This window comes from Coenobita brevimanus, chromosome 107 (assembly GCF_032717465.1).
Source record: "Coenobita brevimanus isolate Jiangsu-jjx chromosome 107, ASM3271746v2, whole genome shotgun sequence".
Taxonomy (NCBI): Eukaryota; Metazoa; Arthropoda; class Malacostraca; order Decapoda; family Coenobitidae; genus Coenobita; species Coenobita brevimanus.
This window is the reverse complement of record NC_137060.1, coordinates 1,746,055-1,818,143: the sequence shown is the minus strand read 5'-3', so window position 1 is coordinate 1,818,143 and position 72,089 is coordinate 1,746,055. Positions and strand designations below refer to the sequence as shown.

Sequence of the window (72,089 nt, the reverse complement as noted above, 5' to 3'; positions counted from 1 at the left end):
CTACTCTTTATGCTAAAAACATTTCTTCCCCTCCCCCTACGACCTTCACATCAACATACCACACATCACTACTTCACCTTTTCCCAAACCTATCCTTGTTATACCTATCGCATACCACATACCTACCACACCATCACCTCTACCTTATATAGCATCCTCAATACCACAACCTTACACTACCGCATCATATCCTCACGAAATTCCCAATCACATTTACCTCCCTCTTCCGCAATAAAGCCCTTACTACCATATCCTCACACCTACCATACCCTCACACTACCATACCCACATCCTCACATCTACCATACCCTCACACTACCATACCCACATCCTCACACCTACCATACCCTCACACTACCATACCCACATCCTCACACCTACCATACCCTCACACTACCATACCCACATCCTCACATCTACCATACCCTCACACTACCATACCCACATCCTCACACCTACCATACCCACATCCTCACACCTACCATACCCTCACACTACCATACCCACATCCTCACACCTACCATACCCTCACACTACCATACCCACATCCTCACACCTACCATACCCTCACACTACCATACCCACATCCTCACATCTACCATACCCTCACACTACCATACCCACATCCTCACACCTACCATACCCTCACACTACCATACCCACATCCTCACACCCACCATACCCTCACACTACCATACCCACATCCTCACACCTACCATACCCTCACACTACCATACCCACATCCTCACACCTACCATACCCTCACACTACCATACCCACATCCTCACATCTACCATACCCTCACACTACCATACCCACATCCTCACACCTACCATACCCTCACACTACCATACCCACATCCTCACATCTACCATACCTTCACACTACCATACCCTCACACTACCATACCCACATCCTCACACCTACCATACCCTCACACTACCATATCCACATCCTCACACCTACCATACCCTCACACTACCATACCCACATCCTCACATCTACCATACCCTCACACTACCATACCCACATCCTCACATCTACCATACCCTCACACTACCATACCCACATCCTCACATCTACCATACCCTCACACTACCATACCCACATCCTCACATCTACCATACCCTCACACTACCATACCCACATCCTCACATCTACCATACCCTCACACTACCATACCCACATCCTCACATCTACCATACCCTCACACTACCATACCCACATCCTCACATCTACCATACCCTCACACTACCATACCCACATCCTCACATCTACCATACCCTCACACTACCATACCCACATCCTCACATCTACCATACCCTCACACTACCATACCCACATCCTCACACCTACCATACCCTCACACTACCATACCCACATCCTCACACCTACCATACCCTCACACTACCATACCCACATCCTCACACCTACCATACCCTCACACTACCATACCCACATCCTCACACCTACCATACCCTCACAATGGTTCACTTTCCTGTCTCACGGTTTCACACACTCCTGGAATACAAACAGGTTAATATTTGCCAGCCGTGTATCAACGTAAATATAACTTCTTTCATCACAGGAGACACATCTTCCATCACTCTTGCCTCACACATCCTCCATTGTATCACATTGCCTAAAACACACACACACACACTACAACCTCCACCTTATATCAACCTCCCCTGCTACTCTCCGCCTCACCTTTACCTCACACTAGCTCCCTTGCCTCACCCCTACCTCACAAGACCTCACCTGCTCCCCTCTATTTGATCCCTATCTGACACCACTTCCTCTGCCTTATCTCTACCTTACACCACATACTTACTCCCCTTGTCTCTCCTTGCCTCATCCCTGCCTCACACCATCTCCCCTGCCCCCTCTGCCTTTCCCTGCCTCACCCCTCCCTCACACCATCTCATATGCCCCCGTCTGCCTCTCCCTGCCCCACACACACCCTGACTCATACCACCTCCCCTGTCTCCCCCTGCCTCAACTCTGCCTCCGCCTTTCCTTTTGCAATCACTGGACAACAATAGGGATGCATTTTTTTGGCAATGTTGCAAGTGTGGCCTTAGTACATGTCAAGTGAGGTTGCAGCAGGGAAGGTCAAGTGAATTGTGTGTGTGTGTGTGTGTGTGTGTGTGTGTGTGTGTGTGTGTGTGTGTGTGTGTGTGTGTGTGTGTGTGTGTGTGTGTGTGTGTGTGAAGCGAGATGAGTGAGTGACTGACGAAGAGAGAGAGAGAGAGAGAGAGAGAGAGAGGGATTGATTAAGGAAGGGAGAGGAGGTGAGTAAGGAAGGGGGAGGAAGTGAATGAGATGTGAAAGGGCTAAAGAAGGTGGGTGAGAGATGAGGGAAGTGAATGAGCGTCGAGGAAAAAGGGAGGGAAGTCGGTGAGAGGTGAGAGAGATGAGTGACGAGAGAAATGAGTGAGTGAAGGGTGTGGAAAGTGAGGACAAGATGAGAGAGGGGAGTAAGGAGAGTGAGAGAGGGAGGAAGAGGGGAAGGAAATGAAAGAAGTGGGTGAAAGATGAGGAAGAGGTGAGAAAGAGGTGAGTACAATGAGTAAATGGGATGAGAAGAAAGGGAGAGGAGGTTGAGGCGAGGAAGAGGGTAAGGAAGCGAAATAAAGAGGAGAGAAGTGAGTGAGAGATTAAGGAGATGAGTAAGAGGCTGGAGAGGTGAGTGAATGGGAAGTGAATAAAAAAAAAAGGTAAAAAGAAAATGAGAAGTTACGGAGATGAAAAATATAATGAAAAATGAATAAACAACGTCTAGTGAGCATGACGAAATGAATGGTCAGAGAGGCGAAGGTCGTGCGAAATGCGAGATATATGATGGGTCAGTGATGAATAAGCCAAAGTGAGTCAGGGAGGGTGGGTGAGAGAGAGGTGGGTGATGGGTGAGTGAGGGATGCGTGGGTGAGAGGGACGTGACTGGTTGTGTGTGTGAGTGGGTGTGAGATGAGAGATAGGTGAGTGGGTGAGTGATGGGTGAGGAAGAGATGAGCGAGTGAGTGACTGAAAAGTAAGGGAGAAGTGAGTGACTGAGTAAGTGAGAGATGAGTGAGTGATTGAATGAATGAGTGAATGAGTGTGAGAGATGAGTGAGGAGTGAGTGAGTGAATGAGTGAGTGTGAGAGATGAGTGAAGAGTGAGTGACTGAGAGATGAGTGAGGAGTGAGTGAGTGTGAGAGATGAGTGAGGAGTGAGTGAGTGAATGAGTGTGAGAGATGAGTGAAGAGTGAGTGACTGAGAGATGAGTGAGGAGCGAGTGAGTGTGAGAGATGAGTGAGGAGTGAGTGAGTGTGAGAGATGAGTGAGGAGTGAGTGAGTGTGAGAGATGAGTGAGGAGTAAGTGAGTGTGAGAGATGAGTGAGGAGTGAGTGAGTGTGAGAGATGAGTGAGGAGTGAGTGAGTGTGAGAGATGAGTGAGGAGTGAGTGAGTGTGAGAGATGAGTGAGGAGTAAGTGAGTGTGAGAGATGAGTGAGGAGTGAGTGAGTGTGAGAGATGAGTGAGGAGTGAGTGAGTGTGAGAGACGAGTGAGGAGTGAGTGAGTGACTATATGAATGAATGGGTGAGTGGTGAGGGAGAAGAGTGAGTGAGTGAGTGGGTGAATTAGTGAGTGAGAGGTTAGTGAGTGAGGTGATGTGAGTAGCAGGTGCGTATGGGGAACGAAAATGAAAGGTGAGTGAGGATAGATTAGTGCGTGAAGTGAGGAGAGGTGAATAAGTGAGACGTAAGAAGTGAGTGAATGAGTGAGATATGAAGAATGGTGAATAACGAGTGAATGCGGTGAAGAATGATGAGTCAAAGGTAAGGGAAGGTGAGTGACGGGTGAGTGAGTGACAAGAGGAGAGGTGAGTAACATGAATGAGTGAGAGATGAGGAAAGATGATCGACTGAATGCATGACAGACTGTATGATCGAGTGAGTGAGTAAGCAAGAAATAAAGAGGAAGTGAGTGAAAGGGTTAGCATTGATGAATATGAGCAGCGAGAGAGAGAGAGAGAGAGAGAGAGAGAGAGAGAGAGAGAGAGAGAATTTTCATCCACTCTCCCCTTTTCCCAGTTCCCCCTCCGCTTTTTTACCTCTTCCCACCTTTCACCCCCATTTCCTTTAATCCTCTCCTCCTCTCCCCATCTTTCTTCCCCCTTCCCCCTCCCCGCCACTGACCTGTGTCCCTTCTGAGCCTTCTTCAGGTCACGGCCACACTGCCCCCCACCCCCTATCCCCCACCCCTTTCCTCTCCCTTCCCCCTCTACCCCCTCCATCGTCCCCCCACTCCCCTCGCCACTGCCCTTCACTGCATCACTCTTACTTGTCCGTACCCCCCCCACCACCACTACCTTTGCTTTTCACCCCTCACCTCTCTCTCTCTCTCTCTCTCTCTCTCTCTCTCAAATGAAAATACATAAAAAAATGGAAGACAAAAACGTTCTCAGGGTGAAAAATATATATATATATATATATATATATATATATATATATATATATATATATATATATATATATATATATATATATATGACTACCTGCAAATTAACCCTATCACCGCCATGACTGTATTTAGCTTAATGTCTTGCTACCGACAGACGATTTTATTCAGCTTGGGAAGAACCTTTTTAAGTCACAAGGGCATGCGAAACACTACGAGCTGGATAACTTTCTTGTGGGCATTGAAATCTCTACGTTCTCTATCCACTCACTACTAAGACAGTCCAGGTAAAGGAGTTAGGAAAGTAAAAAAAAAGATGTTAAAATGGAGTTAAAGGAAGCTGAAAAGGAGACAGAGGTAACAGAAATTAAACAGAAAATAAAGAGAGCTAAAAAGGACTTTAAACACACTGACAAAAAGTTAAAGTGAAAGAAAAAGCTAAAAATGTTAAAAGTAAGCAAGCTAAAATTGGCTAAAAAACTAAAATTAGATAAAAGATGCTAAAATGGAGGTAAAGACGACCATTTATAAGGCTCTTAAAATGAGATAAAAGGCTATAATAGGTGTAGGTGTTTATAAGCAAGTAAAAGGCGTTAAACGGGTGTTTGGAAAGGAGTTAATGTACGAGTTTGAAATGAAGCAAATAGGAATTTGATGTGGAGTTTGAAAAGGAGTCAAAAAGGTGTTCACGAGTCAAAAGATAGGCTAAATGATGCTATAACGGATCTTTCAAAGGAGTTGAAAGGCAGTTAAAAAGAGATCGAAAGGGAATCAGAAGAATTAAAAGGGAGTTAGAAAGGAGTTGAAAGGGAGTTCGAATGGAGTTGAAAGGAGCTGAAAGGGAGTTGAAAGGAGGTTAGAAAGGAGCTGAGGGGGAGGGTGATGAGTCACAAGTGTGAAGGAGGGATGGGGAAGGCTGAGACATGACAATCTATTCTGTGTTCATCGATCAATGTCTAATCAATCTTTCTATCGATCTATTCGTTTGTCTATCTGTCCATATCTCTACGTCTATTTTTATCTATCCTTTATCCCTCCATCTTTCAATCAATCTGTCTGCCTGTCTGCATACGGCATCTATATGCCTATTTATTTATCTAACGTATGTACACACAACAAAAAAACTATCGTTACACCTTCTGCGCGATATAAAATGACACACGAATGAAGGTTTTTGATAACAGCCTCCTCCATTGGTATCCCTGCGTGTGTTTGTTGCATATTTATTATAAGCTATATCCATTGCTTCTCCCATGCATATTTCTACCTCGTCCTATTTGGCAACTCACCCACTGTCAGGCTCTAGGTCAAGATCAGGCTTACCAACCCTAGCGAGACAGCCAGGTTGTTCAGTATGAAACACATTGGACCCCCCTGTAACGATAGTTTTCTTGCTGTGTGTACCTACATACCCATGTATCTGTTTATCTATCTGTCTACTGTATCTATCTATCTATCTATCGGCACAGTCGAACAAGACAACTGAGACAGGCTTGAAAAAATGTGCAATAAGAGGAAATTAGTAATAAGTGATCAAACTCGCTTTTACATTTAATTCTTGCTATGTGCTTAGCTAAAGTGAAGCACCCACCCTGAAAAGTTTCAGGGAGTGACTGACTGACCTGACTGCTCCTGAAGGTGCTCGCGTATCTTTGGTAACAACAACAACAATAATAATAATAATAATAATAATGTAGTAGTAACAGTACTGTAGCAGTAGTATTAGTAGTAGTAGCGGTGGTAGTAATAACTAAACATCGTAAAACTGTCCAAGGACAATTATGGTACTTTCCACGGCCGTTGGCTACTATAAAAACCGAGCAATAAAGTGACAGTGAGGTCAAGGTCACTGATCTTGTGAATGTCACCTAAAGTCATCACAGCCTGTAAGTCCATCAAGTTTGATGGCGCTAGCTTTCATCCTTCATGAAAAATTTGGTGACATCCGGAATATCTGAAAATGTCTCAGTTACTATCCCACGCGATCTGAGAATAACCATCCGACTGGAACCATATTCTTTTCCGCACTGCGTCCGCCTTAAGGCTATATTGTAGTAAAATTTCAGCATACCAATTTAATGATTTCTTGAGATACCGTGGCTGACATTTTTCTGTGTTCCGGATAATATCCGAAGATCCGGTTGGCTCACTGCCGCTATATTTGGCCAAAAGATGAGGAAAACTGTACGACTAAGGCGACCACGTTTTAAGGCTCTAGACTAAATAGCCTTAGAAATATCGCAATATAATAATAATAATAATAATAATAATAATAATAAGAAGAAGAAGAAGAAGATGAAGAAGAATGATGGCAATAAAACATGCCACAGGGATGTGGAAAGTTTAAGAACAGAATCATCATCATAATCATCATCCAATCTTACGTTACCCCATGAGGAGTGTAGGAGTCCGGGGCTAGGCAAGTTGGTCTTGACATTTGAGATGAGTGACCAGCCTCACTCATCCCTGAGTGGCATTACGTGAGCAATAAACCCCAACCACCCCTTGGATATAAACCTTCACCGGCTCAATCCGATTGGAGCTCTGTACTTACCCACTAAACCACCATGCGCCAAAATTTCGTTATATGGTTACCACCCAGCTTAGTAAATGGTTTCCTGGTGTACAGGAAACCATTTGGCTTGTCACTCAGTGCGGAGTCACCCACAGGCAGAAGGAAGAGGAAAGAATGAAGGAAAGAAAGACGGAAGAGGGAGTGTACAGTCACCCGAATGCAGAAGGACGAGGAAAGAATGAACGAGACAGAAGAGGATGGAAGGAAAGGATGGAGGAAAGGAAAGGGCAGTCAACCGAGAGCTTTTCGTCTCATTAACTATCCTCCTCTTACTGACTCCCTTCAACCTCTGTCTCTTCGCCGCACTGTTGTATCTTTATCTCTTTTCTATCGCTACTTTAATGGTCACTGCTCCTCTGAACTGTCTGCTTGCATTCCTCCACCTCTACGACGGGCGCGTAGCACCCGTCTGGCAGCAAACTCTCATCCCTTTTCTGTCCAACTCTCTAATGCAAGAGTTAACCGTTACTCCCAGTCTTTCATTTATGCAACAGGTCAGCTCTGGAACTGTCTCTGTCTGTATTTCCTCCTGCCTATGATCTCCAGTCTTTCAAACGTAGTGTGTCCAGGCATCTCAAAATGATCGGATCTTGAATTTGGCTCTCTATTGTATTTTGTTTTTCTCTTGGAGGGAACTGTTACTGCGGGCTCTTGACCTTTGGTTCCTTCTTCCTCGCATTAAAAAAAAAAAAAAAAGCACTACATCGAGTGAGCGGATGGTGAGCGCCCCCACCTACCACAACAGAATAAAAATAATCATTTTAACATATTATTATTATTATTATTATTTCTAAGCTAAAACACGAGGGACGGATGGAAAACAAACTGGCAGGGATTTCCTCTCCCTATGCAGACGTCTTATTTAGCCTATCCTTGCTGCTTCCTGACGATTTATTCAGCTTAACAGAGCCCACAGTCAAGAGTCATTACAAGGAACAGACTACCGTATATAATCTATACCCAACGAAATAGACTGATAGGTAGATTGTGTATGTAGATCAATACATATAGGTTGATTATGTGTAGATATATACACAAGTACATTGCGTACAGACAGCCTGCAGACGAGCCGATTGGGGATTGTGTCCATTAAGATTGGTAGAGAATGAGATTGTATATGGTTACATTAAATATATAGAGAGATTTAAAAGATTAAATTAACTAACATGGACTGTGTGTGTGTGTGTGTGTGTGTGTGTGTGTGTGTGTGTGTGTGTGTGCAACCTCAGTATCTCTTTATTAGAAATAAACTACACAGATATAAAAACATTAACAACACAAGAGAGAAAGGTAAGATGAAATAAACAGAACAAATCGCTGACGAAGAGGAGCAACGAAGCCTCCAATACCACCCACACTATGACCCTTACCCAGTCTTAAGGTGCTTCAAATGCCCAGAGTTGAAGGGGTGAGAAAAACTTGTACCGATATTAAACCATCAGTAACACTTAACTCTGTATCCTCTGCAGATATTCACATATAACTATACTCACTTCCTGATGCCCAAGGGGAAATTTAGAAGGTGAAAAATGGAAGAAATTCAGGACAAAACACACCACATACATGAGGGCATTAACACTTGCAGTCCCGCCGAGTGTGTGTATTCCTCCGCGACTTAAAGTAGTACCTCATCCTTAGCAACTTGTTTTGCATAATTTTTTTTTTTTTTTTTCCCCTCACGCATGTTATTTACATATTTTCCCAAGTGGCACTGATTTCATAAGTAATATATAAGGAAATATGAAACTGCCATTAAAATATACAAATGGGCAAGAGAAGGATTCTACACTCTCCTAAGAAGGACTGAGTAGAAACGAAATTTAAATGGCAAGAGTTACAGAGCTGAGAAATATACATACCGTAGCCTAGTCAAATCATTAGTAATACATATCTCAGCCCATTCTACACATAACCACAAACATCCTTACTTACTCTCTGACATCCGTTAAATATTCTGAAGGTGAAGAATCGGCGATTTAAGTAGAAAAAATATAACAAACACAAGACATGGATACTAAAGGGCACGGTAGGAGTCACCGAAGCGGCTGCTAGTGTCTTACTTGTGTGTTCCTCCGCGACCCAAGAAGCATTCAACTGCAATTCCTTTTTCCCATTTTTTCCCCCTCAGTAAAACGTCACTAGTAGCGTCTGACATTTCTGCAGTTAACTGTCGATACTAATAAGACACATAATATAACAAAGAAATATAAGGCGTAGCATTCATAGTAAATCGTTTTGGAAAGGAGGTTATAGTTTAACTTTGTCCAGATTTTCGTCCTTTTCATTTTTTTTTTTTCCCCCCACACAGCTTAATGGTAGTAAGATAATCCTTTCCACAGCACCTCTTTGTGACTGGCACCATTTATTTATTGCTATAACTCGATATTCAAGATGGAGACATGGCATTTTAGGCCAACTTAAAGTAAAATGAATATTTCAAGAAAACCTGTGTTGCTCCGCGAAAGAAAGTAGTGCGTGATGAGGCGGGTCAGTGAGATCCTGGCTGGAAGCATGTGGCCGACAAGAGGAAACGAAGTCAATCATACTCTGCTTCGACTCTAAATCTTGGACGGAAGCCTGTCCCTTGTTTCTTCCTGACAGATCACATTCTCCGTCTACTTGAACCTGTGTAAACATAGGCTATGCAACACACACACCACAAAGCCAGTCAGGAGACAGGACGTGTGTGCTGGGCATTCCCCAGGTCCTGTTCTCCCCACTTACTCTTTTTTAATCAGCCCATACACCACTGACCGGGCTAATGTATGGCCCGGCCTGCACTATATGTGCAGGGAATCTTTCAACGAACGAAACAACGGCTATGCAACTGTCACGACTGCTTAGTTTATTACGGTCACGTCTTTTATATTTTCCGTTTTTTTTTTTTTTTTTTTTTTTTTTTTTTTTTGTTATTCCAGCTAACGCCAAGCGATTTTATGTAAGGTAATGAGTCCTAACGCCCATATTAAAAATAGTTCTGACATGGCCGTTCCCTAAGGCCCAGCAGTCCTACGTACCAAACATCTCCCTATGTAGACACTTCGGCGCCAACACCCACCGTTCATGTTCATATATGCTTGGGCTGTCACATACAAGGTTGGTGTATTGGTACAAGCGAAGGTGTATTTACGTGTCACCAATTGGGCACTAACACCCACCGTCCATACTGAATACATGATAGGGCTGTCTGAAAAGACTGTTGTACTGGTATTAGCGGGGGTGTTTTTACGATATAACCAAGGAGATTCATTCCTATCAGTTTCGGTAATCCCTTTATGCTTAGTTTATGGCCAAGTATACTCAGACTGATGGATAAATCTAATAACCAAGGAGATTCATTCCTACCACAAACTTGCTTTGCTTCCTTCTGACAACTGGGCCACTCTCACAACTTGAATACAAAGTCGTGGGTGCATTAAATTCTTAGTTTTGAAGCAGTCATGAGTCTCCTTGGTTACTATAACGCATTTACTCTCTCAAGCTCCCTGTTCTTTTTATTCATATCCCGGTAGTTGATGGCCAAGGGTACCGGTAGCTCATTTTGGAGGGTTGATTTGACTAGTAACCAAGGAGACTCATTCCTACCAAATAACTGAGGGTCACCGAATTTTACGCCAAGACGATCTATTCTTGAAGTTGTGGCAGTGATTCAGTTCCGTCATGTGAAAACAAACCCAATGTATTACCACCACCAAACGCACAAAACCCTACCGCATCAGTAACCAAGGAGGCTCACTCCTACATCATAAGTAAGGCTAATTGTATTTCAGGCGACCACTATTTAGTATTCAAGTTGTGGCAGTGGCCCAGTTCCGCCATATAAAGGCAAACGCACTACACCACCACAGCACAGCACAAAACCCCGCCATTAAGACAGGAAAACAACTCATCCTTACCTCGTATACGCCACACTGCACATGACGCCACCGCTCTCACATCTCAGTCCGTTCCTCCAGGTTATTGCCATCGCACACGCACACGAACTCACGCAAATATCACACGCAGTAACGGAAATAACCCAATTTTATCCCGCAGCAACAACGCGTCGCACGAAAACATGGCAGCCTACGCGCGCTTACGGCCCGTCTTGGATGAAGGACGGTGATCTTACTTTGTTAAATTCTATTCCAAATTAACTTTTCTTTGTATAGTTAGACTAATATTTGTTTATATTGTATGAATAATGGAATATTGATATATAAACAAACTTTAAAGGGCAAGAGAATTGTTTTAAGTTGTGTGAGATGGTTAGTCTGTGTTGACGTGAATCCACGCAGTTGATGCCACCACGAGACCACCCTTGTTACAACACTATATCTATCTGTCTTTCTACACATTATGGACTAGGGATACCTAGACAGAGATAAAGAGGGAAGAAAATATATCTAAATTGTGTGTGACAGCTAGTCGTGTTGCTGTGTCCCCATGGGGCTGGAACCACCACGAGACCGGTTTTTACATTTTTATCTGCCCATCTATCATTCTATCTTCACATTATGAATTAAGGACGCGTAGAGATTTTAAGAGGCGAGAGAGTAATTTTAAAATGTGTGAGATGGTTAGCCGGAATCAATCAATTACACTATACGATTGTTACCTTGGTCTGGCCCAGATTTTCATTCCTCGGCAGTAAATTTCATATAGCTGAGTGGCAGAAATGACAATGCAACGGCCATATCTTATTCCCATATCGGCTCATCGAGACCAGCATCATAATCTTGTGTTAATCTATTGATACAACACAGCAGGGTTGGGTCCAAGTACAGTACTTGTACTTGGTACTTGGACGTAAATCCCCGCTGGGGTAGGGAACAGTTTAAGGATTTGAATTCCATGTACAGCAGACTTTACCGATCTACCAGAAGACCCGCCGACATGTCGTAAAAATACCCCCGCTAATACCAATACACCAGTCCTGTATGAGACAGCCCTAGCATGTATTTACTATGGACGGTGGGTGTTAGCGCCGAAGTGGTGACATAAGGAGGTGTATGTTATGTAGGAGGACTACAGGGACTTGGGAGCAGGCTGTGAAGCCTATGCCCAGAGCCGGCCGCATTAAAAAAAAAATAATAAATAAATAAAATAAAACGTACTTGGAGTTCAAAATTTTGGTTCTACTTGTACTTGTACTTAGACCCTAAGCATAATACCAAGTACTTTCAAGTACAATCAAGTACATTATATTTAAAAATTCATATATTCTATTGGACTTTATAAAGGTATTATTGACTTAATATTCTGTCATAGAAGAAATGGTCTGATTAATAAAGTATACTTATATTCTAATACGCTACTTTCTACCTTAATAACTTAACCTTTAGAATGTGACGATCATTTAATTTCCTTCTTCGAAACAGGAGCACTTTAGTATGGTATAAAGTACTTGTACTTAAGTATAATGATATGTACTTGGACTTGGACTTAAGTAAATTGGAAAAAGGCTGTACTTGTACTTGAAAACTTTCCGGGTACTTGGACTTAAGTACAGTAGCCTGTACTTGGATCCAACCCTGCAACACAGCATTCAAGATGGAGAGGACAGTTTGGGGCGATTAAAATAAGTGTAGTTCATTTGTTTTCACACAACGGAACTGGATCTCATAACTTAAATATTTTGTGGACGCATAAAATTGACCTTTAATTATAAGGTAGGAATGAGTCTCCTTTGTTACTACAGCCAATGTGCTTTCGTCTTACGGAACTGGACCACTCTAAGGTAAAAAGTCATGGTTACTTACGATTAAACAGTGCCAGTGTAGTAGTAGTACGAGTAGTAGTAGAAGTAGTAGTAGTAGTAGTAGTAGTTGCAACCCCAGGCTCATGTGAACGTTAACCCAGTGGACTGCAGGTCAAAGCTGCCCTTCTGCAGTCCACCATCGTCCTGTCGGGGGATAGGGAGGAGACTGAGGGATATTTGTATAACCAGGCAGCTCCACCACCCGGTCACATGGGCGCCACCACTTGAAGGCGTCCCTCTCCACCACCAGCCAGTAGGGTAATAACAGAAACTACCATTTTATTAAACATTTAATTTTTCACATAAACGTATGTCAACCTCCTGGATCAAATAAGTTTCTGTACATATTTACAGCTTTAGAACACAATGTAAAGGATTCAGTGCTTGTCCCAGGAACCAATGGTATAATTAGTACCAGCAAAACAACTAGCACTTTATGGCACGTATTCTTGGTGGCATAGCAGGCTTCCTAGCACCTCTTTCTTAGCGACTTAATTTGTATATTACAACATTACATGGTATACTATTTATATCGCTGATACAGTTGCCATCAATAACATACAAGAGGGTATTGAGGTGTAATGTACAGAATAAATCGCTAAGGAAGAGGTGCTATGACATCTCCAGTCACTCAGAATACAGGCCTATCAGTAAATGCTCAACAGTGGGATCCTTATGGGAGGTGTGGATAACGATGCCTGGGCCTCGTAGCTGTTTATAGGTAATCGTATAGAAGGCAAAACATAACAATGTAGGTAACAAAACAATTATTTCATGTCATACATACTGCTGTATAAAATATTACTGTTATATTGTTAACATACTACATCTTTTACTTCTGATAATATTATGCTGGTAAACACTTCGCTTTAATGACATGTTATATTCATACAACCACCAGCATCTCTCTCTCTCTCTCTCTCTCTCTCTCTCTCTCTCAGCATAAGAAAGACCTCTGTTTAGTGCATTTACTACGATATTTTTCCTAAGCTGAAGAAAGCCGTCTAGCGCTGGAGGGAATGAAAAAAAAAAAAAAAAAAGTCCTCCATATTCGCTGGCTTGCTACTTGCGGGTTCGGTTATTCGAGGGTAAACAAACCATCTCATAATAAAATGGCGATCTGTTGTCCAAATGGACGCGAGTTCGATTCCCAGCTGGGACTGGGAACGATTCAAGTCTCTAAATTTCGTTAAAACTGACTTTATTAATCAGTCACAAGAACCACCGACATGTGAAAGCCATCCCCGCTAATAATAATACACCAGTCCTGTATGAGACAACCCTAGAATGTACAGTATTTGATACTGACGGTGGATGTTAGCGCCTAAGTGGTGATACGTTGGGGTGTGAGGTATATGTAGGAAAGTTGCTGGGCCTAAAGAAACGGGCTAATAAACCTATGCTCAGAGTCGGACTCATAAGAAAATACTGAGATGTCAAACCACTTCAAAATACTACATACTCAACCAACCGACTGTACGGGCGCCTGCACACGTGCCTTCAAACATGCGTTGACAACAGAGCTGGCAACAAGTTTGGATACAAGTATGCAGCAGTATTTGGACAGATGTAAGGACACATGTTTCTGTGCAACTTTGAGCATACTGGCAGCAGAGGTGATGAGATAAGTGTGTCCATAAGAGGCAGCTGGGACTTCATCATGATGCTGCCAACATGGTTTGCATGCCAATGTTCCGAGCATGTTTGCAGCTTGTTCGTTACTGTGCTCTTTACCTGTTGCCAGCACTTGTTATTGCGAAGGTTTTTTGGACAATCACATAGTTAACGACTGCACAGACCGTTGGGGGAGGGTCACCAATTACGTGCGGGTTTTCGCCATTCGCGGGCAAGTTTGTAACATATCTCCGCGAATATGGAAGACCGACTGTACCTTCAATCTGAATTCCTATGCTTTACAATATTACCACACTGTACAGCACATGCGTTCTCCATCACTTATTTATATCACGACTCAATCGCAGTCTATATAACAAAAAAGTGATATTGCTTAAGTTGTTATTACAACCCGGTCATGCCTTGCCCATCATACCCATCAATCACAGGTAAGCAATATGGAAGAGGTGCCGGGGGCCTCCACAACCCATAAGATACGGGCTTCAGTTTTGTCCAACCTACTCAAAGGAATCCCCACTTGCTGCCAGTGTAACTCTTTCAACACAGTGACAACGTTTTTATGATATTCTTACCAATTTATGAAGATTTTATTCAGTTTATTCAAGATTCATTGTAATGATCCTTAGTAAGGTAAATAAAATGGCCTGACTGTAGGGAGAACACAGTAAAGAAGACATTACTGTGTTGACAGGGACATTATGTATTTCAGTAAAGGCTACGTGACTTATGTATTGAGCATCTGCCTTGGGATGCCACTCATTTGCCTAGACAAAAATAATAACTGAAAAAAAAAAAAAAAAAATCAGCTGTTTCAGTCCAGAGTGGCAAAAGGTATTCGCACCCCAACTACTTCAGTCCAGAGTGGCATACCGTGTTGGAAACCATTTGCAAGAATAGCACATTGCACAGGGTATTTGAACCATTTGCTTTGGTGAAGAGTGCGAGCAGCTGCGGCAGGGTTTAGCAGGTGCTCGTATTAACAACATTACAATTCCCTATTTATATATTTACACCTTCATAGTATACATCAACCTCCCAAATCCCCATTACATATACAGTGTTTGATATCTCGACCCGAAACCAGTGGTGTGAGGGAGACCTTAATGTTCAGCGTTGCCATATCCTGATCATTTATTCAGCTTAGGGTAAACTTTTCGGACTGGAGGGGCTACAAATAGCATTGATAAACCCCTTCATTACGAGAGGCCTTTCTTAGGCTGAATAAAATCGTCTGGTAACAACATGAACGAAACTGGACGTAACCCCATCTCGAGGTAAATCCATTTTTTTTTTTTTTTTTAAGTTACTTTTCGCTTTTTCACACGCAATTGTTCATACTGGCAGAAACTTTTCCACGACAGAGGTTAAGTTAAGCCGTAAATTTGGCTTAAGGTCGATATATGGGGTACTGAGACGGAGGGTGAAGAGGGCACTGTGTTGGGGGTGAAGAATCGTGGAGGAACCTCAAGAGGGTCAAGGAACAACTGTTAATGGTGAGGTGGGGAATATCAAGAAGGAATCCCAGATGGATGATAGACGACGTCAGTCAAGGGTGAGGTAAGGATCAAGGAGTCCTAGAAGGGTGAAGGAAGGCGTTTGTTGAAGCTGAGATGGACATCAAGACGTCCCAGGAGAGTGAAGAGGGACGTCTATTGAGGGTGACGTGGGAAATTTCATGAAATTCCAGGTGAGCTAAGGATAAAGTCTACACTGACAGTGAAACTAGGCGGACTCCAATGAAGAGCTCAAGCCCTCAGACTAGTGCCACTCGAGGTCTACGCAAGGAGGTGTTGCAAGCCGCGGAGGCCAAGCATGAGGGTAAGGAGTAAGATCAGTAGTGATGGCGATGTGTGGACCGCTGAGGCCAGAGCCGCACCCTCACACACCTGGCTCCCGGGGGCGTACTTGGTGCACTTGAACTGAAAGGCAAAGCATCAGTTGGTCAAGAGGGTCCAGGAAACACGGATCAATCAGGCAAAGTGAGTAGGTAAAGGTGATTTATTACCTGCAGTGATCCTGTAGATGATAACGACAATTTTGCATCACTGGACATTATAATATTAACTGCAATAATAGTATGTAATCAGGCAAAGGTGATTTATTACCTGCAGTGATCCAGTAGATGATAACGAAAATTTTATAACAGGATCTTACAATATTAACAGCAATAATATTATGTAATCAGGCAAAACTGATTAATTACCTGCAGTGATCCGTTAGATGATAACGACAATTCTACATCACAGGATCTTATAATATTAACAGCAAAAATATTAGCAGAAACTATGGCTCAGGAGAGCACAGTCTCTCCAAAAAGTTTCTCTATCTTTGTCATCAATGATTTTGTAATAAATGTTGGTGCTTTTCTTTTACCAGCACACATCTTACAATCCAGAATGTATTTCATGCTATATAAAATATAATCTTTATGATGTCTGAATAAAAAATTGCCTACGCATACATGAAAAAGTACTGAAGAATATTTTTCAACATTTCACGCAATGTCAAACTGTAAAGACGAAAAAGCAAAAACACTTTTTGTAGTAACTGTACGTGAACATCAGTATTATATTTAGCTGTTATGAATGGGGCACAGTCTGTCTTAATTGACACTTCAGTAAATGGGGATAACTTGTTCAATTCAAAATACTGACTGGCAACAAAAATATTACAAACAAATAAACAAACCATGGAACTAAACTGAGAGAAAACATGTATTGCTATACTTGTATAATTAATACAAATTCAGACACCTGAATCCCTTTCCTTTTTGAAAAGCAATAACGAACAAAAACCTTATTCACATATTGTTGTTGTAATTTGGACACACAATTCTAACCTGAACCTATGACATGATGCATGACATGCTAAGATGCAGGTGTGCCTCGCTGTGGTGTCATGCAATTAGTGTTTTGGTGTCTTCAGGGAGGCACCACCACCAAAACAATCACACAAATTCTCGTTGATGGAAAAGACTTCGCAGCAATTCTTCCTTGGCAACTTATTTCAACAAACCACCAACTAATTTTTACCACAGATTTTATTTTAATGCAGTGTAAAGTCCAGATGCCGGCATAAACTTGTCCTTGTTCATCACTGGATTAGTGAGTAAGTTGTCTCAAATGAGGAACGGATGGGGCTCTGTACCTACACAGGGTTAACACATCAGCCTCAGGACATCGACTTCATTTTACTTTAATCAACGTCAGACGCTATACTTCAGCTTAGGAGACCCTGTCATCCTAATGGGGATAACGAAGGCTGTATAAGAAAAAAGTGACTCCTAAGATGAAAAAAATGGTCTGGAGACAACAAGAATACCCCTTTAAAAACTACACCATTGCCATACAGGGTTTAATATTCCTTTGCATGTTATTAATATCAATACGGTTTGCATCAGAAGCATAAAAAATACTTTGCAGTGGATTTATCTGAGCTAAATAAAACTGTCTGTTGTTACCTGCAATAAATGATAGAATACAGTTCTTGATAAAAACGTCATTCAAAATAAATTAAACCTTTTATGGCATGGTGGGTGTCTCTTACACCAACACAATCATCTATCTGATGTTGGCCAAAAAAAACTGTACAGTTAGGGACATAAGTTTGCCAACTATTCTGCAATTTGTAAATTTCATTGCCGTCTGCAGGCCAACCTTCCTAATCTGAAGGAGGCTTGATATGTGTCTCAGACCACAGCTGTTCTCTGTGCATGATGCGTCAGGAGGGAAGGTAACAGCCATGCCTTGTATGTGTAGTAGATACAGCTCAATATTATGACACCTTTTGTTCTACTGTAATATCAGAAAGTTAAGTTGTACTCGTCAAAATAAATCGCCCAGGAAGAGGAGCTACGAAATCTAAGCCAGTGAGTACATGGTTCAGTGCCATGCAGATTCCTCCCTCACTTCACAGTTAAACATACAACAACAAAGTATTTTTCATTTTAATCATGTGCCACCAATTATTATACTCAACTTAGGAAGGACCTCTGGCTGTGAAGGGGGTAATGAAGGCTACATCTAACCCATACAGTTCCAAAAGTCTCTCCTAAGCAGAATATACGTGTCTGGAAACAGCACGAATGATAAAAAAAGACATACTCAGGCTGATGGGGTTAGTACAATTCTGCATGTTCACCTTCTAGTATGTATAACTGCCGTCAGGAATATCACTTATCTTTTTCGATAAACAACTGAAGAGATTCAAGAAGTAATGCTGAACGCACCAAAATCAAAACCGAGCAAATGAAAAATCTGCTGGGTTCTGAAGACCGCAGAACTGGGTTTCATAAGTCACCACTCACTATACTGTTATGAAGTGTATCAGTATTTATGTCCGCAACTGTACAGTACACTGATGATGCGGACAGCCACACCAAGGCACCAGACCACTGCCACCAGCACTTTGGCACCCAGCAAGCCACCAGACTCACTGCGACAGAACACAATGGCAACCCGGTGTGAGACGGCACTCTGTTAGTCTGGCCACTAGGGAGCAAGGCAGGGACACAGACCGTGGCAGGACATGGACTGAGGCAAAGACATGGACAAAAGCAGGGACATGGACCAAGGCAGAGAAGCTGTAAGCAGCAGTAGTGTTAACTGTGGACCAGCAGGAGTGGTAGTAGTAGATGCAGTAGTAGTAATGGGAGTAGTAGTAGTGGTAGCAGCAGCAGCAGTAATTTTAGTGGGTTGTGGGGGAGGGTCAGACAAAGTTTACCTCAGCAGCAATAGTTCTCTCTCATTCCAAGTAGTGCTCCTACAATCTCAACTTCTCTCCTGGTGTGTCTTGAGTCTCAGGTTTTCTCCAGGCAGCCTCTAGTCTGACCTTCTCTCCAGACAGCTCCAGAGCATCAACTTCTCTCCAGACAGCTCCAGAGCATCAACTTCTCTCCAGACAGCTCCAGTGCATCAACTTCTCTCCAGACAGCTCCAGAGCATCAACTTCTCTCCAGACAGCTCCAGAGCATCAACTTCTCTCCAGACAGCTCCAGAGCATCAACTTCTCTCCAGACAGCCTCAAAAGCCTCAGTTTACTGACACACAGCTTCTAGAGTTTTAACATCTCTCCAGACAACTTCAAGAGGCTGAACTTCTCTTCAGGCATCAAGAGTCTGAACTTCTCTTCAGACAGCTTCAAATCCCGAACCTCTCTCAAGAAAGCTTTCACAAACTCATTCTCTCCAGACAGCCTCCAGAATCTTCACTTCTCTCCAGGCAGTTTCCAGAGCCTTAACCTGTCTGCAGACAACCTCCACAGCTTCAATTCCTTTCCAGGTAATGGCCATCAAGTCTCAGGTTTCTTGAGGCCGGAATTATGCCATGTGTCCTCCTCTCACATGAGAACTGACGTACTGAGGTATTTCTCAGTTCCAGCAAGGCGTTGTATGAAGAACTTTCTTCTTGCCCAGGTATTTGGGTCAAACGAACACAAGAAGACTTGGTTTTATTACACCAGAAGTTTCAAAGCTGAGAAACAATGCAAAAGGAAAATCAAATATTCATAGCACACTGGAACCACACTCTTCCCAAGCTGATGATCTTGGTAACTATCTTCCAGTAATTATGGTTACAAAGTCCAATCTTGCAGAGTTAAGTACTGTATCATAAAACGAGCATCACTGCAAGTATGGCTAACACTGTGGTGGCAACTCCTGTATGGAAACTGGAATCACATCTGGTACAGCCATTGCTTGATTCCACTTCCAGCTTTGATTTAGGAGTTCCTGCTGTAATTCTTGTGGTCTGGGTGGAAACGTCGTCATCTTCTATTTGCTGCAGTTGTGTATTGTTTGAAGACATTTTTGCTTCCTCAGCAAAAGTAACATTCTTCAATATCCCTTTCGTGTGTGCTGGTTTGCCAGAGTAATTTTTCATCTTTCCCTGGGTAAAATTCCTCTTGTTTTTTGGTACTACAGTTTTGGGCTTAAGATCCTCAGTCATATCAGTCTGGTTGGTATGAGCAGGAACTTCTGAAAATCTTATTCCTGGCTCATTTTCATGACTTGCTGAAACGTTCCGACTGTTTCCATGATTATTATAAGACTGAATGTAATTTAAGTTGTCAGAAATGTTTCTGTTCTCATATGCTGAACTGGGCTGTACTTCTGCTGATGAATCTTCGTGAGCAAATGACTGAGATTTGTTAGCAACAGAGGACGAAAACATACTGTCTTTACTCTGAGAAGTTTCCAGCACCGTCTGGTTAGAAATCAAATTTTCATAACTCACTGGCAACTCGGATCCCTCAGCTTCAACAGAGGGAACCTTGTTTCCAGTTAATGCAATATCACTTTCCACTAATGTCTGACTAGATAACTGCTCCTTTGGAATGCTGGTTTTTGGATCAATCAGTCGAAGAAAATCAGTTTCCAATATATCCACCACCACTGGGACAAAGGTAACGGAGAGGCCGGCATCATCCTGGTGTTGCCAGTGGTTGACGGTGTTAGGGACGGGTGTTGGAGGGGGAAACACTGCCTCCATCACCTCCTCCTGCAGGCGCCTCTGCAGCCACAAATTGACCATATCCACTGGTGAGGGAGTGACACCATCCCTTGCAGTTCCTAAACTGGCTCTTTGATTTTGATGTCCTTCTTCGTGAGTGTTTCTAAGATTTATTTCTGTAGTATCAGGCATGTTATATCCATTGTTTTCCCTCATAATGTGTTGCCGAGTATACTGTTCTTCTGTATCTGAAGCAACAGAAGAGATATAATTCTTCAACTTCACTAACTCTTGCTTGTCATCTGCTAAGCTGTCAGCATGTGGAGCAACATCAACATCTCTGACAGAAGTTTGAAGCTGAGTTTCTTTAGTTTCATGAATGATGGATAAATGCTTACTGCTTAGATTCTCTGTGTGGTTACTTACATGTGAATTAGTTTATGAAGCATTGTTGTTCCAAGTAGTACCATTTAGTGGTGCTATAGTGGTGTCTAAAGTTGTGGGTCTACCACTCCTGGTAACCATAAATGTTCGTCCTGTTATAATGTCCTGAGAATCCTTGTGGCCTTTGCCTCTGCCCCTGAGCCTGTTCCTGTGAATGGGTCTCCTGCCTATGACGTCACCTCTCCTCGTCACACCAATGGGTCTCTTCCTCCTCAGAGTCCTTCGTCGTGTCCAATGTCGTCGGGTACCATGGCGTTTATTAGGTGAGCCAACCCTACCAACACGCCTCGAGGTATGCACCTCTGGTATACCTGATGTTTTTGCCATGATAGGGACTTCTGTCGTGGGCGGTTGTGTGACTTGCCAATCTGTTCCTTCTGTGAGTGAAGGTTGATCATCACCTAATCCCTCAGTGAGGCCTTTTGAAATCTGGGGCACTCCTGTTGTGGACTCACCGAAAAAATGTGGCTTTGAAGTATACCCGCCATACTGTTGACCAAAAGGACGTGTTTGCTGCAGTGGTGTCACACCCATGCCACCATTTTTTATGGATGGCCTCCTTCTGTACAGCTGTCTTCCCCTTGGACCTTTTCTATGTACAGATATTCGTCTTTCACTGCCACTGCCGGTGTCAGGCTCAGTTTTATTTAATGGTAGTACTGAAAGTGTTCCATTACGTTTATATGGTGGTGTGTGGTGTGATGCTGGTGCTCCCCGATCACGTGGTCGTCTAAAGCGTCTTCTGGAGTGTCTGAACCTAAGCCGATGTCTAACGTTTGGTGACTGTGAGGGACAGAGAGTGGGTGCCACTGAGTGTGTTGGGGGAGATGGCAAAACAGAAGCCACATCCTCTGTTGTATTCCTGGATGAAATGCTGCAATGGGAACTTTTTCGACGATGGGAGAACCTTGGTCCACCTCGCCTGTATCCTGTCCTATCAAATGATGGTTGGTTTCTGTGGCGCGGGAAATTTACAGAGGCAGACTGCTTGTGACTGCTGTTGGATAATGAAGTTGTAGTAGAATTAAAAATGGACTGCATAGAGTTTGTACTTACTAGGGATTGGTTAAATTTGCTGCTTGATGCTGATGATGAATTCCTATTCACAGACTGTGGCATTCTGTGAGACAGTCTACTTACATAGTGTTGTTCATAGCCTTCATGCTCGTGCTCTATTGCTAAAAAGTCAGAATAATTCACTGACGGATGAACTATAGTTTCCATATATGCACTGGGTGTTGTTTCATTTCTTACATGCAATGAACGTGCTTTGAACAGATCAGGGTTAGTGTTGGTTATTAAGCTTTGGACACCAGACAACTGTACCGATGATGAGCTGAGCTTCACTACAACTTCACTTTAGTCACTACCATCTGTGGAGTTAGTCACTGTACTATTATGCAGCACTCTCGTGGGGAATGTCAGTGTAACAATTTCTTGGCGTGTTTGTGAAGACTCAGGCGGTGGAGTGTCGAGTCCCACAGCCGTCTCTTGAGTTAAAGTTCCCGCACTGAGTGGTGGGCTGCTTGGGTCCCAACCAGACCAAACTCTTCTGCTTCTGGCACTGACTGGTGAGGAAAATTTAAGACCCCCACCCACAGATTCTTCCTTGTTAGTGAATCTATATCTCCTCTTTCCTCTGGGTATACAAGCTTGTCCAAACTCGTGCTTGTCATCTCACTGTTTGCACTGGAATTGTGTCTTCTTCTGTGGTGTTGGTGAGTGCTGGTCTGGGTGGTGGTGGTGGTGGTGGTGGTGGTGGCAAGCTCTCTGTTGCATGTGTGCAATGAATACGTAAAATCTGGACAAAGATCCTGCAACACAAAATAACACATCTAGAGCCTAACCACAGTAAGACCTCGTTGTACGTTGCCTTCTTTAACGATACATATACATGGCTAAGTTACCAGAATGAAACAGTCTCGCCTATATTCCATTCAATCAGATGATTTATAATCAGTATATTCTTGCTATCTCCAGACGATTTTATTAAACTTACGGGAAACTTTTGAAACTCTTCTAACCTAAATAAAATCGTCTGGAGACAGCAACAATAATACAGAGAAGACGTCATGGGACTGAATGGAATATTTATGATTCTGATCTTGTGGTAGTGTGGGGCACAGCATAGTGTTGTGTCTCTTACCTTGCTGTCCTAAGGGGTGGCATGGCAGGAGAAAACACAACAACAGTTATTAGTGTCATTAAGGCCATTTACCCCAGCAACACTGAAAGCTGCAATGATGGTGAAGGAAGTAGCCTACCTTAGTCCTAATTACGGTATTTTAGACATGATTATATACTGGCAAATTTTAGCTCATTATATAAGACATGCAATAAGACGTTTCCAGGGAATTTTTTTTTTTTTAATCATTGTTTACTACTAACTTCAGATTATCGTTGATGTTGCAGCTGCTTAACACCAGTCTGTCTGATCAAGCAAACCTGTCGACCACAGACAAGCAACTGATTCTGTGGGTCTGTCCTACAGGTACAGTACAGTACATACACCACAGAGGGATCCGGCGCCCCCGTGTGGCAGACAGCGCCTCATCAGGGTCGGACTAGGGTCCTTCACACGGCGAGGTGCAGGGAAATATGAGGAGGTTTGACTCCCGGGTGGACGCCGCAGCTGCTTAGCTACAACCAGGGTGCATAGCGCTACCACGTGTAGGCTCCTCGTCAGCGCCAGAGGTAATCATAAAATTACTACACACTTTCTCAACACAAAAAACATACTCCAGTACTATAGTCGTGGCGCACGACTCTGAGGTCATTATCGTACCCTGGCACCCTACCATTCAAAAGTGCGTCCGATTTCGTATAATACTATACACATCACATTATTATGCACGAATATATTATACACGAATATTATTATTCACGAACATATTACACACGAATCACATGCGTCTCATATTACACACGAAATCAGACGCACTGTTTAAAGGTAGGTTGCCAGGGCACGATAATAACAACCTCAGAATCGAGCGCCACGACTACAATTCTTTGGCAGTAATAAGGATTGGACATTATTAAATTTTAAATGACTATACAATGCACAACCTACTCTATTTCACTACCATATCAAACAAATCATTTAATCATCAATACCCTAACCCGAACTTTCAACAAGACGGTATGGGACAATATCCAGAGAGAGAGAGAGGGGGGGGGGCGAAGGGGAGGTAAGGAAATGAAACAAAGACGAGAGGTTGAAGTAAAAAAAAAAAATGGTTACAGTTCTATCGTAAGTGAGCAACATCCAGGCCACTCCCCCAATCCACACACACACACACACAATGTCCTACTATAGTTCTTACACCTTAACTTGGCCCAGATTTTCCTCGTTTTTTCCATTTATTTCACGTCGTTCAGTGTCAAAAAAGACAGTACTACGGCGCTGCATCCATTCCACTGCACCTTTTCATGGCTTGTGCTCTATTTTTGTATTAATCTACTGTTACAACTCAGCATTCAAGATGGACAGATGGCAGATTTAGGTCTAGTTACAGTAAAACGAATATAAGTTTTGTCCTACTGACAAACACCACACTATAAAGACTCCATCTGACCCAGCAAAGAAATAGACCCCTACATCTATCCTGACAACCCACCCACCCACCTCTACACACCTCTGTCTAACAAAGGGTATAATAGACCCCTACATCTATCCTGACAACCCACCCACCCACCTCTACACACCTCTGTCTAACAAAGGGTATAATAGACCCCTACATCTATCCTCACAACCCACCCACCCACCTCTACACACCTCTGTCTAACAAAGGGTATAATAGACCCCTACATCTATCCTCACAACCCACCCACCCACCTCTACACACCTCTGTCTAACAAAGGGTATAATAGACCCCTACATCTATCCTGACAACCCACCCACCCACCTCTACACACCTCTGTCTAACAAAGGGTATAATAGACCCCTACATCTATCCTGACAACCCACCCACCCACCTCTACACACCTCTGTCTAACAAAGGGTATAATAGACCCCTACATCTATCCTCACAACCCACCCACCCACCTCTACACACCTCTGTCTACCAAAGGGTATAATAGACCCCTACATCTATCCTCACAACCCACCCACCCACCTCTACACACCTCTGTCTAGCAAAGGGTATAATAGACCCCTACATCTATCCTCACAACCCACCCACCCACCTCTACACACCTCTGTCTAACAAAGGGTATAATAGACCCCTACATCTATCCTCACAACCCACCCACCCACCTCTACACACCTCTGTCTAACAAAGGGTAAAGTCATAAGGGAGTCAGGAGGAGGGCAGGACAGAAACAAGACACAGACAGTGAAACAGAAGACAGATGATGTAGACAGTGGTATGGTGTAGGTTTGGTTATTTGACTGTTGCCAATAAGGCCTTAGCTTGTGAGCCTCCACCCAACAAACTCACTGGCAGTCAGTGGGGCTCGAACCCACCACTCAGTGTCCTCCACATGTGTACCCAGCACTATACCGACCCAGCCACCGAGTCGTCGTCCCTACCTGTGTCTTTCTTACTCCCAACTCCTCCCCATCTCACCCCGAACCAACCTACCAACAAACATTTCTTTCTCTCTCTCTCTCTCTCTCTCCTCAAGCCAGCATCTCAGCCAGCCTCATACAAACTTGCCTAACTTTGTCTTTATCAAATGTAAAGCGGACGTAGGCCAAAGCTCTCAAAAGGTGGGCACAACTCCCTGACTCTCTCTCAACTCTGGCCTACTTCCTAAAAGTTTAGCTGAGTTTAATGTGGTGAGGGGAATGTACATTTGTGTGTGTGTTGGGGGGGTGAGGTAAAAGAGAGAGAGAGAGAGAGAACCAAGGTTGGCATCCTGCAAAACAATCCTTCTAAAGCACACTGAACAAAAAAGTAAAAAAAAAAAAAAAATAAATCCAGATCCTTACATTTGGAGATGCCTGGACACACTGCTGGCGCCACCTAAGGCTGTGGCGAGGTAAGGTCCAGAAAACCAGGAAAGGAAAGAACGAAAGAGGGAAAACTATCCACTGCACGCCGAGTATGATGGAACTGACACTAATACATATAAATACATCATCATCATCATCATCATCATCATCATCACAACCTTATTTTCCCCACCTAGGTATTAACCCCTTCAATCCACGTACATTAATTACCTGACGCCAGCTATCTCTTGACATTTTTACCCAGGCTGAGATATTTGTTTCTGAACTGGATATATCAGATCCACACTTCATTATCCCCTTCACTAACAGGGACTCTCCTACGATGAATATAATCGTTTAAAAAGGAGCAAGATTACGAGAAAAAATGTCAACGCAGTCAAACGGTAAAAAAAAAAAAAAATGTAGGAGGGGGTATATGGCAGAAAAATTTAAATATCCCATAAGCACTAATAAAAGAGTGGGTTAGACTCGTATTTGGCAGAAAACTTTAAATTTACCATAGGCACTAAAAATAAATACATAAATAAATACAGTGTAGCTACTTGGCAGTTAACTTTTAACCACACTATAGGCACTAAAATGAAGGTTGGTGGGGTATATTTGGCAGAAAACCAGGGCCATATTTAAAATGGAATCTTTATACAGATTACTGACACATAAACGTGGGGGGGGGGGTTGAGGCTACTTGACAGGAAACTTTAAACATACTATTGGCACTAAGTGAGAGAGAGAGAGAGAGAGAGAGAGTAGGTAGGGTGCATTTATCAGGTAAGTCACAGCACACAGTCAGCACACACCTGTACAATGGGTCCAGCCATACGGTCCAGGAATTCCTTAGTGAAGAGCGCTGTTTCGTTGCCACACGTCTCGTACACAACGCGTTCTGAACACTGCAGATATTCTTGGAACGAACTGGCAGGGAGGAAAGAAAGTTAGTGTAGGGAGTTTATTGGGAGTGTATCTCTCTCTCTCTCTCTCTCTCTCAAACACACACACACACACACACACACACACACAAACACACCATATACTGCCACATCAAATACTATCACACATCACACTGCCACCCTTCACACTGCCACACGTTCATACTGCTACACTGCCATTTGCACACAGACTTTTCTCACACTGTAACACACCACACACCACAAACTTCATACCACACAATTAACCACTACCACAGTACTCCACACACCATTACAGTACCTCACACCACACTATTACTACCCTGTCGCACACCACATACTTCACACCACACACTACTACAGTATTCCACTCCACACTCCACTTTCAGTACTCCACACCATAACATTTTTTTCACTCTACCACACACCACATACTCCACACCACACACTACTACAGCATTCCTCTCCACACTCGACAGTTAGTACTCTACACCATACCATACCACACCACACCACACCACACTACTTCACACCACACACCATTTCCACCAAATCACACCTCACACCATTGCAGTACCAAAAAAAAAAAAAAAAAAAAAAAGGAAACTATAAAACAGATAACAGACTAATTTTGACTCATTATTACAATAAAAATGGAACACATATCTGAATCAACATGGAAATACGATTGTTGAAGCAAATCTGCTGAACCAAACTGAGTGTCAGACAACCCACCAGCACAGGATGATGACATTCCTGTTCTTCTCCACCTCAGTGAGGTGGACATCAGCTTCGTTGATGTGGTTGAGTCCCGCCGTCTTGGTGTGGTAGGTGACGGAACACACGTTGTATTTGGGGTTCACCTGACGCATGCACGGCGCGTGACGAACGTACTCTGGCAAGGAGGAAGAACAAGGGTTAGGTTTTATGCTTATCAACTACACGAGGGTCACTAATACTCGCTTATCGACTACACAAGGCTCACTAATACTCGCTTATCAACTACACGAGGCTCACTAATACTCGCTTATCGACTACACAAGGCTCACTAATACTCGCTTATCAACTACACGAGGGTCACTAATACTCGCTTATCAACTACACAAGGGTCACTAATACTCAGGTTCCTTGACTCACACCAAGAAGAAGAATATCGTCAGGCGTCTGCTGCGATACAATAACAGAGATAATTGTTACAAGTGGTAGCCTCTCTCTCTCTCTCTCTCTCTCTCTCTCTCTCTCCAACCAGTGTTGTCCATCACTGGTATCCTATGCACTGCACTGATGAATCCAATCTGCATACTGCATGGCCATGAAACAGTTAGGTGGCGAGGTATACGCTCACAGCAGGGCGGGGAGGGAAGGGAAGGGGAGGCGTTGAGAGGGAACCGTACCATGGAGTATAGTACAGCAAAGTACAGTAGAGTAGAACAGAGTAGGTAGGGTAGGGCAGGGCAGGGAAGGAAAGGTAAGGTAAGGTAAGGTAAGGTAAGGTATGGCAGGGCAGGGCAGGGAAGGACAGGGTATGATAGGGTTGGGTATGACAGGGTAAGACAGGAGAGGAAAGCAAGGAAAAGGATTGGACAAAGAGAAAAAGGAAGAGAGGAGGAAATGAGAGGAAGGTGGCCGAGGGAAGCAGAGAGTAGAGTAAAAGAGCAGATATACGATTAGACAAGGGAAAAGAGGACAAGGCAAAGTAAAAGAAGGGTAAGAAAAAGCAAGGAAATGGATGGAAAGGAAACATAACGGAGTGGAAATGAAGAGCCTGGAATGTAAACCTCTCCCCCTTTTTTTACCCCCTCACAATCCCCCTCTTCTTATTCTTTCTTTCTTCTCCCTCCCCCTCCTAAACGCCACTTTCATCCCTCCGCTTTCGAACCTCTTTTTCTCCCCTTGGGCCTCCCCTTTCCACCCCATAAGTACTCTTTCCTCTTCTGACCCCTCTCCCTCACCCCCTCTCTAGAGGTTCTGAACTCCCCTTTTCTCTTCCCCTTATTTGTTACTTTCCATTATCCCTCACAACCCCTTTCTGACCCCATCTTTAACCCCCTTAGTCCCTCTTAAAACCCTTCCCCTCTTATCTTCCCCCTTAAATCTCCTCCTCTCTCCTCTAACCTGGAGCCTCTCCCTCTCATAATCAACTCCCCCAGCGCCATTCAGCATCCCTCCCCGCTCCCCACACTCATCCACTCCTCACACCCACTACACTGCCCCTCATCAATCACCCCATAAGACCCCTCTTCGTCCCCACTGACCCACATTGCACCCCTCTTTCCATCCCCTTCCCTCCTTCCCACTATCTCCCCCTCCCCCCCTCTGATTCCCATCTTACTTTTCCTACTCCGCACAAGTTCCTCCTCTCCCTTATAACTTTCCCTTCTACACTACGTCTCGTTCTCTTACTCCCTCTTCCCCTTCCTCCTTCCTCAACTCCTCCCCCTCTCCCTTTTCTTCCTCCTTCCCCAACTCCTCCCCTCTCTCCCTTTCTCTTCCTCCTTCCCCAACTCCTCCCCCTTCTCCCTTTCTCTTCTCCCTCCTCATTTTTCTCTTTCTCCTCCCCGTCCCCTTTCCCTCTCTCCCTCCGCTCCCCATTTCTCTCCTCCTCTGCTCCCCATTTCCCTTCGCCTTCCATTCCCCCTACGCTCCCCATTTCTCTTCCCCTTCCATCTCCCCCTCCTCTCCTCCTTTCTCATCCCCCTCCCTTACCTTCTACGTACCTTCTCTTTCCCCCTGCCTTCTTTCCGTTTCTCTTCACCCCCTTCCTATCCCTTCACATTCTCCTTTTTCTTTCCCTCCCCCTCCGTCTCCCAATCCCTTCCTTCTTTCTCCTCTCCCCTTTCCATCCCACCCCACCTCAACCACTACTAACACCCACTGTCCCACTGTCTTCTCACCCGTCAGCCACCTGGTACAACTGAAGTGCTTTTAACCACAGTAGTGAAGCCTCGAGACACACAAACGAAAAAAAAAAAACACTAACTCAAAACTAACACTCTTTTAAGCTTCGTTAGCGCTCACGGCCGCCCCAATCTTCGCTCAGGGAATTTACAGTCAAATATTTCAGTCCATCTGCCTCCTCCCTCGTCCTTCTCATCGCTGGATCATAAACGCTTGAAGGTGACGTAGTGGACTGAGGTGCACATTATCATTCTTCTGTGGGGAATGATATGCACCTTTGTACACTATGTATCATTCAGACATCTATGACTTCAGCAATTAGATAGACAGGAGAGGCGAAGGGATTTTTGTATCTGACTGTACCACTTGTTTTTGGCCAACTGTCGTGCCAATAACCCCGGGGCCGTAAAGCTGAACCCCATACTGTCGGATGTAACCGTTTGGCGCCGCACAGCCACCCCGTCCATCTCCCCAGTCCAGGCAAATTGACCAATTCTGCCACCGCCATAATCTGTTGTCCATTATTTTTCGCTTATGAAAACGTAACTCAGTTTGCCAAAGTAAAAAACGGAAATTTGAATTCACTCTGCACAGCCGCGCACATTCCGAGCTGGACGATACATTTTCACGGCTGCACGAAGAAAGAAATTGGGTGTTGATTTTTATTATGCCGGCCTATACCAATATTGGCGGAGCTGCAGTGTGGTTTTATGCCCATCACGGACGAAGGGGGAGGGGGTTGGCATGTGTGTGGGGGGGTGAAGAGAGAAAGGAGGGACAGGAGGGGAGGGATATAAGAGAGGCGGAGGAAGAAAGCATGTACAACACATGCACTGATGTGAAGTGCGTGTAGGAGGAAAGAAAAGTGAAAGAAAACAACTGAGCACTGAGCGAAAAGTAAGCGGGGGGAGGGGAGGCTTGGTATGACTGAGGGTAAGAGGTTGGAGAAAGGGTGTTGTTAGGGGTGAGAGACGAGAGAAAGGAAGAGAGATGAGGAAAAGAACACATTACTAAGCATCAAGGTATAAGACCAGACCAAGAGAACGAGAGGAGGGGGGAGGGGAGGTAGGGATCACATCTAGTGGGTGAGGGATGAGGGAGGGAGGGGTATTGGTGAGGTGTGAGGTGGGCAGGATGGGAAGGATACATACCTGAATATATCAGGAAAACAAAGGAGAGAGAAAGAAGGCATATAAGGTGCGATTTGACGTACAGAAAGGGAGGCAAGGAGAGAGGGTACATAACATGCTTTGTATATCTAAAGAGCCAGGGATGTGTGTGTGTGGAGGGGGGGGGGAGCCGAGAAGTATACAAAAATGAATACCTGTCTACTACACAAAGGTCATTAAGGCAGACAATCATATTCAGTTCACATAAGTGTACAGTGAGGTGGTGGGAGATGATCACATAACTGACCACTGAAGCTGAGACGAGGGGACGGTGAACCTACCTGCACTTAAGCTGTTCAGGGCCATATTCTGTGTCGCAAGAGACTTCGTAGCACAGCTTCTTCAGCAATTTATTTTGCATAATACACATTAACGTAAGCTGGAACATTCTCTGGTATAATATTTTTGTTTTAATACCGTCATTAGTTTCCATCAATAGCATATATTAGGATATTAAGATGTAATGTCCAGAATAAATCGCTAAGGACAATACATTACAAACTTTCCAAGACCACTAACAATACAAGACGTACACAAAGTAGTCTCAGTACAGACAATTAACTTTCAATGTGATGACGTATTTTTTGTTTTATTCTGGCTTCCTCCAGACGATTTCATTCCGATGTGCGAATACCTGGTGCAGTACAGGTGTTGTAGTACTGTAATAATAGTACCTGCAACCCCAGGCTTATACCAACCTGCACCTGGTGCGAATACCTGGTGCAATACAGGTGTTGTAGTAACAGTAGTACCTGCAACCCCAGGCTTATGTGAACCTGCACCTGGTGGACTGCAGGCCCAGGTTGACATTACTCCACAGGACATTATCCGTCTTTTGGGGGATGGGGAGGGGACTGAGGGATGGTTATAAAACTAGCCAGTCCCACCACCTGGTTATATCGGTGCCACCACCTGAAGGCGTCCCTCTCCAGCACCAAAGCAGTAAGTGAAGGCGATTATTAACTTTTCTCATTGGAAAAGTGTGTCCAGGATAAAACACTATCGCCTGGTGGTGGCCAGAATAACAAAGGAAATACGTCACCGAACTGATGGGGTTAAGACCAGGGTGACCAGTGGCTCGACTCTCTGGGGCATTTGGTGAGTAATAATTCCCATCCATCTCTCTTATACTCTTTTTACTCTAATTTGGCATGAAATTGCCATCATTCCATCTTGAATGTTGAGCTGTTACAATAGAGTTGCACTAGAATATGATGCTAGTCACCAAAGAAGTGCTACGGAAAGGATGTAGAATCACAGCATTATCTTTTTCCGCCTCTCAGCTACAAGAAATATGCTACAAGACGACAAAAATCTGGCCCAAGTGAAATGACTAGTCAAATCCTTAGTAGCCACGTCCGGTTACTGCGCCGTAACCCATTAGACCACCGGGCGTGCAGTTGCCACAATGCCCGTCATTAATGTGGTGTCAGTGAGGCAATATCCAGCCCCGTGACAATAACCAGGCCAGATATTACCACGCTGGCTGGCCTGGTAATAGCCCCAGCATCGTATACTGTACAACATATAGCCCAGTGTTACCCTTACCATACCACACTTCCTAACACTTATTTTTACCGAGTTATTTGCATATTACACTTTATAAGTCTCTTGTATGCTATGATTATCTTCCTATTGTCCAAACAGTTTGCATCACTAATATATAAGAGAATTCTGAGGTGTAATAAGCAAAACAAATTGCTTAGGAAGAGGTGTTACGAACACACCCAGTTTCTTTGCCTTCGTCAACCTGAAACTCCCATTCCTCCAGCCCAAACTTTGCCCTGGCATCACCTTCTACCACCACAATGCTGTTCTTAAATAAACTCTTCCACTATCCATCTTCTATCTACCTATCTATGTATCACCAGATATTCCAATTCCATTAGGGAAGGCCACAAACGAATCGCCTCCGTATCACTTTGTCAACTGCCATATGACTACCCTCTCTCCAACACACATCTCCTCTCACATTACCTCGCCACCGCATCCCTCCATCTCACCCGGTCTCCCCCTCCCCCCTACGACTCATTCACACACTCTCCTAGTCAGTCTCTCATTTCCCATCCTCTCCACATGGCTAAACAATCTCAAAGTTCTCCCAACGCTTTCAATCACATGCACATCAACTCCACAACGCTCCATCACTTCCCCATAAGTCTGTTTCCACGTAACCCGCCATGTTCCTCTCTCCACTGCTCTCGTTTATACCATAACTGACCTAAGAAAAAAAAAAATAGTAAAACCAATCAGCCCATAATTCGACCACGAATAATTATCCTCCACTTCAAACTATTAACCGTATTACCCTGACATACTTCCCCGGTGCTGGAGGGACGCCTTCACTTGGTGACAACCTGATATAACCAGCCGGCTCGTCTGACCAATTATATACATGTCCCTCAGCTCCCTCCCTAGTCCCCCAAAACGGGAATGGTGGACTGTAGGATGAGGGCATCTTCAGCCTGGAATCCACAGAGTTCACGTCCAAATGAATCTGAGACTAATAACAGTAACAACATTCTTCCCCGCCATTTCCTTCCAACTCCGTCACAACAGTAACAACATTCTTCAACTCCATTTCATTCTAACTCCACTCCATCTCTCCACCCTTTGCATCTCCTCACCGCCTCCATGTTAGAGAATAACTTGACATGAAGGCAACCTGCGCCAACACACAACACTCCTGTCACTATACGACAGAGACACATCAAGACACCACCCAGCCCTCCTCAGCTACCAGCTTAGATTTGGGTTGGGTGGTATCACAGATGACACGTGCCCCACTTGTAGACCAGGTCCACACAACATAACACACATAATGCAGCACTGCACAGCACATGACACACTAACATACAGACATAAAAACAACGGTGTAGGGAACCTGTGGGACGATCTCATTGGGACAGTTGCTTACCTGCTGTCGACGGGTCTGCTGGGCCAGGCTTGACCGGGTTTAAACAACAATGTGTTGCACTAACCTTCCTGATAGTGTCCTCTGGTGTTACACAGGTCCTTGATAACCCTAATGGTGCCAGCGTATAGCTTGTTGAAGTACTCTCGGTGCTTCTGCGTCAACTATCATCATCATCATCATCATCATCATCATCATCATACAGTGCACTAACCTTCCTGATAGTGTCCTCTGGTGTTACACAGGTCCTTGATAACCCTAATGGTGCCAGCGTATAGCTTGTTGAAGTACTCTCGGTGCTTCTGCGTCAGGCAACGACGGGTGTAGCTGTCGATGCACTGAAGACCTTCCAACAACACCCTAGCCAAGAAGACAAGGACAGAGTGAAGTTAGGTTCATCATCATCATCATATGCTTTACCTCCACTTATCACCATCATCATCATATTCTTCATCTCTACTATCCTCATCAACAAACATAATCGTCATCATGGCCTAAAACGAAAGAGTAGGTCTGGTTAGGCTATGTTAGGCTGGGGTAGGTTAGGTTAGACTGGGTTTGGTTTGGTTAGTTTAGGTTATGGTAAATGAAGTTAGGTTAAATGATATTGTGTTAGGCTTGAAAGCGTTGATGATTCTGAGTAAGGTAAAGACGGGTGTAGTTATCGATGCAGTGAACACCTTCCAACCGCACCCTGACGAAGAAGGAGAATCAGACCAGTGTGTATCGACGGCACGAGGGTGATGCGTGTCAAAGTCCATGTGCGAATATATGCAAGTATATAAAAGGACATACCATACTGTTCATTCAACCTGTCCTAAAACTGCCATCCCTCCATCTTGAGTGCTGAGCTATAACAATAGATTATCACTTGAATATGATGCTAGGCAGGAAGAAGTGACAGCAAAAGGATGGAAAGCCGCAGCATTGTCTTTCTGCCATTGAGCTATGTGAAACAAGCTACAAAAGATGAAAATTTGGTCAGGTTAAAGTAAATGAAATATACCAGCAACCACTTAAATGCCAGCCAAGGCTTGGGTTCCAACCTCAGACTAAAAGCAGACTGAAAGGGCATCATGCTACAGACTGAGTCACCGGAGCTCCTTAGGCTGTTATCTATTCCCTCCACCTCCAAAAATCTCTCTAAAGATAAATATATTCGTCAGGTGATAATAACACTAATATGAAAACACTCTCATGGTAGGAAAAAATTTCATTTCATATGCAAATTATCTCCTCGTCCTTCTCCTCCTCCTCCTCCTCATCATCATCATCATCATCATCAATAAACAGTGATGGCTTCATTTCACATGCAGAATATCTCCTCCTCCTCCTCCTCCTCCTCATCATCATCATCATCATCATCATCATCAACATCATCATCATCCAAGGACGTCGTATTTTGTTTTATTCTTACTTCTATCGCGCGATTCCATTCAGCTAACACGAGCATCCTATAGGTTTTTCACCTTAACTTGGTTCAGATTTATATCCTTTTGTAGCTCGGTGAATGAAAAATGCCAGTGCTGCAGGTCTACATACTTTCCATAGCACTTCTTCATGACTGTCATCATATACTTGTTACTCTATTGTTACACAACAGCATTCAAGATGGAGAGATGGCAATTTTAGGCCAAGTTAGTATAAAAGGAGTATAGCACTGAGGGATTACTGATGGATATATTTAACATCTCTAGTCTGAAAAGTCTTTCCAAAACTGAATAAAATCGTCTGGATACAGCAAAAATAGAATGAAAAAGACGTCTTGGCAATGAAGTGGTCAGGTGGGTAGTTCAAACATTTGCTGCAACTATACTAACTTAAATCGGCGTACAATTACCATACCTCCATCTTGAATATGCAGTAGTAATGCGAGATTAACAACGGAATATAATGCTAGTCACGAAGCAGTGCTGAGGAAAGGGTGTAACTATAGTGACATGTAGAGATGTATGGTATGTAGGAGAACTGCTGGGCCTTGATAGCAGGCTGTGAAGCCTATGCCCAGAGTCGAACGCATTAAAAAAAAAAAAAAAAAGAAAAAAAAAAAAAAAAATCTATGCTGTAACTGAGCTACGTATAATAGGCTGCAAAAGGACGAAAATCTCGGCCAGGTTAAAGTGAACGAACTATACCGTACACGAGGAACAGTTGGTAAAAACCAGTCTTAGGTTTATGCCTATCGACTGCACGAGGGTCGTTACGGCAGACCATCAGTTTGTGCTGAGTCCCAGTCTTCCCTCAGAACACGACCCGCACTAGTCAGTTGACATCCAGGTCCCAAATGTACTGTTGGGTGAATAGGGACAAAGAGGAAACTAACTGCGTCCACCAGTCTGACCGGCAGCAGAACCGAACTCTGGTTGTTTCAGTTGCGAGGTGGGTGTGCTAACCACTGCACCAGCAGGTCCCCCACACTGGACGCGGATCGATGAAACAGCTAAACTCTGGGTCACTCGGCCGCTAAACCCCTTTACTACGAGAATGGCTGCTGGAGAGGCACGCCTTCTCGCGGTGGCACTGATGTAACTGGTCGCCTCCTCTGCCTGGTTATACTTCCCTCACCTCCCTCCCTAGCCCCCGAAAAGACGATGGTGGACGGCAGGAGCAGAGCAACTTTACCCTGCAGTCGACTGGGTTCACGTTTTAGATGAACCTGTTGTTCCAACAACAGCAACAGCAACAACAACAATTACCACCAGTACTACTACTATTACTACTACTACTACACCTACTACTACTACTACTAATAATAATAATAATACCAGTAGTTATTACCACTCGAAGCTAATTTCACTCTTGCTATTTCCACAGTCACTTTTAGTCATTTAAGGCTTTCGCAATTGGGGGAGTTAGACACAGGCTTCATTAATCCCTTCAACAGAGTAATGCCATTTATATGTTATTTCTGTTACCTCCAGTCTTGGTAAACTTTATGAACTGAAGGGGTTGCATACAGCCTTCACAAACCTCTTCACTAGGAGAAATTTTTATTTTACTCTTACTATATCCAGTCAGTTTCATACAGCTTAGAAGAGAACTTTCGAACCCAAAGTTCATATTTCCTCCATCAAACTCCACCCTTCTTTCACCCCAAGAACCAAATGATATAAACTCGCAGACACATTCTACTGAGGCAATCAATGGTCGTTACAAAACTGAGGATCTTATCTGTGAAGACCCCAAGCAACTTCACACACACGGTAATGTCCCCGTTGCTGCAGTCCTGTTGTACCTGATACCCCTCTTCCACCTCAATTATGCACCTCTTTCATCACAATTCTACTCCTCCACCCAAACTATGCCCCCTTTCCACCAAAACTTTTGCTCTCTTACACCTCAAGTCTACTTCTCTTCCACCAAAGTCTACTCGTCATGCACCTCAAGTATACTCCTCTTCCACATAAAGTCAACCCCTCTTCCACCACAAAAGTAAAATACAAACTCACGGGCACATTGTGTTGAGCTCGTGGATGGTGGCAGCAAAGCCCAGGTCCTTATTTGTGAGTACCTCCAGCAGCTTCACACACACGGCAATGTCCCCGTTGTTGCAGTCCTGCTGCGGCCCACGTCCCCCGCCTCCGTTGTGCCGTCGCCGACCACTGTGACCCCCACCGCTGCCGCTGCGGTTATCCTCTGACCTCTCCTGTGCCAAGAGGAAAATCAAGGGTTAAATAACAGCAAATATAAAGAACATGTTTCCTCGCAGTGAATCGATTAAACAATTTACCTAACAATATGACCAGGAAATACAGACTTTCCATTTTATTACAGGTAACCTTAGATTATTTCATGTTACGGTTATCCTCTGGCGACTCCTATGGCAAGATGAAGAAGAAGAAGGGTTAAATAATAGCAAATAATATAAAATTAAAGTATCCTTGTACTGAAACAGCTGACGTGACGTACTTTTCATTTGATTCGTCTTATTTCCAGACAAGTTTATTTAGCTAGAGAGAGATTTCTTGAACTGATGGAGTCAGAAATAATCTTCATTAACCCCATCACTACCAGAGGTTTGTCCTAAGCTGAATAAAATCGTCTGGTGGAAGCAAGAATAAAATACAAAAACACGTCACCGGATTGAAGGGGTTACGCCAATTACTTAACAATTTGATCAGTAAATATGGGCTTTGCATTATATTACAACCTCGGATTATATCATTTAGCTCAGAGTAACCCACCAATTTATTTACCAGGGTAAGTTCAGAGCAGCAAAAACTTGTAACCTGCATGACTTAAGCTACCTGACTATACTCTTTTTACACTTACTTGATCCAAAACTGTCATTTTCCCAACTTGAATGCCGAGTTGCAACAATAGATTCAACTCTAGAATATGATGCTAATCACGAAGAAGTGCTGTGGAAATTATGAAGAGCCGTAGCACTGTCTTTTCCCACTGAGCTAAGTGGAATAACCTCAACAGGAAGAAAATTTTGGTCAAGTTGGGATGAAACGAGTATAATATGCGTGACAGAAATTAACTAACCTGATAATGTACAGGCAATAACAAATAACATTACAAACATATGACGAAGAAGTATGACAGGCACAGGGACGTGGGCACAATAGTTCCTAAACAACTCTTTCTAAGTTATTTACCTTTCATATTACACCTTAACCCTTCCACTATGATGATGTGCTTTATTAATTCTTGCCACTACAACACCATCGTATCAAGATTAGGATTGTCACCTATAGTTCTTTCACCTTAACTTGACCAAGGTTTTCGTTCTTTTGCAGCTTAGTCTGACGTAGGTCACAGGAAGAAACTGACAATGCTAGGGATGTGCATCCTTCCCTAGCACTTCTTTGTGACTCGTATCATTCTAGTGCTAACCTGTTGTTGCAACACAGCATTAATGACGGACAGACAACAGCTCTTGGTCGTTAAAGTGACGAGGGTATTGGAGTGAATATGTTAATGAAGAATGTCACTCTCCAGTTCCAAGAACTAAATACAACCGTCTAATTGTGTACAGAAGATGTAAGATTTTATCGTAGTGAAGGGATTTATATTCTGTTTTATGCTCTTTATATCTGTTTAATATCATCATCATCATCATCATCATCATCATCATCATCATCATCATCATCATACCAACTCTCAATTTCCACCTATACAGTACACTTAGAGCCAGAAACAAATTATATAAAAGTATAAGAGTAGGTACACTATGTCATCATCATCATCATCTTTTGATCATATCGCCTCTAATTTCCAGCAAGGAAATGGAGCAAGGGAGGGTCTATTAAAAAAAAAAGGGGGGGGGGGAGGATATGACGGGGAGGATAAACATCATCATTCATTATTTATCATCATCACCACCACCATTTTTGACACTAATGCACGAAGCAGTACTAACAATATTCACAGCAGCAGTAAAGACCTTTGAACAACTCTCCCACATCAAACAACAGCAACTTCCACAGTACATAGTTTCTCTCTCTCTCTCTCTCTCTCTCTCTCTCTCTCTCTCTCTCTCTCTCCACCCAGTACCCATAATGAATCAAACGCACGTAAAAGCACCTAATTCAGTATGGACGGTTCGATACCCGGGTCGAACGCTGATATACGTCCACATAACTTCCCGCCAAGTCCGGTAATTTGCCTGACGTGATTCCCACCCGTCAATACTGCCACTAAATATACCTTGGTGCGGAAAGCGGTGCTGCAGTGGTTAGCTCGTGTACCTGGCAACTGAATGAACCCGAGATCAATTCATGGTTAGCTCGTGTACCTCGCAGCTGAAGGACCCCATCTCTCTCTCTCTCTCTCTCTCTCTCTGCAACTGCATTTGTAACTCCACCCCTTACTCACCCCCATACTTCACCCACCTTCTCTCCGCACGCAATTCTACACACTCCATCCCTTCCACTTAAAAAAAAAAAAAAAAAAAAAAAAAAAAAAAAAAAAAAACGCCTATTGCAGCTCACCTCCTCCAGCCAGACCAAACGTCCCTCCTTATTCCACTCTCTATTTTATTTCCGCTTCCTGTACCTGACCAACAGCTTTTCAAGTGGCCTTTCCATCTCCACCTCCTCCACCCCACCCCCAACCACCACACTCCACTCAATGAACTCCTCCCCATCGCCACTCCACATCGAATTCCACATACTATACTCCCTCCACCTCACAAAATTCCACATCTCACACGCTTCACCTCACCCATAAATTTCTTTCCAAATCCACCATCCACCACATCCCCCCCCCCCTCTCCCATTTCAGCCACCTTCCCAGGCCTTTACCACTTCTTCTGCCCTATTCCACCCAGCCCAAAAGCCTCGCCGCGATTCCACCCACGGAAATCCATCTTATACTATAGATTAAAATCATCCCATCCTGGCTTACCCTAAGATGACACCTAACCCATTTCACACCACCCAATGTCCACCCAAACTCCACTTCCGGGACCTTGCCAGCGTCTCCATCTCTTGCAACTCAGTCCACATCCTCCATCTCTTCCACCTGGCCCAATAGCCTCCCCATCTCCACCCAGACACCGTTCAACCAACCAACCTCCTGCATTGTATCAATTTCCTCCCCCAGCTTACTTCCTCCTCTCAAAAATCTCCTTCGGCTCTACCTTACTCCTTCCACACTCTACCCAACAGTTTTTCCACCAACTCGACCTCTTCCACCCTGCCCAACAGCCTTTCCACATCCACCCAGATACCGTTCAACCACCTCGAAATGTCACTTTCACTCCTACGAGTAGTTTCCATCACATTCCACTTGTTCCACCTTTCCACCTCATTAAATACCTTCCCCAATTCACACACCTCATCCACTTCACCCTTCCAAAAAAACTGCTTCCAAATTCGCCCTCTTCCTACTCCATCCCCCCCACACTCCGCCCAGTACTCCAACTACTCCACCTCTTCCACCCTGCCCGACAGCCTCTCCACCTCCACCCAGACGTCGTGCCTCCACCCCCAGACCCCACCCGCCTCAGCCCGCCCACTTCACTGCACTCCACTCAATAAAGTCGCCCTTCTCACCCGGTGCGCTCTCACTGGCCGGGGCAACGCAGGACTCCACCCACAGGATCTGTTTGGCCCACCCACACCCTATCCACACCCACATCCTCTCCACACCGTTCCTACACCTCCTCACACACTTCCCACCTTTTTTTCAGTCCTTTCCTACATTCCTCCATTTCCCATCCACTCTCCCTACCTCCCCACCCCTCCTGTTCACAGCTAAACCCTCCCACACCTCTATACCCCGCCACTCTTTCCCCTCCCCAGTTTCGCCCTCCTATCCCCTCCCTCACTTATTCCGACATTCCCCTTCCTTCTTTCCCCACCCCTCCCTCCCTCTCCTCCCTCCCATCCCCGTCCCCTTCCCGCACATACCTACAGTAAACCCTCCCACATATTTTTTCACCGCCACTCGCCTCCTCTCCCCTCCACTTCCCACTCTCGACCTCCACTTCTCCTCCTTCCCCCTCCACCCTTTTCCACCCCTTCTCTTCCATCCACCCCTCCCCACCCCCTCTCCTAACACTTCCGTCCCTCTTCGCCCCCTCCAGCCTTCCCCTACCACGTTCAGCCTCTCCCCATCACTGTGTAACCTCGTCCTCTCCCCTACCAGCTCCACCCAACGCATTTCTTCAATACAGCTCCCTCCATTTCCTGCTGTCCTTCCATTCTCACCCACCTCCCAACCAGTCCCGCTCATCCTAACCTCACTCACACCTGCCCCTCCTCTCCACCAACCCCTTTCCTCCACACTCTCTCCAGTTCATCCCCACCCATATCACTGCGAGCTCCACACATCCACGCCCGCCGCCCCAACAGCCACCCACCACATCCTACCCAGCCCCGTCTTATCCTAACCTCTCCCCAACCTTCCCCATCTCCATCCCCTCCCAGAAGTTCTCCCAGTCCACTTTCCTTCTCTCCTCCTTTCCACAGTACCTTCCCTCTTGGACCATTTAATCGCCTCCTCAGCTCCACCCTTTCTAGCCCCGCCTATTCAAATCTTCACCCCCATTACTACCAGCCCCCCCCCCCCAAGTTTATCCCCGCCTTTTCGAGCTCTGCTCATCCTCGCCTACCGCCTGTCTCATCTTACGCCATCCACCACTCTCTCCCCTAACCACTTTCGCTCTTCCTTTCTTTTCTCCTCCCCACAAACTCCATCCTTCTCACGCCTATCCCCGTCCCCAGCCTCCCCAACCACCTCTGCTACTAGCCAGACTCATAATACCCATTACATTTCTTTAGCCCTTCCCTCTCCTGCCCATTTGTGCCCACCCCTCCCCACCCCTAGCCCACCAGCCTCCTTCCCACCTCTCCCTCTCCCTCTCTTTCCTCTCCACCTACATCTCTCCTTCCTCTCCCTTTTCTTTCCACTCACACTAACACATTACAACTTGTTCTTTCACTTCTTTTTTCTTCTACTTTCCTTTCCATCCCACCCCACCCCACCCTTGCCTCTTCCCATCTCACAACCTTCACCACTGTCGTCTATCCCCACCTACAATGCCCCGCCCTTCCACAGCAGCCCCACCTACCCCGCCCACACCAACCCCACCTATCCCCGCCCATCCCTGCCTCTCCTGTCTCCCACCAAGCTCAACCCACAACGCCCCTTTAATACCCCCTATACATCACCATCTCTCCCCAGTATGGTGCTGGAGAGGGACGCCTTCATGTGGTGGCACCGATATAACCAGGTGGCTACACTGCCTGGCTAGACAAACCTCCCTCAGCCACTTTACCCCAAAGGAGAATGGTGGAATGCACGAGAAGGACAATTTAAGCCTATGGTCCATCGGGTTCACGTTTCAGATGAACCTGAGGATACAACAACAACAATAACAACAGCAACTACTATAACTACTCTCCGGTTTGGCTTGCCACTCCCTTTTCCTTATCTCTCCGCCCCTACCATCCCTGCTCCGCCCACTCCCGCCTCTACTGCCCCGCCCACACTGCCTCTCACTCGACTGCTTCCTCTCCTACAGGTATGAACTCCGCTGGGCCTTCTGCTTGTTACCCTAAACACTCACACGAATTCAGTCCCTTGTGTACCATTATGTCTTGTGTTGGTGTATCCCTGCCATCACAGGACAATCTTATACATCTTTGGAAAGCCACTCCCACTGAAGGAATTAATCTCTCGTATTCAAATAAATAAATAAATAAATGGTTTAGAAGGAAGGAATAATGAAGAACTAGCACCAAACCCTAATATGGCAATATGGCAGGAGTCAACTTCACCCCAAACTCCCCGGCGTTTATAATTCAACTCATTCTGTCCACACCCGGTCATTGTTGGAAAAAACTGATTTTGAAATACGAGTATAAACTGTTTCAGGAGGAAGCTTTTGTCGCCTGGGGATTTAAGAGGTCAGACGGCTGTGGCTGTGGCCTATCCGCTGAACTCAGCACTGAAGGGGAAGAGAGGGTTATGACCCTCCAGCACTATCTATCTATCTATCTGTCTGTCTATCAATCTATGTTGAAAGCCTCTGGAATTAGTGTAAGAATATTTATGCTGGTTTGAATGTTGGATCACTTAGTTACAAACACTGTTCTTTTGTTCTCTGAGTATGCCTGGCTGTGTAAATATCTCTATCTGCTGTATCTATCTAACTATCCATCTATCACTCACTCACTGTCTACTGCGGGTAAAGGTGTGTGGATCATCTCTGACGGTAAACTATTCGCTATCTTCACTGTCCAACACTATCTACCTCTCTATCTACCTTACCTTTGTATCCATATATGACCCACCTGTGTAGTGAAGATAAAGGTGTGTAGGTCATCACTGGAGGTAAACAGTGCCTTATCCTCACTGTACAACACTATATTTATCCATCTATCTATCTATCTATCTATCTACACACACACACACACACACACACACACACACACACACACATATATATATATATATATCTGACCCACCTGTGTACTGCCGGTAAAGGTGTGTAGGTCATCACTGGAGGTAAACAGTGCGTTATCCTCACTGTCCAACACACTGCCAGCTTCTCCACCCAGCTGCCCAGGTTGGTACTCCTGCCCCAGCACAGCACCTGTAGGCACCACACACACGGTTAATTATCTAAAGAATACAGGTGATGGAAAAAAAACATAAGGTGCTTAGTCTCGGTGCTCTAAGAATAATAATAATAACATAATAATAATAAATCACCACTATAACAACTTGAAAGCACTCATAGGGAGCATACCTCGGCTAATGCCATTGTCATTCAAAAGGATTCGGATTCGTGGAGATAGTGTGTGGAATACATAGGATCCGGATCTGCCCCCAAATTTAATCAATTGTTCCTTGACCCATGGCCCACTCTTCCAAAAATATTTGTTAAAATTCATTGAGAATTTTTGGAGATATTATACATAGATCCAGATCCGCCCCAAAACTCTATCACATCTTTTTTGGCCCACGTCCCACCCTTCCACCAAATTTCATTGAAATTCACTGAGAACTTTTGGAGACATCGTCTGGACAAACAGAACACAGACAAACAGAGGTGAATACATAACCTCCTCCAGCTTCGTTGGCGGAGGTAATAATCAATCCAAGCACCTTTCAATCCTGTCCTGATTCTGAAAGCAGTGGCCTGGTCCGGAGGGTGGGAAATCTAGTCCACACATTTTTGCCAAGATTGACCAGTCACCCTTCCCTGAGTGGCATTATCCTCATATGAACTCTAATGCAGAAACACACTAGGCAGAGACAGGACCCAGGATGTATTGGACGTTTGGCCTGTGACGGCTTCCTCAGCAATGGTGCTTCTCCATCAAGCTGTTACAGGCCACGCTGTTGCTTCTGCCATTGGAACCCTAAGATTTTTTATTCACATACGGCTGGATCGTCTTAACCCACTAGACCCCCAGGCTTCCATATAATGGTTATAATTATACCATCTAAAATAGGAAATGGTTTTTCCACTCAGTGTAAAGTCATGTGGAGGTAGTACTACATCGAATCAGCGGATGGTGCACGACCCAAATACCGGTAACGAAAGAAAGAAAGAAAATCTCATGTTACCTCCTGGGGCCACTTTAAAGGCAGAGAAACCCAAGATGTAGTAAAATTCTCAAAATTCTTCACTTCTTTTTCTCACCAACCCCCTCCCCCCATCCACTCCCACCCACAGCACAGCTGCCAACCCAAACTAAGCCTTGTGTCGTCCTTCCACAAGGGTTAAAACAATGCCTTGTGTCGTCCTTCCACAAGGGTTAAAACTATGCCTTGTGTCGTCCTTCCACAAGGGTTAAAACTATGCCTTGTGTCGTCCTTCCACAAGGGTTAAAACTATGCCTTGTGTCGTCCTTCCACAAGAGCCACACCACCAGGCCACACCATCACTGTCTTGCCATAGTCGTGCCATTTCTTGGTGTTAAGTCAGACATAATATTGTTGGCCAATATTTCTTCTTTTTACCTTCACCAAAATACCAGCCAACACGTGACAACCAAACAAGAGGGAGTATTCTTAAGGCGTTCTAAGACTGCTGGCTGAGACTTTTATCATGGCTCATACAGCTATCCAACACTTTGCAAGAGGCTATCATGTTAATAGTCTCTCTTAAGCTCTATCTGTCTACAACACTGCTTGCTAATAATTCTGCCTTCATACATATTGCTACCAAACCCTTCACAACCTGCTACAATACACATCAATTATCTTAAGCTTAAAGTTGTGCATGGGATTGCTTGTTTGTAATTCTATATTTATTCCAACAACTGCTAAACACTTCACAACCTGGTACCATATTCACAAACTTACTTAAGATTAAGCTGTGTACTCCATCCCGTATTTACACTTATATATTCATTGTTATGGCTACCAAGCACTTTAAAGCCTGCTGACATATTCAACAAGTTCTTTAAGTTGTGTACAAGACAGTTTGTGTATATTTGTATCGTCATTAATACAGTTACCAAACAAACATAACCAAACTAGAGGGAATATCAAGGTACAAAAGATTCAACCCAATACATTATGTCCAAAGAATCTTTTCGGACATTTGCTTACTGTAAACACTGGTCATATCTTTCACTACGGCACTGCTTTTGTTCACATGTGCCAACTATTTTATTCCGGCTGGGAGAGGAGGGATGTGTCACCTGTAGCCTTCATTGCCTAATTAACTACTAATAACAGTCCTTGCTAAGAAAATAAAATCGTGTGGTGTTAGTCTGCTTCACTACGATAAGGTATTGTTACCTGTAGTCTTGCTACACACAAATACGTACACAAACACAAATACATACATACGGTACAATCACACACAAACATACTGTACATATAACCACAAACACAAAGACACACATATATACACAAAGACTCACGCACACATATAAAACACATAATTATACATGCAATCACACAGACACACAAGTACACACACATTCACACACAAATACACACACAAACAAGCACAACTACACATATACACATGCAATCACACATACATATATAATCATACAATCACACGCAACTGTACAAACGAATAAAGCAAACACACACAAGACAGACACACAAACATACAAACAAATAAGCAAACACACACCAAACAGCCACAACCACGAATGCAATCACAGAAAGAGAAACCACACACACACACACACACACACACACACACACACACACACACACACGATTCTCCCTCCGAGCATTTGAAAATCAATGAAATGAAAATTGAGAGGTTACCCACCACAGGATTTACTTCCTCCATCCTCCTCCTATTCTCTCTCTCTCTCTCTCTCTCTCTCTCTACTTACCTGTCCATCTGTTTGTCTATCTCTGTCTAGTTCCATCTATATCCACCTATTCATCTACCTGTGTCTGTGTCTTTCTGTCTATCTTTTCCCTATTTACTATTCTCTCTCTCTCTCTCTCTCTCTCTCTCTCTCTCTCTCTCTCTCTCTCTCTCTCTCTCTCTCTCTCTCGTGTCAACTGGTCAATTGTCTTTTTCTTACGTAACTTAAAATGCCAATCAGTCCTTTCCTTACTTCTTCTTTTTTTCCCCCACTCTTCCTTTTCCTTCTTCTTTTCATTTTTCTCTTCTCTTCTCCTCTTCTCCCTTTTACTACTCATTTTGTCTCCTTCCCTCTCTTCTCTTTCTCTTCCTATCTTCCTCTACATCTCTTCTTCTTCCTTCTCTCTCACCCTCTCTGTTCTCTCTCCTCTATCCCCTCCTCTCGCCCACCCTCACTTTGTTTATAAAAGTCTCTCCCTCCTCAGTCTGCCATTCTTCTCTCTTCTTCCAGTTCTCTTCTTCTTCCTTCGTCTCTTCATTGCTCTTCTCTTCCTTCAGTATCTCTCTTCTTCCAACATCTTCCCTTTCACTCTCTTCCCTTTCCTCTTCCTTCTCCGTCGTCTACACTGTCCATCCCCTCCCCATCTATTGTCAAGGTGATCCCCAGTTTCTCTAACTCAATTTACTCTCTCTCTCTCTCTCTCTCTCTCTCTCAATCTGACCTGTCTCTCCCCACTTCACTCTCAAACCCACTCGTCTCCCTCCCTCCCGTAACTCTAAACTCTCTCGCTCCCTGTCCGCCTTTGCTCACTCTCTCTCTCTCTCTCTCAATAATTCCTACCGGTATGTGATATCAGACATAGCTCCAACCCCATTTAATCCATAACAGTTCAATACTCTGTGATTACCTACGTTTAGTGCAAGCAAAAACTGAACACATGAAAAAGACTATCTCTAATGATGATTGTGTGTGTGTGTGTGTGTGTGTGTGTGTGTGTGTGTGTGTGTGTGTGTGTGTGTGTGTGTGTGAATAATCTATCTATCTATCTATCTATAGCCCGACGCCCTAATCCCGCAAAGGGTGGCCGCAGACAAAACGCCTCCAAGTCACTCTGTCACCCACCATTTGACTCCCCTCCCCCCAACTCACCCCCCCCTCCCTCATATACCTCTCAACTCCATCCCTCCACCTCATCCTCGGTCTACCCCTCCCTCTCCCTCCCTCCACCTCACCTACATACACCCTCTTAGTCAGTCTTTCATTCTCCATTCTCTCCACATGTCCAAACCACCTCAGTGTATTTCTCCTAATCTTTTCAACCACATCCACATCTACCCCACAACGTTCCTTCACTTCTTCATTCGTCAACCTGTCCCTCCACGTCACTCCACATGCTCCTCTCAAGTAACTCATTTCCATTGCTCTCACTCTTGACTTGTTCCCCTCTTGCAAGGTCCACGCCTCGCTTCCATACGTCAGGGTAGGGATCACAATACCATCATGCAGTGACTTCTTAACTTCCATACTCACCTCCCTATTTCTCATCACTGCTTTCAGTGTACCAACAACCTTTCTTCCCTGCTGTACCCTTTCACGTACTTCATCCCCCAAAGTTCCATCCTTACTCATCACACTACCCAAGTACTTGAATGCACTCACATTCTCCATATCCTCACCATCCAACCTCACTGCACACTCTGTGACTTCATTCCTCTCAAATACCATAACTTTACTTTTGTTTACATTAACTTTCAGCTTCCTCCTCCTACACACTGTCCCAAATTCATTCACCAAACCTTGCAACTCCCATTCATCTTCACTCAACAATACTGTATCATCAGCAAACAGCAACACCGGAAGCTTCCAAATCTCACTCTCATTCATTAGGCCCAGCCCCACATCCACTGCCCTACCTTGCACCTCCTTTACAACCCCATCCATATATATATTAAACAGCCATGGAGACATCACACACCCCTGTTTCAGTCCCACATTGAGATCAAAGAACTCACTCAGCTTACCATCCACTCGCACCGTAGCCCTAGCTCCCTCGTACATACTCTTCACAGCACTCAACAATTTTCCCTCCACTCCATATATTCTTAATACCTTCCACATACCTTGCCTATCTATTCTGTCATAAGCTTTCTCCAAGTCCATGAAGGCAGCATACACTTTCCTTCCCTTCTCTAGATACTTCTCCACTAAACATCTTAGAACAAATATCTGATCTACACACCCTTTTCCCTTCCTAAATCCCCCTTGTTCTTCTCCAACTAGCTCCTCTGTCATATGCCTAACCCTATCAATGAGTATTCTACCATATATTTTACCAGTCACACTAAGAAGGCAAATACCCCTAGGGTTACCACATACTTCTCTCTCCCCTTTTCCTTTGTACAGAGGAACAATTATACCTGATTTCCAGTCCTCTGGAACCCTTCCCTCTTCCCAAGCCAATCTACACAACTTCCATATCCACTCCACAACAATCTCACCCCCATACCTAAGCATTTCACCACACACTCCATCTTTATCAACAACAAGGTGTCAACATACACAAGCATATAAAGGATACACCCCCACCACATAATTTATATGTCCCACACTTTTGGGTTTCAATCCCCATCTCGAACCACAGGAAGATCGCGAGACAGCACGCTGCCCTGCGCTACCCAGCACTAAACCGTGGCAATAAATTTTATACAGACTGGTACAGGTAAACACCAGAATATAATTGCTATATAAGCTTTAACCCTTAAACCTCGTGGGACGACTTATCTGCATTGCTCTGGCTAAAACTAAAAGATTTTACTTATCACTGAAAAACCTTCTGAGGTCTGAGGCTTACTTAGCTAATGAAGAAAAAAACCAGGGAACCTCCTGAGTACGAGACATAACTATTCTGTATGTATGAATCACACCCAAAAAATAAGGATAAAGGAGACTGGCAAAGACTCTTAATTAGCATCCGACGCCTTAACCCCACCGTACAGCCTCCAGCTTCACCTGGTCTGTTAAAACACTACTCTTTCTACGTCATTCTTATACTGTGGCACCTTTGTGCAGCGCCTCTAATGAGTGTGTTTACAGTGGAAAATTAACACGCGAGGCAGGAGGGCAGAAACGAATCTTCTGAGAGGAGATGAGGAAAGGGTGGCGGGAAAGAAGGGGGAAGACATCCAATGGGGGGAATGGGGGACGGGTGGCGTGTGTGCTGAGGGTGTAAAATGAAGCACAAGCTTATAACTGTCGAAGTTTCTAAGATAGAGGGAGTGGATGGCAGTGGGTGGAAGCACAGTTGTATTTTCTGATGCGGGAGGGAGTGGGTGGGGAACAGCAGAGATATACATTGTCATGGGGGAAGTGTGGGGTATGGGGAGGCAAAAAAAAGCATTATTCAACCCCTTCAGTCCGGTGACGAGGTTTTTCTTTCATTCTTGCCACCTGCAGACGATTTTATTCAACTGAAGGCACATGTCTAGCAGTGAGGGGGTCAATGATGGCTTCCAGTTAAAAAGTCTCTCAAAAGCGGAGTAAAATCGTCTGGTGGTGGCAATAATAGAATACATAACAGCAACAGAAGAAATAATCCGTCATCGATTTGAAGGGGTGATGGGTGACGGAAGGAGAGGAAGTGGGTAGAGATATACAGTATATTTATGTCCACTACAGAGGCAACACGGGAAGGGTAGGGGCGGAAGGAAGGGGGTAGGGGGGGTATACTCTCTTATCCTACATTCATTTCCCTAAAACTCACACTCTTCTGTGGTGTTTTTGGTGTGTGTGGATTCTCTCATCTTCGTAATTTACATGTCAGGAACTTCTTCCTAAAAACTGAATGAAACTTTGGGATACTAATGATGGTGAGTATGTAGCCTGAGTTCCGCGGCGGCGACGGTGGTGGTGGTGGTGGTGGTGGTGGTAATGGTGGTGGTGGTGGTGGTGGTGGTGGTGGTGGTGGTGATGATGATGATGATGATGAAACATAAAATGACACTTATAATTAGAGTGCAAGATAGTGTCAGGTAGGGAAGGATGTGGGTAATGTGTAAGCTCATAGGTCATCGTCATCATTACATCATCACCATCATCATCACCATTAGGACAAGACACGAACAGATGAAAATGGAGACTTGAAACGGCCGTAGAAGGGAAGGTGGGATGGAGAGTGAGCAACATTTATAGGCTATGTGATAAATCACTGAAACACTGTCATCACACTCTCTCTCTCTTGTCTCTCCTCACACATAATAAAAGGCCCTCTCATTCCCCCCCCCCTCCCTCTCCCTTTCTCAGTCACATATCATCAAAGACTCTTATTTTTCATTCCTCTCTCCTCTTTTTTCCTCCATCCCTCCCTCTCCTTCCCCCCCCCTCCCTCCTTCTTCCTTCCCTCCATCCCTGTCACGGATTATATCAGCCATAGAGGTAGGAATAGGGTAGAGTCGGCGTGAGAAGGCTCCGGTGAAGCCAAAGAACTGTCAAACGGCCATATTGGTCAAGTCAAGAGGTCACGGCAACACCTACCTGACTTAAAGAAGATTGCTGTGCACTTCTACCTCTATGGCTGTGCCCATAGAGGTAAGAGTCCTAATCCTACCTCCGTGGGTGTGGCCATGAGATTATTAAGCCTTTAATACCTCCAGCTGTGTGTCCACCTGGTATTCCTCCGGGAGAATGCCAGAAACAAAGTAGACTTCATTCTACCTTTGGTTTTAGTTGTAGTTCTGCTGTGGGTGTGAGACGTTCTGTCCTAAGTTGTAACTCACCATCAAATAACCTAAGTCTCCAAAAACGCCCACCATCTGTGCCGCATTTGGGTGTAATGAAAGAGGAGAAAAGAAATCTGACCCATCCATTACATTTCACTGGTGAGTATCTTTAGAGTGAATTATAGTTTGTAGGTTAGTATGCAAAAATAAATAAATAAATAAAGATAAAACATATTTCTTTCTGTTTGCAACTAAGAAAACACTCCCGCCTGGTCAGCGGAACCAAGTCAGACAGCTGTCAAAGAGGTCGCCGCCATGTTGGTCGAGTCAGGTCTGTCGGTCTCACTCTGACCTACCCTTGGTTAATCCCATATGCCGCCTCTACCTACTCCTTCCTCTATGATATCAGCCTCCTGGTTCTTAAGTCTTCTCCACTCCTCTCTCTCTCTCTCTTTTATCTTCTCTTCCTCTGTAGCTGTCTCCATCTCCCATTCTCTCTCTTCGCCCCCTCTCTCATCTCTTCTCTACATCAATCTCTCCTCTTCCTCCTCTTTTTCTCAGTCATACATAATTAAAATCTTTCAGTTATCTTCTTCTTATCTCTTCTCTTTTCCTCCTTTTCCCTCATCCCTCCCTTCTTCACTCTCTCTCTCCTTTCCTCCCTTTCTCCCTCAGTCACGCATTATAAAAACCTGCTGGTCCTGACGTGCCTAATTACTCAGCACAATTTTTGTCTAAAAGATGTTAAGGCCACACCCTCACCCGTTTTCTGTTGCTATTTTCTTCCTCTTGAGTTTTGTCGAGGAAACTGTCTTAGTCCTTGTTACTATTGTGTCACGCTGAGTTGTGAGGCAGGGGGTTAGGCAGGGTTGGTGAGGTTAAGTAGGGAGGGGAGGGGGATTAGGCTTAGGTTGGGAGAGGGAAATTGTCTGTGTCTGTCAGTGGTGGTATGTTGTTTTTATTTCTGCAGAAGGAGAGAGAGGGGAATAGAGAATAAACCTGAGGCTTACATCATTATCATCCAATCCTACGCTGCCCCATGAGGAGCGGAGAAGCCCGGGGCTAGGCAAGCTGGTCCTGACATTTAAGATGAGAGTGACCATCCTCATTCATCCCTGAGTGGCATTACGTGAGCAATAAACCCCAACCATCCCTTGGACATAAACCTTCACCGGCTCAATCCGATTGGAGCGCCGTAATTACCCACTAAACCTCCTGGCGCCAAAAATTGGTTATATGGTTACCACCCAGCGTAGTAAACGGTTTCCTGGTGTACAAGAACCATTTGGCTTGTCACTCTTTGTAGAGACACCCACAGACAGAAGGAAGAGGAAAGAATGAAGGAAAGAAAGACAGAAGAGAGAGTGTAAAGTCACCCGTATGCAAAAGGATGCGGAAAGAACGAAGGAAAGAAAGACAGAAGAGGATGGAAGAAAAGAAGGATGGAGGAGAGGAAAGGGCAGACACCCGAGGGCAGCACTACATCGAGAGAGTGCATGATGAGCGCCCTCATCTACCAAAACTTGTCCCCTCCTAAAAGAACATTAAACACACACACACACACACACACACACACACACACACACACACACACACACACACACACACACACACACACACACATTCAAGATTCGTTCATTTCGAGATCCCTGGACACATTGTATTTAAACGACTGGAGATCATAGGCAGCGAATAAGACAATCTGAGGATGACAGTTCCAAAGATAACCAGTTGCATCCATGAGACTGAGTGCCAGTTAACTTATGAATTACAGTTATGGGTACAAGATTATGTAGGGTTGGAATACGGAGGAACTGTGCTTCTGCTGTACTAGAAGCAACAGGATTCTTTTTGCTCTATTCAGAAATACTGGACAAATAAGTCACGTGTAGCAAAGCATCATCCTGTTATTGTTGTGACTATTGTGACTATTATGGTGAACGGTGTCATTAGTGTACAAGTGGACAGGGTGAGATGTAGAAGGTAAATGAAGAGTACGACGAGGTGTAGAGGTGAAAGGACAAAAGAATCTCTCTCTCTCTCTCTCTCTCTCTCTCTCTCTCTCTCTCTCTCTCTCACACACACACACACACAACAACAAGGCAGCTCTTTCCCCCGACGGATCCCCAAAGACATGTTGGTGAGGAAGCCCTTAATCATAGGCAGAGAGGAGAGTCACGCTTCCTTGACACCTGACGAGAGAGAGAGAGAGAGAGAGAGAGAGAGAGTGTGTGTGTGTGTGTGTGTGTGTGTGTGTGTGTGTGTGTGTGTGTGTGTGTGTGTGTGACAGATAGATAGACTGATACATATATTGTATGTTAAAACACTAGTACCTCGAAAGGTCTTACGTCCCATACCAAGGACTTTTTTTTTTTTAATGAATGCAGTCGATAGTACACGTTTCTAATCTACTAGTGAGAAAAATTGTAGTACAGATGAAGGCTTTCCCCATTACCCTATCCACCCGCACAACAGGCAGTACAAAGAGGCAAACGGCCAGGCGAGTACATTTTGGAGGAAAGGAACCATCCAATCTACCACTATATTACGCCTAACAAAACTTGTCCAGCCCGGCTTTGAACTGCTGTATCGGGGGACTGTCAACAGCCTGTACTGGCAGCCGACTATAGGTACTAGAGGCCTTAAATGTGAAGAAACTGCCTAATGTATCAAGGTCGTAGGGCTTCAAGCTTCCACCCAGGGTTCAATGTCGAGCTGCTCTTTAAACTAAATATGTGTTGGCAGTCAATGTTTTAAAGCCATGCAGGATGCTAAGAATCTCAATTAGGAGTCCGCACAAATGCCTATAGTCTTTAACGACAAGAGGCTTAGTGTCCCCCGCCTTCTCTGGTACTCCATGTGCCTGAGGGATGGATTCTCTCAAGTCTCGCAATATCCTTCTTCAAGGTCAGCCATCAAAACTGCACTGCATATTCCAGATGCGGCCGTACACGAGAACTGGTCAGAAAGAATACTACTTCCTTGTTTCTGTACTTTAACTGTCATTGTAACCTAGGAACCTCTGCGCTGAGAGAGAGAGAGAGAGAGAGAGAGAGAGAGTGGACATAGGAGTGGGCAGAGCGGGATTAACTATACACACAACACAAACAGCCACAAATAGTTTCCGTGTACCAAACAGTGCTTGTGTGTGGAACGCTGTGTTGCACTCAGGCACGTCTTACTGTACACGGTATGTTTTCATCTGAGGGAACCGAGTCACTCTCATAACTAGAATATTTATTGTAAGTCGCAGCTGCATGAATTTTGATGAACCGTAAATTATAAGGCAGCGATAATTCGCCTTGGTTACAAGTCAAATCCACCGCTCAATCTGACTATACCTGTCCGAACTGAGCTGAAAAGAGGTTAGGGATGTTTGTCAGGTTAAAATAAACGCGTTATAGATGCAAGTTATACATCTGCTTCACACACACACACACACACACACACACACACTAACATATATTATTTAAAATCAAATCCACTCTAATCTATTAAAATTCTCTCTCTCTCTCTCTCTCTCTCTCTCTCCACTTTTGACATTCGTTTCTCCTTCCTTAATTTTTCTCTCCTCTCTTTTACTTTCATCCCTCCTCTCTCTCTTTTATATTTCTTCTTGTGTTTCCTTGCTTTCTACTGTCCTCTTTGTACAATATTCCTTTCCTCTCCCCTTTTCTCCTCTCCTCTCCTTACTTTTTGCTCTATTTCGCTGTCTTTATTCTCCCCCTCTCTCTCTTTCACGCATTCGCTAACTCCTCATTTCCGTTTATCTCTCTCTGTTCCCTCGCTTCAATACTGTTATGCTTTCAACTGCATGCCCGTTTGTTTTCATATCATCCTCCCTCTCTCTCTCTCTCTCTCTCTCTACTTTAATTCACTCTCTCTAATCCTGCCCCTCCCATTACTCTCTCATTTCAGTTCCTCTGCCGTCATCTCCTTTTATTTACAGGTCTCTGAAAATTATTTACAAAACTGTACTTATTTTATCTATTCTCTCTCGTTTGTCGCTTATCTTAACTACCTATAATTTAAGTCTATCTATCTATCTGTCTATTTGTCTGTCTGTCTGTCTACCAACCTATCTATCGATCGATTCAATTATCAATCTATTACCTCACTTCCAACTCCCTATCTTTTCCATTCCCTCTCTCTGTATCTCTACTTTATCAGTCAATCAATCAGTTTATCGAATTATCTCAGTTACAACTCTGAGTCCTTTCGATTTCCACTCTCAGTCTATACACCCACTTTATCTATTTCTTGAGCTTCTATGTATCGATCTACCTACATATCTATCTATCAATCTATTTATCTTTATATCCATCTATCTATCAATTTATATCTATCTATCTATCTCTTTCTGAATGTGTATATCATTTTTCCTCCCACTTCTCGTTATCAGTCTGGTACTTTCAACTCTCTTTCAATCTTCCTCCCTCCCCATTCTCTCTCTCTCTCTCTCTCTCCCCGTCCCCACTTGCTACGCCTCCCACAATCACAGAATCACAGAACAGAGGTCCCACGGAAGGGATCTGTTAGACTGGGGGCTATTGCACATGTATTGAGAGAGAGAGAGAGAGAGAGAGAGAGAGAGAGAGAGAGAGAGAGAGAGAGAGAGAGAGAGAGAAAGAAGGACAGAGGAAGAGATGAAGGAAGGAGAGGAAAGCGAGATAAAGGGAGGCACGGAGAGAGGGAGGCAGACGGAATGGGAAGGAGTGAAGGAAAAATTGAAAGAGAGGATAAGAAGGCTATAGGACGGGATGTGGGAGGGAGGATGTGAAAGAGGGAAGGAGGGATGGAGGGAGAAAAAAAAAGGGAACAGAGGGAAGTAAAGGAGGGCTGAGAAAGGAGAGAGTAGGAGGGAGTGGAAGGGAGAAAGAAAAAGACATGGAGAGAGGAAGAGAGAAGGAAGACATGATGGAAGGCATCGAAGGGAGGAAGGGAGCGTGGGAAAAGGAGAAGAGAAAGTATGAACAGAGGTGAGAAAGAGAGGAAGAAATCAAAGGAAGTGAATAGGGAGGGGAAAACACAATGTGATGTTTCTAAGTGATGTGTAAAAAATGAAACACTAGTACACTAATTAGGTTACCGTGACCCCCCCCCCCCAAAAAAAAAAAAAAAAAAATCAAAAACAGACATATGGTACAAAATGAAAATATCTAAAATACACTAATCCCTCCACATAACTCAACTGACGTGATATGAAATTGTGACGGATATTCCTAAAAAACGACAATGTACAACCTGTTCTGGTGTCAACACCTTTTTCCATAAAAAGTTGTAGTATCACACATTTTACATAATAATTTTTAAAGCTGTTTAATCATAATTAACAGTGTGTAATGAAGTGTGAATGATGAACAACCAAATATCATTTCGCTGTTAGCTGTGGTATAGGAAGAAGGTGGATGGCAGACCACAAGGGCCACCCTGTTTCAATTATAAAATAAGGTTAGGAGAAGTGAAAAGATATCTGAATAGTGCGTAAGTGTAAAGTCCTGGGGAACCATTTATTATGTTGGTATATGTGAATGTACTTAATGCTATTCTATAGAGGTGTATAATGTGCTAGTAGAGTTGTCATTTATCTCTACTTTTTGCATAAGCCCAGAGTATATGTAAATGCTTGGCACCTCACTTTTAGCTGACCTCAGCACCGCGCCCTAGTCGGCACGGTGAGCGTACAGCGTCAGAAGACGTCATATAGTTATCAAGGGAGGTGGTATCGCTCTTACATACTGTATCTCTCGGGTCGCAGTTATATTATTCTGTGCCCAATAAAGAGAGATTTAATCTGCTCATTTCTGTCACTTTACGCTACCACTTAATATAACAGACCAGCTTCCACCTTCTAGTGGCAGAGGACCTTTGGTGGGAAGTGTCGGGCAGTGACGACGAGTGGCTGACGTGTACTACAGACAGTGTCGTCGATCTCCAACACGGTGGTCTAGTTATACAATAACAGCAGAACACATAATATGTAGTCAGCTGTGCTATTCCATATAACGGCTACACAAATTGGTGGATCCGGTGGAATTAGCGGCTAAACTGACACATAAATTTGGTGCTAGCGGTGGCACGATATTTGGTGCTAGCCGTGGCCCAATACAACCTATATAAACAAGAAAACATTCCAAACACGACAAAATAAGAAACGAACTTAAAAAATGAAACTAAATACACAACCTGAGTGGAATAAAATAATACAAAGAAGACAGTATGAATCTGTACAATACGGTACATAGTGAAGGAAAAATATTATACAGGATATACAAATTTAATAATGGGAACAAGACAAAACGGAAAAATGAAAATATGTAAAAACCAGAGTGGACGAAAATCGCCCCAAAAGACAGAAGAAAATGTTAATAATACGAAACAAAAAATACAATCTATAAAAGAAGGGGGTGCGGGAAAACTGTGCACACTGCAGCGGCTGTTACTTCTTGCCCATAAGCCAGCTGGAGACATGAATGATCCAAGTTATATGGTGGGATCCAGCGTGAAGCCTTGCCAAGCCCCACATAAGCCTGGGGTGGCCGGTGGCAGGATGTGCTGTGAGGCAGGATACACCAATGGCCACACTTGTCGTTGTTTAAGCCAAATTACAGTAAAGGGACTATAGCAGCAAGAATACACCTAACAGGACCTCACCCCAACTCAACGGGTTAAAAAAGGTAAACAGTATTTCTCATACATACCGGTATAACGGAAGAAAGTCGTTCCTTGGTAAAATCCAGAACCCAGCACCTCCCGCCAGTACACCCGATACCCACCAATTCCCAGGCCAACCACAGCCTCCCACACACACCTTTACCTGTTTATTTTTTACCAATGTTTTTTCGACTCTTCTTCTTTGGGGGGAGGGGGTTTGGTTAGAAGTTTCAAGTCCGTAATCCAAGGTGTGGTTCACTGTGTGTGTGTGTGTGTGTGTGTGTGTGTGTGTGTGTACCTATATATATATATATATATATATATATATATATATATATATATATATATATATATATATATATATATATATATATATATATATTTATCTATACACACACTGTACAAATATATACCAGTACTCTATGTATCAGAATCTGTAACTATGTCTATACGTCTATATACCTGCCTATCCATCGATGTATTTATGTGTCTATTCACCTGTTTATATGTATTTTTATTCTACTGTATTTCTTTGTAACACCTATAAATCTACTGCCTGACGCCGCGTACTGTGAGGGGCGGGCTGGACAAATGAACTTCCAGGTATTTGTGTCCCTACCCAGTAAGGACTCCTGTTTCCACGACACACCACCACCTTCCTCCCTTACACACACTACCCTCACACCTTACTTCTTTACCTCGTTATCCACCTCCCTCTCTTACCAACCACCATATTCTAACACATACTCCTATACTGAATTTATCTCAACCTTGCAACTGAAGCCTACCTCAGCTGCCATTCTTGTCAGGCTACTTCTTTTCCTAACAGGACATGTATTACACATAAAAACACCAGGGAAATATCATCATTGATAAACGGTGTGGAAACTGGCATCTTCGTCGGCACTATGACGTCACAAGCCCGAGACTCTGTGGATGAGTGGGATCGTCTTAGAGTTCTCCTCATAATGAATGCAAATCAACTGCAACAATGGACACTCAGGTGGGCTTCAATTGGTTCACATAAATTCACTGTAGTTAATCTCTCACTCTTACCATCCTACCTTATATACTTTCTCTCATCTTATCTCTCCATTTCGTTCTCGGTCTTCAATAAACATCTCTTCCTACACCCAAACTACACATGCACACCCACACCCACAGCCACAACACTCATCCTACCCTATATTTCAGCACTCATCCCCAACTACTTTCACCCTTCCCTACTACAGTCCACACTCACACCGACACCATCACTCATCCTCATTCTCATCCTGTCTACAACACCCACACCTAAACTACATCCACAACCACGTCCACAGCTACACTAACCCTCATTTACATCCATGTACACCCACCCCTAACCAATACACATCTCTTCCCACTGCAACACCCACACCCACACACTCCCACAGCCATACCCACACCTACTTACAGCTACTCCCACTCAATCTACATCCATCCTACACCCACACACTCTTTCATACCCCTACACCCAAACTAAACTTCTATGCCCACACCCACAGCCACACCCACACACTCCCACAGTCACACCCACACCTAATTACAGCAATTGCCACTAAAACTACAGCCATCCTACACCCACACACTCTTTCATATCCCTAAACCCAAACTAAACTCTTACACCCACAGCCACAGCCACACCCACAGCCACTCCCCCATGGCGTGGTGCAGCACACACTGGGGCAAATCCGTGGGCATTGGTAGTGTGGTGTTTGTGTTGGGTGGGCCTGGGGGAGGTGCTCCAGGATGCCGCTCAGAAAAATGTATTACCCACGAGATGCCAAGCATGCCTGGAGGGGGGGGAGGGGAAGAGGAAGATAGGAGGACTGGAGGAGAAGAGGGAAGAGAAGGGAGGAAAACGGAGGAAGGGAAAAGAAAAGGAAGACGTAGGAGACGGGAAGAATTGATGGTGACAGAGAAGGAAAGGGAGACTGTAGGATGGAGGAGGAAGGCTGGAGACAGGGAAGGAGAACTGATAAAGGGAAAGATGCAAAGGAAGAAAGAGGAGACGGAGAGAACTGATGGTGCCAGATAGGAAAAGGATGACGATAGGATAAATGCAGAGGGAAGGAAGGAAATATAAATGGAGGGGTCTAAGGGAAACTGTGGAGGAGGAGGAGAAGGAGGAGGACGTAGAGAGAGAGAGAGAGAGAGAGATCCTCCTAAGGCCACGAGACTTCATCCAAGGAATACTGTAATTGGTAGTCAGTCCATTGCCTCAGGACAGGAAGGACGGTGTTAGGGTGGACGGAAGTGCTGGTTTGTGGCCAGTTAGTCTTACACCTGCTCTCTCTCTCTCTCTCTCTCTCTCTCTCTCTCTACCTACCTACCTATCTATTTAACCCAATCAATGAAATCAACCAATCTATCTATTTAACTCAATAAAATCAACCAATCTATCTATCCATCCATCATACTGAGTTAATTTTCTGCCTGCCCTTTTTCTGTTTATCTATCCATCCACCCATCTGCCTATATCTATCAGCTAAGTCAGTTTTCACCAGCTCTTTCTCTCTCTCCTTCTCTTTATCTATTTATCAACCCATCCACGTATAGTTAAATCCAGTCAACTATCCAACCATCTGTCTATTCATCCACCCATCCATGTCTATATCTGCCTTTCTATTTATCTACCTATCTGTCTACTTGAGCTAATCATCCTACTGCACTCTCTCTCTCTCTCTCTCTCTCTCTCTCTCTCTCGCCAATCCTGAAGTGTATGCCACCCATGTCGGAGACAGATTTATCCAGGGAGTGACTGGCAGTGCATGTAGATCCTGCCTGAAAAATTTTTGCACTTGACTGATTACTGCGATGGGGTACTTCGGAAGAGTGGGCGGAGGGGGAGGCTGGAGGAGACATTTGGTTAGGTTTGGTTAGGTAACTGCCGATCTCCATGTGTGTGTGTGTGTGTGTGTGTGTGTGTGTGTGTGTGTACATTGTATTTTCAAGTCTCCAGCGAGGAAAATTAGCTTCTTAAAACATGAATATATAGTTCAGGAAATATTAACATGGAGTGGTTTCATTAACCTGTAGATCTGAAAGTCTTCCACTAACACGGCGTTAATTTGGTTTAAATAAGGTTCCACTGACTATGTATATCTGCTGGTGCTCTCGAGCACAGTTTGAAGCTCAGCAAAAGAGCACTACTCGATTGTCAAAGAGTACAATGGTGTTGGGAATCTTTGCCTTAGTGTACCACAACAGGAACAGTGTACATTAGTACTCAAGTGCCAGGTGAGTGTACCACAACAGGAACAGTGTACATTAGTACTCAAGTGTCAGGTGAGTGTACCACAACAGGAACAGTGTACATTAGTACTCAAGTGCCAGGTGAGTGTACCACAACAGGAACAGTGTACATTAGTACTCAAGTGCCAGGCGAGTGTACCACAAGAGGAACAGTGTACATTAGTACTCCAGTGCCAGGTAAGTGTACCACAACAGGAACAGTGTACATTAGTACTGAAGTGCCAGGTGAGTGTACCACAACAGGAACAGTGTACATTAGTACTGAAGTGCCAGGTGAGTGTACCACAACAGGAACAGTGTACATTAGTATTCAAATGCCAGGTGAGTGTACCACAACAGGAACAGTGTACATTAGTACTCAAGTGCCAGGTGAGTGTACAACAGGAAGTGTACATTAGTACTCAAGTGCCAGGTGAGTGTACCACAACAGGAACAGTGTACATTAGTACTCAAGTGCCAGGTGAGTGTACCACAACAGGAACAGTGTACATTAGTACTCAAGTGCCAGGTGAGTGTACCACAACAGGAACAGTGTACATTAGTACTCAAGTGCCAGGTGAGAGTACCACAACAGGAACAGTGTACATTAGTACTCAAGTGCCAGGTGAGTGTACCACAACAGGAACAGTGTACATTAGTACTCAAGTGCTAGGTGACGTGAGACACCTGCACATGTCAGCCTCTACTGGTGTGTCGTGGGTGGACAACTGAGCCTTAGCAATGGTAGCCTAACACAGGACATGAGCTGGAGGCAAAGACAACAATATACACGATATAATCATCACAACCATGATCATCATCATCATCATCATTAACATCATTATCATTACCATCACCATCATTATCATAACCATCATTATCATCACCATCATCATTATCATTAACATACGGGCAATAATCATCACAACCATCATCATTATCATTAACATACAGGCAATAATCATCACAACCATCATCATTATCATTACCATCATCATCATCATCATCATCATCATACAGGCTATAATCATCACAACCATCATCATCATTATCATCATCATGTTTCCGCACTATGAGCAAAACACCTTAATACAGTGATATTAATACAGTGATTACTATATTGCATTTACCCTAAATTATCAGAAATCCTAGACCCCTTTCTGCGCGATTATGGCCAAGTGTAGTCAGATTGGACGGTTGATTTGGCTAATAGCCAAGGAGACTCACTCCTCCGTCATAACCAAGGCTCATGAAAACTTATGCCAGCACGACCTAGGATTTAATGTGGGAGTGGTCCAGTTCCCTCAGATGAAAACACATCACCTATGTCACCATTATCACCACACCAGTACACAACCCAACCCCCTCACCTGGGTTCCTGGACTCCCACCGAACTATACTAATTGGCAGTTTAACAATCAATTACTTACCTGCTCTCACCTGCCCTGGCCCACAGGTGAATGCAGGGAGATCTATAAGTGGCATTAAGTGGCTGGTGATGGCACTAAGTGGCTGATAACTGGTGACTGGCGAGGCACTGAAAGGTGCAGCTTCACCAATAACTTAAAGCTGTGCCCAAACTCACAAACTTCAATTATTTTTCGACACTGGGCACACACTAGCATCCAGTCAGTAGCTAATCAGCTCCTGACATCCAGCAGTCATCTTATGTACAACAGATGGCTTTCTCACACCTTCAAATGTCACCGCTTGGGGCACTATTGCTCACCGTCCATACTGAATACAGGCTATGATACAGGACTAGTGTGTTTGTATTAGACACAGTTTTATACACGTCGGTGGGGCGTGTGGAAGAAAAAATTAACGATATTCCTATCCACAAATATTTCTCTGCTACAGTCTACGATCTATCTCGCGTCCTTTCACATCGTAGCCCAATGCTCTATCCTTACCACGATGAACAATTAATTCCGTCAAAACTTATTTGTTTATGCAGGGAAAGAAAAGTTCAGAATGCTTCCATGTCTCTTGTAGTTCCTCCATTCCCTGTCGTCTGTCTGTTCCAGCAACTAATCCTGTTTTGTCCCACCAGCAGCGTAGGGACTAGGCTAGGATCTTCACTGTTAACATTTCAGGCACGTGTGAGTAGCCTCGTTCGCTCCTGAGTGCCATTAGGTGAGCAATAACCCCTAACCATCCTTCAGATGTATATCCTTAGGGATCGATCCGGGTAAAGTACCTAAATCCCCTAGACCACCAGGCCTCATTTGCTTGTATGGTTACCTCTCAACGTAGTAAATGGTTTCCTGGATTAAAGGAAACCATCCGCCTTGTCACTCAGTGTAGAGTTACCTGAAGGCAGCACTGAGTGGGTGAGATGATGGTGGGAGACCTGTCAATAAATAAATAAAATTCTTGACGTAACTATGACATTATCGCAGGAAGGATAAGGAGAGGATACTTACTTCCCCCGTCATTAGTTCTTCCTGGAGAGACAAATCTTGGAATCAGATTTGTTTTACCAGGAAGGACAAACAGAGGCGATTTAGAGACTTCCCAAGTCTCTAGTTCTTTCTCGTAAAACAACTCTTACAATAAATTTGGATCTGTAATTGCAGGATGGACATGAAAAAGAGAAAGCAGACTGTTCCTGTATCTCTTGTTGTTCCTTGAAAAAAAAAAAAAATGTAATCTCTGTGGTAACTATATTTTCGCAGGAAGGAAAAGCAGAGAATATTTCAAAGGCTTTCCGAGTCTGCAGTTCTTCCTGGAAAAAGAAATCTTAGTTACATTTACTTTCCAGGAAGTACAGGGAAGAGAAAGGGCAGAATCTTCCCTTGTCTTGTTCTTCCCGCAAAAAAGTATAGCTTAAAGTTAAATGTACTTCTCCCACGAAGGGCAAGGACCCGAAAGTCCACTATTTCCCCATATCTCTTGTTCATCCTACAAAACCTACGATCACTTCTCTCTTACACGTATGATCTGTACCTTATCAGGCCACTGTAAGTAAAGTCAGTTATTCTTAAAAATGAGAGTGCAAAGGTGTGGACGTGGTTCTCATTGTTATGACAATATTTTAAGTGTCTAATAATGATTGACTGAATATGTCTGACCTTCTGCATTGTTGCTGACTACACTCTGTGATGTGGGATGCAGGCTAATCACATACTAACAATACAATTACTCCATAAATGTGATGATGATACATCAAGTCACAACTTTCCGTATGACTGCTGACTGCACTCCGTAATGTGGGATGCAGGTTGATGCCATGTAACAGTTACAGGTGATACATAAATGACGGTCAGATATAAAGAGATTGTTTACACTTTCAGCTGTAATATGGTGCTAAGTGTTGTATCAAGACATATTAATAACTTGCCAATATACAACTGCAGTCAGTAGTTCCTTTACACCACAACACCGTGTCAAACCTAATCACATCTTGCTACAGTTGTTGTGGTGGCCCCAGGCTCAGCAGGGCGTGAACGCACTGCGCTGCACACCGAACATTACTATTTCTTACAGTCCACCAGCCTACTTTCGGGGGATAGGGAAGGAATCCAGGGACGTTTCTTTATTCCGACAGCTCCACCGCCTGGATATATCGGAGCCACTGCGGGTAGGAGACTGTCACCATCAGCTTATGCTAAAGTGTAGCTGTAGTCGATATGTAAAGGAATAAGTGTACGTCAACCGCCTGTGTACATAGGTGGGGAGAGAGAGAGAGAGAGAGAGAGAGAGAGAGAGAGAGAGAGAGAGGAATCAACAGACAGAGAGATAGATAAATAGGTAGACAGACAGGTAAAGATAATTATGACAGACAAAATTGGAGAGATAGATAGGGATAGACACTGATGGATAAACAGACATGTAAATACGACAGAATTAGACAGAGACAAACAGAAAAGACATATAAACAGAGAGATAAATGGACGGATACAGACAGGCAGACATACAGATATTTAGACAGACAGACAGACAGACAGAAAGTGACAGGGAGAGAACAATCAGTATGTACTCGTCCAAAGCTGTATGCACGTATGTGTGTATGTATATATAAAACCTATTGTAGTGAATGCCTAAATTTTTAACATTATGGGCACTGCTGCTCTTGCCATGTCACAGCCCCCTTGGTATGCCACCATGGAGGCTTGAACGCTACGGGGACACACCTGACTCTCTCTCTCTCTCTCTCTCTCTCTCTCTCTCTCTCATAGAACAGAAGAATTCAACGACGACAACTACGATAAGGAGGAGCAAGAAGAGAGAGAGAGAGAGAGAGAGAGAGAGAGAGAGAGAGAGAGAGAGTCCAGGAAACGACGAAGAAAAAGACAAAGGAGGAGGAGGAAGAATGAAAAAAAAAGAGGAGGCGGGAGAAGAGGACGAAGATGAAGAAAATGAGACGAGGAAGGAGGAGGAAGTAGATGAGCTGACGAAGAAGAAAAAGAAAACAAAAAGGATGGAGGGAGAGGAGGAGGAGAATCAAAAATGTTGGGTTGCATTTAATAAGTTTGAAGCCTTAAAAGTGTTCAAAAACTTTTCGCCGGCACTGTATATAATTCCTTTACGTTGACCTAAAGCACAGTAATGTGATCTTGTTTAATTATCCCGCAATAAGTAAGAGGTGTCAGAGTTTCGATCTGTAAGTCTGAAGTCCCTAAAGTGTACATAAACTTCTCGTCGCAACTGTACATAGTGAATAAGTCTTGTATTTCGTGTGCGCATTCCGTATGATGAAGTATGGTGCATATATCAAAATCTATTGAAAAGATGTTGGAGATTCGTTCATGAGTTTGAAGCCACACACGTACACAAAAACTTTCAGTCGTCACTGTAGGCACAACAGCAAGGAAAACGTCTGTCTGCCTGCGTGTGTATTCCATAAGCAGAAATACAACGCATAAATCAAAATCCAAGCAAAAGGTAATAACAAGTTGATGTGATTCCTTTGATGGATTCGAAGCCTCAGTCTGTCCGTGTGTGAGCTTCTTAAGAAGAAATATGACACATGTAACTAAAATTAATGAAAAGGTGTCAGAGTTTTGTTTCATAAGTTCCAAGCCACAAATGTACACGGGAAGTTTTATCTGCCACTGTACGTAGCAAGGAATAAGTTTTGTCCGTGACTGTTTTTCAGAGGAGGAAAGAATGCCCATAAACCAAAATCTTAGGAAAAGGAAATGAAAAAGTGTTGGAGATTCGCTTTTCCACGTTTGACGCCATAAACTTATACAGGATCTTGTAACCAGGAGTGTAATAAGAAGAAATAAATTTGGTTTTCCGTGTGCCTTTCATAACAAGAAATCAGACACGTATACAAAAATTTAATGAAAAGATGTCGGAGTTTCGTTTCATAAGTTCGAAGCCTCAGTTCATTTTGTCCGTGTTCGCGTTTCATCTGTGCACCATAATGGACGGGGATATATGAGACCAGCCTGGGTAATTATAACCCCGGGCTCACAAACTTCCCGCTTCCTCACACAAACTTATCAAAGGATTCCAATAACGACCATAACCATCCCATTACCGCCACTCCGCCTGTATCCACTCAGGTCTTTGGTTCGTCTCCTTCTCCCTCTTACCTTGCACTTCCTTCCTACCTCCTCTTCCCCTCTCCCACCCCCACCTGCACCTTTCCCTCTTATATACCTCTCCCTCTCCTCTCTCGTCCCCCCTAGCACCTTATTTGCGAACTGTCTTTGGGTTAAGCTGTATGTAAGGTATCTTTTCTATTTTTTTTCCACACAGAGCAAACATATATTTCACAACCAAATCACAATATACTTCGTGTCCTGCCCTTCCCCTACTACCCCATGCAACATACTTCTCCCCCGTCTCCTCCATATTTAAGAACTTTCTTAGGCTTAGGATCAGTACTGTGTTCTTGTTTTACTTTTATTTTCATTTGTGCAACTACTATACGCTTAACAATCAAATTATCATACGTGCCAGACTCTTCTCCTCCTCCCCACACACATCACCTGCACCCCTTTGCACCATCTGATGATCCTTCCCTGTCCTTCCTCTCATCTCTCCTCTGCACCTCCTCGTACATTTAAGGGTTTTCTTGTGCTTAAGCTGGTGAAAGATTGTTTGTTTATATATTTTCCTTTATTCATACAGCTACCACACACTTCCCAACCAAATCAAAGTGAACAGTACCATGAAAATGACGGAACAAAATTATTCTTGACAACCTGTAGCTGCTATGAAGAGCCCTTTCATTGTAAAAACTGCTTAATATTCTTTATGACCAACCCCATGTTTCTGGCCTCTCCTCTTCACCCACCCCTTTACCTCTCCCTTTCTACCCCCAACGTAAAAAACAAAACGACTGATATATTGAACGTATGTGAAGATTAGTTTATCGTGGACATTGCTTTAGATCCTTCATGAATTCCGCTATTTCTCATACATTACGTCCTCTACATCCCCTGTACCCCCTCCTACCCCAACTCATCTCCATTAGGCTATCCCTCCTCTCCCTGCACCTCAAAGCCAATTACTCCTTCACAACATCCACATCGTCTGACGCACAGAATCTTCCTCCCCGCCTCGCCTCTTTTGTGCTTTTATAAGGCTTTCCACGGATCCTATTTACCAAAGATCTTAATTTCTTAATGCCAAGGACTTTTATTATTCTTGCCGCTGCCAGACGATTTTATTCAGCTAAGGAAAAGCCTCTCTTACTGATGGGGTTTATTAAGTCAATATGTTATCGTTATCATTTTTTTTTAATCGTGTTGTTTAACCCCTTCAGCCCAGGACACAATTTATATTTTAATCACGCTATCTTCAGACGATTTTATTCCGTTTCGGAGAGACTTATCTACCTGGTGGGGTTAAATATACAATAGTCTTCACTAACTTCCTCAGTGCTAGGGGCTCTACTCAACTGAATACAATCGTGTGGCAGCAGCAAAAACAAATTACAAAACACACGTCCTCTGGATACACAAGCCTAAGTGGCAGGTTACTATTATTACCAGAAATCAAGTTGCTTTCATATTTTCTTCACTTTAATATTCACTGAAGTTTGGTTCTGAAGAATTTGACAGGTGTATGACTGATGACAAAAGAATTAACAAATAATCTTACACACTACATGTGAGTCCGAGGACGTCTATTTCACTTTATTTTTGCCCTTAAGCTACAGTAGTACTTGTAGTAGTTGTACAGTACATCTAGGTTCATTTCAATGTGAACCCAGTGGACTGCAGGCTGAAGCTGTCCCTCTCCTACAGCCCACCATCTTCCATTTGGGGGGATGGGGGGAGGTGAGAGACGTTTGTGTAACCAGGCAGTGGAGCCACCCGGTTATATCGGTGCCACCGCGTGAAGGCGTTCCTCTGCATCAAGTAAACTCCAGTAAACAGGTAAATAGGTGGGCAGGTAGAGCGAGGCTGTGTATGTGTGCAGCACCAGAGGCAAGTTAAGCCGCAAGTTGTCAATCCAAGGAGGAGTTAAGGCAAAAGCTGGCTCGAGTCAAAACATCAAAGGCCAGACTTAAACTTTTACCATCTATACCAGTGTCTTGGCCTCCACCCCAAGGCAGTCTGGCCAAAAAGACCCTCGTGAAAAACACGGCCTGGAAAGACGCAGCAGGTTGGGGAAATACCAACAACGCTGACACAGTCTTTAGGGATGTGGAGAGAAGACGGAGAAAACGAGAGAGCAAAGGAGGAAGGGACGCAAGAGGGAACAGAAAAATGAAGAGACAGGAAAGGGAAAGTGAGAGGAAGAGTGAATTTAAGAAAGAAGGTGATATGTCCTGGAGAGGTAAAGGGGAAAGGAGAAAAAAGAGATGGAAGAGAGAAAGAGAAGAAACAAGAAAGTGAACGATGTTTGTAAAAAACAAAATCCAGCTCTCAAACACGCAGCAAACTGGCCAAAATACCCACATTACTGATGCAGTCTTTGGCGCCGGTGTGTCTGACGTGGGGAGGAGGAGGAGGAGAAGAAGAGAGAGGATGATGAAAGGAAGAAAGGAGGAAGAGAGAGAGGAAGAGGCAGGGGATGGAAACAGAAGGGCAGTGAATGTTAGAGGCATGATGTCTTGGGGAGGTAGAGGAGCAAAAGGAGTGAGAACGAGGGGAAAGACAAAGAGCAATGAAAAAGCCTCTTGAAAAACGGGGCACTAAAAGAGACATCACGCTGGGGAAACTCCTACAATACTGACACAGTCTTTAGTGCGTTGTGGGAAAAGTTGGAGACGATGGAGAAGAAGGGAGCAAAGTGAGAGAGAAGGACGGAAGGATGAAGGAGGGAGAAGACAAATATGAAGAGTACAAAGGAGGTAAGCAAACAGCAACAGACCAAATGGGCCTTTGGAGGCTGCTTGTTACAGAGAATACAATCACTATGATATCTTATGCTGCAAGAAGGCAGGAAAGGGGGGGGGGAAGATGAAGAGCAAATGCAAATGGGATGGCGAGATGTTTTACGAAGGTGAGAGAGAGAGAGAGAGAGAGAGAGACGAACCCCTTCTGGCAGGGCACACCTTTTCTACTGCACTGAATTGCATTCTATTGCAGTCTGTTGCACTGAGTTGTACTGCATTGTTACTAGTGCCAGATGGTTTTAATTTGCTTTGGTAAGACACGCTTCAAGTTGCACCAGGTAAACCTATTAATACCGCCAAGTGTTTATATTACTCTGGCTGCCTCCAGACGATTTTATTCCGGCAGGGCAACACCACTCCTTGTGAATGGGTTAATAAAGCATATATCTAATGACTCCTGTTGGCTAAGTCACTCCTTGTGAATGGGTTAATAAAGCATACATCTAATGACTCCTGTTGGCTAAGTTACTCCTTGTGAATGGGTTAATAAAGCATACATCTAATGACTCCTGCTGGCTAAGTCACTCCTTGTGAACGGGTTAATAAAGCATATATCTAATGACTCCTGTTGGCTAAGTTACTCCTTGTGAATGGGTTAATAAAGCATACATCTAATGACTCCTGCTGGCTAAGTCACTCCTTGTGAACGGGTTAATAAAGCATATATCTAATGACTCCTGTTGGCTAAGTCACTCCTTGTGAACGGGTTAATAAAGCATATATCTAATGACTCCTGTTGGCTAAGTTACTGCTTGTGAACGGGTTAATAAAGCATATATCTAATGACTCCTGTTGGCTAAGTCACTCCTATGCTGTGTAAATGGTCCGACGGCAGCAGGAATGAATTAAAAGACACACCCAGCAGAGAAAGCCTTATTGGACAAGGATTATCACCCTTTTATAATAAACTGGGGTCCTTCTAAAGCTGAATACAATCATCTGGTAGCAAGACTGAAAGACGTCCTTCATATGCAGTACTTAACCCTTTCAATAAAGTGACGCTTTCCCAATTCATGGCATGTGCGACTAGTGGGACAGGGCGCTCCCTTTCTCCAAGGCGAAGAGAAGGAGGATGGAGGAGGTTTAGAGAGCAAACGCTGTCTATAGTGGTAAGAAGCGTGCCGTTACTGAAAAGTGTTTTAGGGATAACTATATTTTCGTTACTGACAATTTTAGTGGGGGAAGGGGGCTAACTATTGCATTATTTGTGTTTGCCTGTTGTGGGGGGTGGGGGTTGCAGTATTGCTGTGCTTGTTGGCCTTGCTGTCTGCACGCAAAATTTAAGTAAGGAAAGACTTTCCGAACCCAAGACAGAAAAAGCCTTCACTAACCCATTCAATACGAGATCATTCCTAAGATGAATAAAGTAACTCTGCGATAGGAAGACTAAACTAACACAAGACATCCTCAAAGTGGTGGCACTAAAACCAATACATATACAATAACGGCGGGTGAAATAACACTGAGTACCATCGTGTTCACAAAAAATGCAATTACCACATCGCACTTCATTTCTTGAGACAGACAAACTCAATCAGGACATTCTCGTCACCTTTGTTGAAGGAAAATTGCATTACACTCCCGCTGCCTCTGAGGATATGTATGTGTGTGTGTGTGTGTGTGTGTGTGTGTGTGTGTGTGTGTGTCACATACCTTCACATGTCAAAAACTGGGCACTAATACCCACCGTTCATATGGATACATGCTAGGGGGTGTCATTCAGGACTGGTGTGATGGTATTAGTGGAGGTGTTTTTGTGACATGGTGGGTCTGGCAGCGGATCAGTAATGTCCGTTTTAATTACATTCATTACTGTTCCCTGCCCCAGCATGGCACTGATCTCAGTCCATCGGGCAGCGAACCACATCTCCAGGAATAAAGGGACTGTGATGAGTTGGAATCGTAGAATGAGGAAGGCTGGACAAATACTGAGGAAAAATGACTGGGGAGGGAGGGATGGCTGGACAAATACTGAGGAAAAATGACTAGGGAGGGAGGGATGGCTGGACAAATACTAAGGAAAAATGACTAGGGAGGGAGGGATGGCTGGAGACGATAGCACACAGAGGAGAGGGGAGGAGGTTATGAGAAAATCACTGCTGGTGGAGAGGATGCATTTCACATTTTAATCTTGCGATCCCTTGACCAAGTAATTCACCTTGGGATATTCTTTTCCAACAAGATGGGATGCATACAGCTTTCATGAACTCCCTCACTACCAGATATATTTTCTATGGTGAAAATAGTAATCTATTAACAGCTTCATGAAAATTTTTAAAT

At 44.0% G+C, this 72,089-nt stretch overlaps 1 protein-coding gene across 1 annotated transcript; it reads right to left on the bottom strand.

Annotated features, from left to right (window-relative positions):
• Positions 1–16,170: 16,170 nt before the first annotated feature.
• On the bottom strand, positions 16,171–58,982 carry LOC145416638 (uncharacterized). Its single transcript, XM_080285573.1, has 7 exons — positions 58,973–58,982; positions 44,055–44,182; positions 37,581–37,777; positions 34,346–34,491; positions 27,886–28,045; positions 27,043–27,157; positions 16,171–16,314 (listed from the first exon to the last, which is right to left on the bottom strand). The coding sequence occupies exons 1-7, from the start codon at positions 58,980–58,982 to the stop codon at positions 16,171–16,173; spliced, it is 900 nt and encodes a 299-aa protein (XP_080141699.1).
• Positions 58,983–72,089: the final 13,107 nt, after the last annotated feature.

Coding starts and splice junctions, on each gene's coding strand:
- LOC145416638 (XM_080285573.1), bottom strand. Junction 37,778..44,054: donor CCTTTACCGGCAGTACACAG/GTGGGTCAGATA, acceptor CTCTTGGCACAG/GAGAGGTCAGAGGATAACCG. Junction 34,492..37,580: donor GAGCTCAACACAATGTGCCC/GTGAGTTTGTAT, acceptor CTTCTTGGCTAG/GGTGTTGTTGGAAGGTCTTC.